The following is a 72,089-nucleotide window of genomic DNA, read 5'->3' on the forward strand; positions in this document are numbered from 1 at the left end:
ACACACAGAGGGATCTATTCCTCTATATTATATAGTCATTACACATAGAGGGATCTATTCTTCTATATTATATAGTCATTACACACAGAGGGATCTATTCCTCTATATTATATAGTCATTACACACAGAGGGATCTATTCCTCTATATTATATAGTCATTACACATAGAGGGATCTATTCCTCTATATTATATAGTCATTACACACAGAAGGATCTATTCCTATATATTATATAGTCATTACACACAGAGGGATCTATTCCTATATATTATATAGAGTCATTACACACAGAGGGATCTATTCCTATATATTATATAGTCATTACACACAGAGGGATCTATTCCTATATATTATATAGAGTCATTACACACAGAGGGATCTATTCCTATATATTATATAGAGTCATTACACACAGAGGGATCTATTCCTATATATTATATAGTCATTACACACGGGGATCTAGTCCTATATATTATATAGAGTCATTACACACAGGGATCTATTCCTATATATTATATAGAGTCATTACACACAGGGATCTATTCCTATATATTATATAGAGCCATTACACACAGGGATCTATTCCTATATATTATATTGTCATTACACACAGAGGGATCTATTTCACATGGTTATTTCTACTTTTTCCTTCCATTCAACTCTCCATTAATATGCTTGTATACAGCCTCTGTGAACAGCCAGCTTTTTTAGCAATGACCTTTTGTGGCTTTCCCTCCTTGTGGAGTGTGTCAATGACTGCCTTCTGGACATCTGTAAAGTCTGCAGTCTGCCCCAAGATTGTGTAGCCTATTGAACCAGAGTAAGGGACCATTTTAAGCACTTGGGAAGCCTTTGCATGTGTTTTCTGGCAATTCTAATATGACTTTTGGGTTTTATTGGCTGGAAGCCGTAATCATCAACATGAACAGAAATAAACACTTGAAATAGATTTCTGTGTTGTGTGTAATGACTCTATATAATATATAGGAATAGATCACTCTGTGTGTAATGACTCTATATAATATATAGGAATAGATCCCTGTGTGTAATGACTCTCTATAATATATAGGAATAGATCCCTCTGTGTGTAATGATTATATAATATATAGGAATAGATCCCTCTGTGTGTAATGACTAGAATATATAGGAATAGATCCCTCTGTGTGAAATGACTATAATATATAGGAATAAATCCCTCTGTGTGTAATGACTCTATAATATATAGGAATAGATCCCTCTGTGTGTAATGACTCTATATAATATATAGGAATAGATCCCTCTGTGTGTAATGACTCTATAATATATAGGAATAGATCCCTCTGTGTGTAATGACTCTATATAATATATAGGAATAGATCCCTCTGTGTGTAATGACTCTATAATATATAGGAATAGATCCCTCTGTGTGTAATGACTCTATAATATATAGGAATAGATCCCTCTGTGTGTAATAACTATAATATATAGGAATAGATCCCTCTGTGTGTAATGACTCTATGATATATAGGAATAGATCCCTCTGTGTGTAATGACTCTATAATATATAGGAATAGATCCCTCTGTGTGTAATAACTATAATATATAGGAATAGATCCCTCTGTGTGTAATGACTCTATAATATATAGGAATAGATCCCTCTGTAATGATTCTCTATAATATATAGGAATAGATCCCTCTGTGTGTAATGACTCTATAATATATAGGAATAGATCCCTCTGTGTGTAATGACTCTATAATATATAGGAATAGATCCCTCTGTGTGTAATGACTCTATATAATATATAGGAATAGATCCCTCTGTGTGTAATGACTCTATATGAGTTTCCCTTTTTGTATTGAATTACTTAAATAAATTAACTTTTTGATGATTTTCTAATTTGAGATGCACCTGTATATGCCTCAGCGTCTCCTGTGATGTACATTTGTGCTCAAAGGTTCACAGATTTTTTTCTTTCTTGGCCTTTTTTGAGAGAATATGAATGATAACAGAAAACCTTTCTTCCACTCATGGTTAGTGGTTGGGTGAAGCAATTTATTGTGTTTTCGCTTTTTAAAATCATAATGACAACTAAAAATATCCAAATGTTTATATTAACTGGGACAAGTCAGCCCTAATGCCATTAACACATGGGTCAGAGGTCCCGATGGATGATGTGTCACCCTTGCCTGTTGTATCTAGCTTCAGATATTTAGGTATACATATTCAGAAAGACCACATAATGGATCTTAAGATGAATATATTACCACTTTTAGATCATGTCAAACTTAAGTATAACTTATGGGGAAAATTGCCACTCTCAGTGGTCGGAAGGATAAATTTAATTAAAATGATTTTGCTTCCTAAGCTTAGCTATGCTCTGCAACATAGTGCGGTGCTGGTGCCCAGGTCCTTCTTCTCCACACTTAACTCACTCACCTCATCCTTTATTTGGGGGAAGGCTCGGCCTAAACTCCGGATGTCCATCCTACAGAGATCTAAGTCATTGGGAGGGATGGCCTTACCAGAATTTTTCGTATACTATTTAGGAGGACAACTCAAGATGCTGGGTACATGGATGCTGGACTGTCAGCTGCCTAACTCAGAGGATCATTTGGCACGTGCGGTAGGGGCAGACTGTCTGTTGGGCTTTCTGGAGTCGGACAGGGCGAATGTCCCGAGGCTGTTGCCTATTTTAAGGTTGGGACGATCAGTGTGGCGACAAGCCAAAAAAGTAACGCGCTTTGAGGGGGCAGTGGCAGAGCTTCCGTTATGGGGCAATGGTTACTTCCCCACCCTAAAGGGCCACCCGTTGGCACAGTTTTGGATAGCTCATACAGTCCTCGAGTTGGGAAATCTTTCTGTATCAGGAACTGCTGTTTTTAAATCTTTTGGGCAGATACAAACCGATTATAATGTTCCACGCTCACAATTCTTTAGGTATCTGCAGCTCCGTACAGCGATTCAATCTCACCTGCGGAGGACAGGGTCAGGGGCATTGGTATCGTCGTTCCCAATGATAGGCATACTGAAGTCACAGGAGCCCTGGGGTATGATCTCGGCTATCTATACACACCTGTTATCGGTTGGAGTGGAATCGGTGCCGTTGCCAGTACAGGATAAATGGAGGCTCCTAATTCCCTGTCTACAGGGAGAGGAGTGGGATGAGGTACTGGAGTCTCCAACTATGGTATCTCCGTCCATCAACAATAGATTGATACAATGCTATTTTATACATCAGGCATACTTAACTCCCACTCGCTTATTTACTATGGGCCAGCGCCGATCGTTGGAATGCCCACGATGCCATGGACCAGATGCAAACTTTCTGCAAATGGTGTGGAATTGCCCGATCATATACACGTATTGGCAGGAAGTGACTTCCCAGTTGTCCTCAATGGTGTTGATGCCTGTTCCATGCAACCCTCTGTTGTGCCTATTTGGAGTAATGGAGGACGGGATGGGAGATCACTACATAAGAATACTTCTTAGAGAGACATTGTTACTGGCCAGGAAATTAATTGCCTTGAGGTGGATGGGGGGTTCAAATCCAACTGTGCGAGCCTGGATTAAACTGGTTAACTCGATAATTCCATATGAGCGGGTGGTATACTTTAATAGAGGACATCCGGAAAAATTCAGGAAAATTTGGGATATGTGGAACTCCTCCCCCGGCACACTCGAAGAAGCCTCAGGTTGATTACTGTTACAATAATAGATTCATACTCAGTATTGGATAATGAAGCGCATTCCAGTGGCATAGCTAGGCGGTATAGAATAGGAATAGTTATTGTTACTAATTTTCGTTTTCTTTAGGTTTAGAGACTACAGATTACATTGATTAAAATTGACTACATGCTATATATATATATCAGTATGTACTGGCAGGATCAGTGTTGTAGCATGCAGTTGACAAGGTCGACAGAGGTGCAGATAGTGCTATGAAAATCTTATTACCTTATCCGTTAATGTTACTATTTGTTCATGCTATTGACAGATATTCCTGGAAAGTACTTGAGGAATGTTATGTGTGATTTATTCTGTACCACATGTTTTTGGAATTAATAAAACGAAGTTAAAAAAAAAAATATCCAAATGACCCTGATGAAAAGTTTCCAACCTCCAGTTCTTAATATCATGTATTAGCCCCTCTAACATCAATGACAGCTTGAAGTCTTTTGTGGTAGTTGTGGATGAGGCTCTTTATGTCCTCAGATGGTAAAGCTGCCCATTCTTCTTGGTCAGATGGTAAAGCTGCCCATTCTTCTTGGTCAGATGGTAAAGCCGCCCATTCTTCTTGGCGCCTCCAATTCCTGGGCTTTCTTACATGAACTGCGCATTGCTTGACTTCTCCCCAGAGTGGCTCAATGATATTGAGGTCAGGAGACTGAGATGGCCACTCCAGAACCTTGTTCTGCTGTAGCCAATGACAGGTCGGTTTGGCCTTGTGTTTGGGAGCGTTGTCATGTTGAAACGTCCAAGTACGTCCCATGCACAGCTTCTGGGTTGATGAGTACAAATTTGCCTCCAGTATTTGCTGATAACGTGCTGCATTCATCTTTCCTTCAACCTTGACCAAGTTTCCTGTACCTTTGTAGCTCACACATCTCACATCAGCAGTGATCCACCTCCATGCTTTACAGTAGGAATGGTGTTTCTTTCATCATAGGCCTTGTTGACACCTCTCCAAATGTAACATTTATGGTTGTGGCCAAAAAGATCAATTTTAGTCTCATCACTCCAAATTAGGCTGGTTTCACACTACAGTTTTTTAACTGCGGCACAAATGGATTTTTTGCCGCAAAGCCAGATCCATTACAAATGCGTTGTCATTTCAATGCATTTGCAATGGAATCGCGGCAACATGCGGTTGCGTGTGGCATACACTGGATCCGTTGCTTTGCGGTATTTTACATTTTCTCAAAAACGCTACTTGCAGCGTTTTTGTCCTCGGGCAAAATACTGCATGTCAATGGATCCATTGGATTGCGGCGGTACATGCAATGTCATTCATTGGGCGCCGGATCCTTCTGCAGTCTGCACCGGATCCTGATTGACAAAGGATCCTGTTGTCTGTACTGAGCATGCCCAGAAAGCAGCCTGGCATGGTCAGTACAGAAATCTCTCTCTGACAGAAGATCAGGATCGTGGAGGGCTGACAGGGAGTAATATGGAGTCCCTAAGAGTGTCTGTGTATTTATTTTTCATAAAGTGTCTCTGTATTTATTTCTAATAAAGTATTTTTTCTCTGTGTCATGTCTTTATTTTTAACCCTTTATTGGAGATTCTTAAAGGGAACCTGTCATCAGAAATTTCGCCCAAAAGCTAAAAGCTTCCCCCTCTGCAGCTCCTGGGCTGCATTCTAGGAAGGTCCCTGTTATTATTGTGCCCCATGTGAGACCAAAATAAAGCCTTTATAAAGTTCTACCTTTTTGTATGCAGCTTCTGTAAATCCGTCACGGGGGCGGGCTCTCTGCCGTCCGTTATTCTGCCCCCTGGTCCTGTATGCCGCCCCCATCGCTCCTTTCCATATCTGATGCACCGCCCACTGCTCCAGCCATCCCCGCGCATGCCCAGTGCCAGTCTCACAGGACTGAGCAGTGTGACCGCTGGTGACATGTGCGCAGGCAAGTGATTATGGGCGGGACTGTGACTGTTATCAGCAAGTACCCGGCCATAATCTCTTGAGCGCGCAAACCTCTCCAGCGGTCACACTGTGCTCAGTGTAAATGCTAGACTGTATGGGCTGCTTCCAGGGATGACGTCCCCTTTGTCACGTGATAGGGGCGTGTTCGAAATACTATCACATGACAAAGGGACGTCATCCCTGGAAGCAGCCCATACAGTCTAGCATTTACACTGAGCACAGTGTGACCGCTGGAGAGGTTTGCGCGCTCAAGAGATTATGGGCGGGTACTTGCTGATAACAGTCACAGTCCCGTCCATAATCACTTGCCTGCGCACACGTCACCAGCGGTCACACTGCTCAGTCCTGTGAGACTGGCACTGGGCATGCGTGGGGATGGCTGGAGCAGTGGGCGGTGCATCAGATATGGAAAGGAGCGATGGGGGCGGCATACAGGACCAGGGGGCAGAATAACGGACGGCAGAGAGCCCGCCCCCGTGACGGATTTACAGAAGCTGCATACAAAAAGGTAGAACTTTATAAAGGCTTTATTTTGGTCTCACATGGGGCACAATAATAACAGGGACCTTCCTAGAATGCAGCCCAGGAGCTGCAGAGGGGGAATCTTTTAGCTTTTGGGCGAAATTTCTGATGACAGGTTCCCTTTAATGGCCGGGTCAAACTTGGCCTGATATTAAGAATCTCGGGCTTTATATCAGCGGGTAAAACAAAGCTGGTTTTAACCCCTTATTACCCAGCATGCCACCCGGGGCCGCTGAAAGAGTTGGATACAACTATGAAAGCGTCATTTTCTGGGAAAGCTGCGGACTGCAATTTGCAGCAGGGGGGCCCAGAAAGCTTGAGCCACCCAGAGCTGTGGATTCCAATCCCCAGCTGCTTAGTTGTACCTAGCTGAACACAAAAAATAATTTAAAATTATTTCAGGAAATTCATGAAATAATAATAATAATAATAATAATAAAAAAAAAAAAGGGGCCTCTCTATATTTTAGAATCCAAGCGGTGTACAAATAGGCAGCTGGGGGTTGGGGGCAGCCCCTACTTGCCTGCTGTACCTGGGTAGCATACAAAAATATGGCGAAGCTGACGTCATTTTTTTTTTTTCGGGCAAAAAACTAAAAAAAAAGGGGGCTTCCCTGGACTTTCCATTGCCAGTGAAGGTAACACCAAGCAGTAGTTGTTAGAAGCCAGTAGCTTCTTGGGTTACCCTTAGCAATAGAAAATGCAGCGGGAGCCCACGCATTTTTTTTTTGTACCCCCTAATCCTAGGGTTAGGGTTAGGTGTTTTGTTTTTTTTTTAATGAATTTAAAAAAAAAATAAAAAAATCGACATGGACTTTGCCCATTGAGCATTTTACTGCTCACTCATCCCTACTCCTGACCTCACAGCCAGCAGAACAAGTAATCAGATCAGCTGACTCCAGTGTCGGCCGATTACTTGTTCTGGGTCCCCCTGCATCCATCGCAACGTGTGCGGGCTGGAGTTCAGCTGAGTTTGGCCGGCACTGGAGACACCTGATCTGAACTCAGCTGACCTCTGAGCCGGCACACACTGCAATGGATGCAGGAGGACACAGAACAAGTAATTGGCCGACACAGGAGTCAGCTGATCTGAACTCAGCTGACTCCTGACCACACAGTCCGGACATGGTAACACGTGATCAGCAGCAGTCAGTGACTGCTGTTAACTTGCATGCATCGCAGCGTGTGCGGGCTGTGAGATCAGGAGTTCAGCTGACTCCAGTGCCGGCCGATAAATTGTGTCCCGCTGCATCCAGGATCCAGTAACATAATTGCAGTTGCACTTTGAAAACACAGGATCCTGTCAAATGTGGTTTGCGGTATTTTACCTACAGTTAAAAAAACCGTAGTGTGAAACCAGCCTTACCTTGATCCAGAAGTTTGGAGGCTTGTCTCCGTGCTGTTTGGCGTATTGTTGAGATACTTTGTGGCTTTTGCACAGTAATGGCTTTCTTCTGGCCCATTTTTTTCCAGTGCCTCCTTATTGTGCATCTTAAAGCAGCCACACCGCTGAGTCCTGGATTTCAGCTGATGTTTGTGGGTATTTGTATGCTGAACAATTTTTCCTGGCAGTTGTGGCCGAAATATTTGTTTGATCTACCTGATCGTGGTTTGGTTTTTTCAAAGCCCCTGATTTTCCATTTGTTAATTAGTTTGAACACTGCTGACTGGCATTATCAATTCCTTGGATATCTTGTATCCCTTTCCTGTTTTATACAGTTCTACTATCTTTTCCCGTAGATCCATTGACAATTCTTTTGCTTTCCCCATGACGCACAATCCAGAAATGTCAGTGGCTGAATGAAGGATGCAAGAATCTGTCTGGACCCCAGAAACTCACTCCGCTTTTATGCACACACACTGATTGTAGAGACATGGGGGTCAGTGGGTTCTCTTGTCCGCTGTCCCGGCCGCCTTTAGAAAGACAGCGTGGCCCAGGGCTCATCCCTACTGAATGCCCGACCTCCTTAACCGTGGACAGAACACAACTCAGACAACACAGGGTGAGGGAATCACAATATTAAGACTTTATTGGATCCCCAATCAATTAACGGCATATGGCACATAACCAGCAAAACACACAAATGTAACAGGCAACAGAGTCTCACCCTTCCGCTGGCTCACCAGGGATTAGAACGTCTGTGCCTCAGAGCTTCCAGGGCTACTTACTCCAATCCAGCAGCACCCCGCTTTCGGCGGGCACCCGGATTTAGGAACCTGGCTGAGGACTGCAAAGTCTGTAGTCCGGTGACTGGATTGTCCCAAACTGGATTCCTTCCTTAGGTAGTCTTTGATAGCTCAGCCGAATCCTTGCATTCAATGCGGACGACCATGTAATATTATAATCCAGGTTCAGTTATGGCTTGCCAATCAGATCCGCAGATACTAGATTGGTATCATGTAGAAAGAGTCTACCTGGGCAATGGACAGTCCTCCTTCTTATACCCCTGAGCTCTTCATTCAGACCATTGGGGTCTTCACGATTGGTGGATAAGACTGGGCTTTTATTGGCTAGATTTCAAGCCGTATACAAAATATCCAGAGACGAGGAAGAGACAGCTAAGTTACATCACATCTAGCAATTCGCACAGTAATACAAATTGGAGCTTCGCATAATTGATTTGTCTGGGTATCTGACCTTCACTGGCCAAGGCAATTACATGAGTCAACAAGAACTTTAAGGCTAAGTTCACACACTGCGTTTTCTTGACACTGCAGTTGTGCGTTTTTTGCGGCAAAAAACATGCATTTTTGCCGCGTTTTTTCTCACTGCGTTTTTATGCTTTTTTTTATCAGTGAACAATGCCATTAAAGATTGTTGAAGAAAAAAAAAGAAAAAAGGTCTGAGGTCATTTCCTTCTTCAATATGTTCTTCAGTCTCCACTAGTATATGCAGGAGAGCAGACAGCTGCAGAACTACAAGGCTCAGCATGCTCCATCCAGGACTGTATGCTGGAGGGAGAGGCAGGGGGAGCAGAACTACAAGGCTCAGCATACTCCATCCAATAGTGTATGCAGGAGAGCAGACAGCAGCTGCAGAACTGCAAGGCTCAGCATCCTTCATCCAGGACTGTATGCAGGAGTTTCCCCCCCCCCCCCAAAAAAATGACGTGGGCTTCGCCATATTTTTGTATACTAGCCAGGTACAGCAGGCAGGTACGGGCTGCCCCCAACCGCCTATTTGTACCCGGATGGGAACCAAAAATATAGGAAAGCCCTTTTTTTTTTTTAATTTCATGAATTGCATGAAATAATTAAAAAAATGACATGGGCTTCGCCCAATTTTTGAGTCCAGCCAGGTACAACTAGTCAGCTGGGGATTGGAATCCGCATTGCAGAGTGCCCAAGCTTTCTGGGCACCCCCGCTGCAAACTGCAGTCCGCAGCCACCCCAGAAAATGGCGCTTTCATAGAAGCGCCATCTTCTGGCGCTGTATCCAACTCTTCCAGCTGCCCTGATGCTGGGTGGCTCGCTGGGTAATAATGGGGTAAGGGCTAGCTGTATATTATCAACTGGCCTTAAGCCTGAAATTCATGGTGTCACGCCAATATTAGACATGGCCACCATGAATTTCTAGTAAAGATTAAAAAAACGCAACAAACACAGAAAAATATTTTTATTAGAAATAAAACAACACAATTAATGACTCCATCTTTATTGAAATAAAGAACCCCCCTCCGCAGTAATCCTGGGTCAAGGGTCCCGCGCCGTCCAATCCGGATCCAATATCATCTGATCGGTTTGCTGGAAGGCAAAGCGATTACATGATGTGTCAGGGTCAAGGATGTGAATCACATCACACATCAGCTGATTGTATAAGAAGGGAATTTTGTTACTTACCGTAAATTCCTTTTCTTCTAGCTCCTATTGGGAGACCCAGACGATTGGGTGTATAGCACTGCCTCCGGAGGCCACACAAAGCAATTACACTAAAAAGTGTAAGGCCCCTCCCCTTCTGGCTATACACCCCCAGTGGGATCACTGGCTCACCAGTTTTAGTGCAAAAGCAAGAAGGAGGAAAGCCAATAACTGGTTTAAACAAATTCACTCCGAAGTAACGTCGGAGAACTGAAAACCGTTCAACATGAACAACATGTGTACCCGAAAAACAACCAAAAATCCCGAAGGACAACAGGGCGGGTGCTGGGTCTCCCAATAGGAGCTAGAAGAAAAAGAATTTACGGTAAGTAACAAAATTCCCTTCTTCTTCGGCGCTCCATTGGGAGACCCAGACGATTGGGACGTCCAAAAGCTGTCCCTGGGTGGGTAAAGAATACCTCATGTTAGAGCTGCAAGACAGCCTTCCCCTACGGGGAGGCAACTGCCGCCTGCAGGACTCTTCTACCTAGGCTGGCGTCCGCCGAAGCATAGGTATGCACCTGATAATGTTTGGTGAAAGTGTGCAGACTCGACCAGGTAGCTGCCTGGCACACCTGTTGAGCCGTAGCCTGGTGTCGCAATGCCCAGGACGCACCCACGGCTCTGGTAGAATGGGCCTTCAGCCCTGATGGAACCGGAAGCCCAGCAGAACGGTAGGCTTCAAGAATTGGTTCTTTGATCCATCGAGCCAGGGTGGCCTTAGAAGCCTGCGACCCTTTGCGCTTACCAGCGACAAGGACAAAGAGTGCATCCGAACGGCGCAAGGGCGCCGTGCGGGAAATGTAGATTCTGAGTGCTCTCACCAGATCTAACAAATGTAAATCCTTCTCATACCGATGAACTGCATGAGGACAAAACGAAGGCAAAGAGATATCCTGATTAAGATGAAAAGAGGATACCACCTTCGGGAGAAACTCCTGAATGGGGCGCAGCACTACCTTGTCCTGGTGGAAGACCAGGAAGGGAGCCTTGGATGATAGCGCTGCCAGCTCAGACACTCTCCGAAGAGATGTGATCGCTACCAGAAAAGCCACTTTCTGTGATAGTCTAGAAAGTGAAACCTCCCTCAGAGGCTCGAAGGGCGGCTTCTGGAGGGCAACTAGTACCCTGTTCAGATCCCATGGATCTAACGGCCGCTTGTACGGGGGTACGATATGGCAAACCCCCTGTAGGAACGTGCGCACCTTAGGAAGGCGTGCCAAACGCCTCTGAAAAAAGACGGATAGCGCCGAGACCTGACCTTTAAGGGAGCCGAGCGACAAACCTTTTTCTAACCCAGATTGCAGGAAAGAAAGAAAGGTAGGCAATGCAAATGGCCAGGGAGACACTCCCTGAGCAGAGCACCAGGATAAGAATATCCTCCACGTTCTGTGGTAGATCTTAGCGGACGTGGGCTTCCTAGCCTGTCTCATGGTGGCAACGACCCCTTGGGATAATCCTGAAGACGCTAGGATCCAGGACTCAATGGCCACACAGTCAGGTTCAGGGCCGCAGAATTCCGATGGAAAAACGGCCCTTGGGACAGTAAATCTGGTCGGTCTGGTAGTGCCCACGGTTGGCCGACCGTGAGCTGCCACAGATCCGGATACCACGCCCTCCTCGGCCAGTCTGGGGCGACGAGTATGACGTGGCTGCAATCGGATCTGATCTTGCGTAGCACTCTGGGCAAGAGTGCCAGAGGTGGAAACACATAAGGGAGCCGGAACTGCGACCAATCTTGCACTAGGGCGTCTGCCGCCAGCGCTCTTTGATCGCGAGACCGTGCCATGAAGGTTGGGACCTTGTTGTTGTGCCGGGACGCCATGAGGTCGACGTCCGGCCTTCCCCATCGGCGACAGATTTCCTGAAACACGTCTGGGTGAAGGGACCATTCCCCTGCGTCCATGCCCTGGCGACTGAGGAAGTCCGCTTCCCAGTTTTCTACGCCGGGGATGTGAACTGCGGATATGGTGGAGGCCGTGGCTTCCACCCACATCAGAATCCGCCGGACTTCCTGGAAGGCTTGCCGACTGCGTGTCCCCCCTTGGTGGTTGATGTATGCCACCGCTGTGGAGTTGTCCGACTGAATTCGGATCTGCCTCCCTTCCAGCCACTGCTGGAAGGCTAGTAGGGCAAGATACACTGCTCTGATTTCCAGAACATTGATCTGAAGGGTGGACTCCTGCTGAGTCCACGTACCCTGAGCCCTGTGGTGGAGAAAAACTGCTCCCCACCCTGACAGACTCGCGTCTGTCGTGACCACCGCCCAAGACGGTGGTAGGAAGGATCTTCCCTGTGATAATGAGGTGGGAAGAAGCCACCACTGCAGAGAGTCCTTGGCCGTCTGGGAAAGGGAGACTTTCCTGTCCAGGGATTTTGACTTCCCGTCCCATTGGTGGAGAATGTCCCATTGAAGTGGGCGCAGATGAAACTGCGCAAACGGAACCGCCTCCATTGCCGCCACCATCTTCCCGAGGAAGTGCATGAGGCGTCTTAAGGAGTGCGACTGACTTTGAAGGAGAGCCTGCACCCCAGTCTGTAGAGACCGCTGCTTGTCCAGCGGAAGCTTCACTATCGCTGAGAGAGTATGAAACTCCATGCCAAGATACGTTAGTGATTGGGTCGGTGACAGATTTGACTTTGAGAAGTTGATGATCCACCCGAACGTCTGGAGAGTCTCCAGTGCAACAGTCAAGCTGAGTTGGCATGCCTCTTGAGAGGGTGCCTTGACCAGTAGATCGTCCAAGTAAGGGATCACAGAGTGTCCCTGAGAGTGCAAGACTGCTACCACTGCCGCCATGATCTTGGTGAACACCCGTGGGGCTGTCGCCAGACCAAATGGCAGAGCTACGAACTGAAGATGGTCGTCTCCTATCACGAAGCGGAGAAAGCGTTGGTGCTCTGTAGCAATCGGCACGTGGAGATAAGCATCCTTGATGTCTATTGATGCTAGGAAATCTCCTTGAGACATTGAGGCAATGACTGAGCGGAGGGATTCCATCCGGAACCGCCTGGCGTTCACATGCTTGTTGAGCAGTTTTAGGTCCAGAACAGGACGGAATGAGCCGTCCTTTTTTGGCACCACAAAGAGATTGGAGTAAAAACCTTGACCTCGTTCCTGAAGAGGAACAGGGACCACCACTCCTTCTGCTCTTAGAGAATTCACCGCCTGCAGAAGGGCATCTGCTCGGTCGGGATGTGGGGAAGTTCTGAAGAACCGAGGCGGAGGACGAGAACTGAACTCTATCCTGTACCCGTGAGACAAAATGTCTGTTACCCACCGGTCTTTGACCTGTGGCAGCCAAATGTCGCAAAAGCGGGAGAGCCTGCCACCGACCGAGGATGCGGAGGGAGGCGGCCGAAAGTCATGAGGCAGCCGCCTTGGAAGCGGTACCTCCGGTTGCTTTCTTGGGGCGTGAGTGAGCCCGCCAGGAATCAGAGCTCCTTTGCTCTTTCTGAGTCCCTTTGGACGAGGAGAATTGGGGCTTGCCCCAGCCTCGAAAGGACCGAAACTTTGACTGCCACTTCCTCTGTGGAGGTTTGCTTGATCTGGGCTGGGGTAAGGAGGAGTCCTTACCTTTGGACTGTTTAATGATTTCCGCCAATTGCTCACCAAACAGTCTGTCTCCAGATAATGGCAAGCTGGTTAAACATTTTTTAGAAGCAGAATCTGCTTTCCATTCCTTTAACCACAAGGCTCTGCGCAAAACTACAGAGTTGGCGGATGCCATTGAGGTACGGCTCGTAGAGTCCAGTACCGCATTGATAGCGTAGGTCGCAAACGCAGACATTTGCGTAGTTAGGGACGCCACTTGCGGCACTGCTGGACGTATGAGAGAGTCCACCTGTGCCAGACCAGCTGAAATAGCTTGGAGCGCCCACACGGCCGCGAATGCTGGAGCAAACGACGCGCCGATAGCTTCATAGACAGATTTCAACCAAAGGTCCATCTGTCTGTCATTGGCATCTTTAAGTGAAGCCCCATCCTCCACTGCAACTATGGATCTAGCTGCAAGCCTGGATATTGGAGGGTCCACTTTTGGACACTGGGTCCAGCGTTTGACCACGTCAGGGGGAAAAGGATAACGTGTATCCTTAAGGCGTTTAGAAAAACGCTTGTCCGGATAAGTATTGTGTTTCTGGATGGATTCTCTGAAGTCAGAGTGGTCCAGAAAAGTACTCAATTTACGCTTGGGATACAGGAAATGGAATTTCTCCTGCTGGGCAGCTGCCTCCTCTGCAGAAGGGGCTGGGGGAGAAATATCCAACAGCCTATTGATGGCCGCTATAAGGTCATTTACCATGGCGTCACCATCTGGCGTATCCAAATTGAGTGCGGCGTCAGGACAAGACTCCTGATCACCCACCTCTGAGCCATCATATAGAGACCCTTCTCGCTGAGACCCTGATCCGCGTGATGACGTGGAGGGTCTCTCCCAGCGAGCTCGCTTAGGCGGACTGGGACTGTCATCGGAGTCAGAGCCCTCAGCCTGTGATGCCTGGGACCCCCTTGAATTACGGATTAATTCCAGCTGAGGGGGGCCGGGGAACATAGACACAGCGGTGTCCATGGTCTGAGCAACTGGCCTGGACTGCAAGGTCTCCAGGATTTTTGTCATAGTCACAGACATTTTATCAGCAAAGACTGCAAATTCTGTCCCCGTCACCGGGGTAGGGTTCACAGGCGTCTCTGCCTGGGCTACCACCACAATAGGCTCTGGCTGACGAAGTGCCACTGGGACTGAACATTGCACACAATGAGAGTCGTTGGAGCCTGCTGGTAGATTAGCCCCACATGCTGTACAAGCAGTGTATACAGCCAGTGCCTTGGCACCCTTGCGTTTTGCGGATGACATGCTGTTGTCTCCTCAAAGCAATATAGGGTGTACAGCCAAGAAGCGACCTTACAGTGCAGTACACAAATATAACACTGTGGCACTAGTGGGGCCGCACGTATGTGCTGCTTACCGCCCGCTTAGCGCGGGTGTGTGGTCGCCAGAAACCCCTAGCCTGGGTCCCTCAGAGCCTGCGTCCGTTCTCCAGCCAGACTGCATGTGTATAATGGCTGCCGGCGTCCTGGGGAGCTGCAAGCCTGGGGGCGGGCCTAGGGCGTGCACAGAGAAAAAGCGCGAAGCCTGTGTCCTACTGTGCTCAGTGAGAGGGCTGGAGCATGTAAATCGTGCTCCAGCCCTCGGCGCTGCCGATTGAACAACGTCTCTCCCCTACCCTGATTGACAGGGTGGGGGGCGTTAACGAAGCGGAGCTAGGCCGCAGAAAAACCGGGGACTAAAGTTAGAAGCGCCGCCGCCGTAAAAGCGCGGTCGGCGCGTCCCCGGCGCACTACAAGTCGCAGCTGCGCCGCCGCTCCAGGGGCGGTCGGCGCGGCGATCCACACACATAAAGTCCCCCAGTAATCTGCGGGGACTATAAGCCCAGCGCACAGCGCTACAGTCCCCGGCGCACTAGCACACCCAGCAAGCCTGGGGTGTGCGTGGCCTGCCATACGGGGACACAGAGTACCTGAAAGTTGCAGGGCCTTGTCCCTGAACGGCACTCCCGCTCCACATCCAGCAGGTTCTATGGGTCTGTGGATGGAGCCCGGCCTCAGGGCTTGGTGGCCGGTAAGATCCCACTTCCTCAGAGCCCCCCAGGGGGATGGGGAAGGAAAACAGCATGTGGGCTCCAGCCTCCGTACCCGCAATGGGTACCTCAACCTTACAAACCACAAATGGGGTAAGAAGGGAGCATGCTGGGGGCCCCTTTTGGGCCCTCTTTTCTTCCATCCGATATAGTCAGCAGCTACTGCTGACTAAACAGTGGAGCTATGCGTGGATGTCTGACCTCCTTCGCACAAAGCAGAAAACTGGTGAGCCAGTGATCCCACTGGGGGTGTATAGCCAGAAGGGGAGGGGCCTTACACTTTTTAGTGTAATTGCTTTGTGTGGCCTCCGGAGGCAGTGCTATACACCCAATCGTCTGGGTCTCCCAATGGAGCGCCGAAGAAAAGCCGTTTATACAATCAGCTGATGCATCAGTGCAAAAAAAAAAAAACCACGCCCGTGCTGACTCCCGTCCGATCGCTGCAGGAGCTGCCGGTAATCAGTGAAGCGGCCTTCTGACGGCATCAGCGGATAGTTTAAGCCGGCCAGTAAAAAGCCGGTGTCACCGCGAGACTTACGATCAGCTGATGCGCCAGGTGCCACATCAGGTGATCAGTGCCAGGTCCTGCAGCTATCGGACGTGTCCGGGGAGACTGCACACAGCTGGAGCGGGGGTGGCGGTACCGGAAGAGGAGCTGGAAGTGGACATGGCACTGGGAGTCTGCTGACAGGTGAGTATGACTTTTTTTTTTTTTTCTACTCTTCACTTTTGATTTCGCAGCTGCTTCCATCCCCCTGGACATGGCACCGCACAAGAGGTGAAGGCAGTGGTGGCGGTGCCGGGAGGATTCACGCTTCTGTTTTTACTGGCAGACGGAATCCTCTTCCTGTGCATGGCACTTTACTGCCCACCCCTTGCGTTTATAGGTGCGTTTTTAGTCATAGAAACGCACTAAAACGCAGCTATATTTGCAATTTGCATTTTACTTTGCTTTTTTGAACATCTCATTGAACTCAACGGGTGGAAAACACAGTGAAAAACGCAAAAATAATTCACATGCTGCGTTTTTGTGGACACCACAAAAACGCAGCTAAAAAAAAAAACGCTGTGTGCAAACCGCAAAAATGAAAACTCAGACTTTGCTGGAGAAGCAAAGTCATGCAGTTTTCTGAGCAAAAACGCACCCGAAAAACGCACTGTGTGAACTTACCCTAACAGACTCCTTTTGTAGAAACAATGAGGAGCTTATCCCCCGTTTATAAACAAGCTATCTTCATGTCTGGCTGAATTTTAAGAACGTAGCCCATGCTAGGCACTGACAGAGTCCATGACGTCACACTGATTACAAGCAAACAGGTCACAGCTGAGGATATTACCATCATTATCCATTGAAACCCACTTGTGTCACCTTCTGGGCATATTCTCAGGTAACAATCTCCAGGGTGTGTGAACTTTTGATCATGGTCATTTGGATGTTTTTGGTTCTCACGATTAAAAAAAACAAAAAAAAAAAAAAAACAACAGTACTGACAATAAATGGCTTCACCCGACCTCTAACCACGAGTGTGGGGGGTGGGGGGAGATTGTCTTTTTTTCAGAGAATATGAATGGTAACGCTCAAAGAAAGCAAAAAAAATCTGCCGAGGTGTGTAAACGTCTGAGCACAACTGTATATCTCCCCAACCTTTCCTGTGATGTCTATGTCCCAAGCATGTCCTGTGATATCTATATGCCCCCAGTCTCCTATGTACTGTATATACAGCAATCCCAGTGTGTGCACTCCAGAACGAGACTAAAGAAAAGCAGTTGTAAGAAGCAACCTGATCCATCTCACCGAACAGCCACACCAGGAGGAGCAGCTCCAGCCACCACGGTGGGGGGAGGGAATTGTTTAACCAAATATAGCAGGGTCAATTTCACATTGATAATTTTGTGCGGCCCCTGAAGGTAGAAGCTTCCAAATGGCCCCCAGCAGAAAAAAGGTTCCTCGCCCTTGGTATAGAGCAGGGGTCCCCAACCTGTAATGTGGCTTGCAGACAGTCACCAGAAATGTAGCTGTACAGGGCTGCGGGGCCATCTGCTGCTCAGGACCGGCGGTTATTGCTGGGTAGCTCATCCAGGGCCCCCCTACTGTGAGGGGCCCCCAGCCTTCCAATCATAAACTTCAGTGATCACACACGTTCTGTACGATCACTGATGTTTCTGCAGTTGCAGAATGACATCACAGTCATGTGACTCACCAAAGGTCCTAAGGCTGCCAAGCCTGCACAGATGAGGGGCGCAGGACCTGGAGTCCACACCGCTATGCAGGCACGCATACATTCGAACAGTGCGTCGACAGCACTGAGGCAGAGGAGCTCCTCAGCCCCGCACCGCGATATACCGCCATCACCGGGGCTGCAGAGATTAAGAGGACAACGCGCAGGCCCAGGTACACGCTCCAGGAGGAGCCGAAGATGACAAGTAGAATCATTTTAGATGAGGAAGCTGTGGTAGGGGGAGGAGCGGTGTTACTTTACAAAGGGACATTATGGGGCACATTATGAAGCATATTAGAAAATTATAGGGCAGCTGGGACATTATAAAACAAATTGGGACATTATGGGGTAATGAGGGACATGAAGCGTATTGGGACATTATGGAGAAATGGGGGACATTATAAAGTAAATTGGGACATTATAGTGCAGTGGGGAATATTATAGAATAACTTGGGACATTATGGGGGAATGAGAAATTATTGAATGTTCTCAGTGAGGAACAAAATTATAATACCTTTTAATGGCTAACTAAAATAAAATAAAGTGATGTTACAGAGCAAGCTTCCCAGACATCTCAGGTCCCTTCATCCGACATGGTATGACAAAATATCTGAAGAAACACAAATGTATGCACAAACAGAGCAGACGGATGGCGTAATAAGACATTTAAACAAACACTGAGATTAGAAAGGGAATCCTTAATTAGCTTTGATCAGTGGTGTGAGAGTTTTATTGTTCCAATATCCATGTAGGATCAGAGGTCTGGTCAGTCTCTGGAATAGACTCCTCAGATTTTGTAATGGGCCATAAATCCTCCAGACAGGTTGAGTCCTGTGTCCACAGAGTTAAACATTTTAATGAGAAACATGGGGGAATGGGGACATGAGGGAAAATTGGCACATTATGGGTCAATGAGGGACATTATGAGGCAATTAGGAAGGCAATCGTGAAAGGCAGCATTGTATAATGATGATCGGGGGAGGGGGTGGGGGGGGGTTTGTGCCGAGATGTAGTATGGGGGAAATATTTTAGAAAGGGCAAGTGTTGGGGGGACATAATGGAAAGGGGCAATTTGTGGGGCTATTTTAGAGAGAAGCAGTGTGTGGGGGATATTTTGTACAGGAAGCAAACAATCCCTTCTTATTCCACTTGTTTACCCAGACATTATTAAGTAAAAGGGGCGGGGGGGCGACATAATTACTATATGGGGCCAGAATGAGGGACATACATTATTGTTTTATGATGGCAAATGGGGCAAAATTACTGCAGGGACAATTTTTTGGGGACATTATTACTGATGAAATACAGGTTAATTTTGAAGACACTGTCTTCCATGGGGGAAGACAAGCCTGATGTAGGGTAGAAATTGGTGAAAAAGTGAGGAATGTGCTCTGGGAGTGATCGGCTATAGGTGACTTATTTTCTATAGAGTCGCGTCAAAGTAGGAAGAAGTGATGGCGGTCAGCGCCGGATGAAGAGGAAAAGCGAAGCTGAATAACGTCAGCTAGAGACGTCACTGGTAAGACAGTGTATTACATGTGCACACACACTATACACTGGAGCTCTGTATATAGTGTATGTCATTAGTGATCACTGCATTACCTGTACACTGACAATATACAGAGCTTGTGTATAATGGTACTGATATTAGTGTTAATATTAGTGTTATTAGTAAATACTAATAACACTAATATCAGTGCCATTATACACAGGAGCTCTATATAGTGTCCGTATAAAGGTAATACAGTGATCACCAGTAACATACACAGGAGCTCTGTATATAGTGTCAGTGTACAGGTAATACAATAATCACCAGAGGCATACACAGGGGCTCTGTATATAGTGTCACAAATTGTGATTTTTATTCATGATCATTATTGTAGTATCATATGTCCCTGTGTGGTAGTAATATGTGGTCTGGTCACAGTGTGGTGGCATTTGTCTTGTGTGTGGTACTATTTGGTCATTATGTGATCTGGTCATAGTTTTGTTGCATTTCTACCTTGTACATGGTAATATTCGGTTACTACGTGGGCTAATTATGGTGTGGTGGTATTACTCTCTTGTATGTGGTTGTATTTGATCACTATGTCTTGGTAATATGTTATCTGGTCAGTGTGTCATGGTATTTCTCCCTTGTAGGTGTCTGTATTCTATCACTATGTGGTGGTAATATGTTGTCTGGTGACTATTTCTCCCTTGATCTTTGTATAGTGGATTGTGTTGTGTATGGAGGTCTCTTTCTCTCTGATATCAATATGAGGAAGATTCTTTATTTCAAATTGTTCTTTCCTGTTTTCTACTCAATTGACTAAGTCTTCATCTTTACAATCTGGCTCACGACCAACTTTCAAAGTCGAATGTGGCTCTCAAGGTCAAAAAGGTTGGGGACTCCTGGTATAGAGGAAGCTCCTCACTGCTAGACTGATGCAAAAAAAAAAACAAAAACAAAAAAACCCCAGCGAATAGGGAGCAGCACTACTCTGTCCTGACCACAAGTGGGAGACATCGGGAGCACAGCTGCAAGTAATGGAGCAGTATCGGCTCCAGAGTGGTGGATCTGGGAGATCTCCCCCCATGCAGCGGGGACCTCAGCTCCTCCATCTGCTACGCTCAGGGGGCGGCAGTGGATCTGTGGGACCTCCCCCCCCGTACAGCGGGGGTCACAGCTCATCTGTTTGGGGCGGCGGTGGAATAAGCACAGAGTGGTGGTCTCGTTTTCGTAGCAGCCTTATTTTATTGGAAGCTTAAAAAATGTTTAAAACCAGTCAGGAAAAAAAAAAAAAAAAACAAACAAATATTTATCTCGCCGCCCCCCCCAAGCTGCAGGGAGACCCCCATAATCCGCCGCAGACAGGACACAGAGGCAGTGGTATGAAAGAAAGTGGCACATGGCGTTTATTGGCATAAGAAACACCCCCCTCCCCCGCACAACACGGACGAGGGTGTCCGCAGACCCCAGAGAAGACAGGAGTTGTAGTATTACAGTAATTTACCGATCACATGATGTGAGTGCGGGGGGAGGGGGAACGCCAAACCCCCAGCACATGGGCGAGCAGGGTCAGCACCCCCAGCATGGCCGGCAAGCCTGACCCCGGCCCTCAGTATGGGGGGAGAGGGGGGTGTAAGGTGCTCGTCCTACAGAAGGATCACCTCCCATCATCTACAGTCACAGGAAAATACTGAAATCGCACAAGAGCGGCCGGAAGCTTCCGGAGTATAAAGTGAACCCACCCTGCTGGCAGAGGAGGACCCCGACCACAGAGCGCGGCGCTGGGGGCGGCAAGGACTGGTCCCGACAACCAGCGTGGGGGCCGCGGTGTGTGCGGCAGGCAGAGCGGTGGCTACAAGCAGTGCAGCTCCTGCATAGTGTCTTCCAACATCTTCTGTATCTTGGCGTTCTCCTCCTTAGTGATTCTCAGCTTATCTGCGGGAGGAAGAGACAGACGTCAGGAACTACAACTCCCAGCAGGACCAGTCACAGAGACGTCAGGAACTACAACTCCCAGCAGGACCAGTCACAGAGACGTCAGGAACTACAACTCCCAGCAGGACCAGTCACAGAGACGTCAGGAACTACAACTCCCAGCAGGACCAGTCACAGAGACGTCAGGAACTACAACTCCCAGCAGGACCAGTCAGAGACGTCAGGAACTACAACTCCCAGCAGGACCAGTCACAGAGACGTCAGGAACTACAACTCCCAGCAGGACCAGTCACCAGGGTGAGCCAGAGAAACCTTCACTGTACATGGTCTATATTGACCTGGAGGCCGGCACTGTATACGGTCAGGTCCTGCACTCACTGCCAGGAGCCGAGGGGCAGCTGCAGACTGTCATAAAAGAAGCTTTGGAGGTGGAGGATAAGACATGATATAATGAATAGTGACTGCAGCTGGAGGATAAGACCTGATGTAACAGCAGAATAGTGAGTGCAGCTCTGGAGGACACTGAAGCATAACACACAATGTAACAGCAGAATCGTGAGTGCTCTGGATGTAACTGGAGGATAAGACAATGTAACAGCAGAATACTGAGTGCAGCTCTGGTGGAGACTGGAAAATACAATGTAACAGCAGAATAGTAAGTGCAGCTCTGGATGTAACTGGAGGATAAGACACAATGTAACAGCAGAATAGTGAGTGCAGCTCTGGAGACTTGAGTACACGCTCCACGCAGGGATATCCAGTTGGATACTGACACCGTCAAGAAAGAAGCCACCTGCACACAGCGATGAAAAGATGGACGTTTATTAGGATACAGAACATGACGCAGCCATGAACGTGCAGGTGAACTTTCCCCCCGGTATACTGCCTGCCCACACACAGCCCGTCCTGTGTACACAGCTCAATCCTTCAGGGCTGAGGGTTCGTTACAATGTCTCAGTGTAGCCATGATGGTCCCAGCACATCAGTCCGAACAGGAGACACCAACAAAACCTCAGCTGTGAGAAGTGATCGCTCAGGAAAGTATCCCTTCCTATATATACAGAGGACCGACAGGACGAGACCGAGCTGAAGAGAGACTACAACTCCCAGCATTCCCAGTGTGGACCTGGCATGCTGGGAGTGGTAGTGCATCAGACGAGAGGAGACTGCTGTATTACAGGTCCGGGGCAGTCCTCCGCTCCACAGGGCATCACCGAGGAGGGGGGAGTCGTGGCGGCTGCAGTGGTGCGGACTGCCGAGGACGGCCCTCAGTCACACAGGTCATGGAGGGTCACCTTCAGCTCACTAGCCAGGAGTCGGTTTTTCTCCATTTGGCTGTAGAGACGTTCTGCGGGGGAAGGGCAGGAGGACAGAGGGGGGAGGGGAAGGGGCGGAAGGGAAGGAGAGAGAGAGAAGAGACAGCTTAGTGTTAGTGGAGGAGACACAGGGCTCCAGCAGCTTATAGGTTAAATCTATCCTCTAGTCACAGCCAGAGCTGCACCAGTCTCACTGCTGCCGACTGCTGGATGTATTGGTGAACTGCACGGCGCTAAAGCTCTGAATGTGACTGGAGTACAAGGTCGCCATAAAACTCGGTAGAGAATTGATCATCCAGGTGCCTGCACCCCATCCTGCCGGGGCGCCCCATCTATCACCAAGCACTGCCCCCCCGGTGACTGGAGGGATTACACTAGCGGGAGAACGTCACACAGGAGCAGATACCGCACAGACGGATCATCACCCTCATCATCGCCCCTCCCCCAATCATTGAGCATCTGCTTATACTGTGCTGCCCCCGCAGGTGACCGAAGGGATTACACTGGAGGAGGGCGTCACACAGGAGCAGATACCGCAGACAGATCGTCACCCTCATTAATGCCTCTCGCCACCCAATCATTGAGCATCTGCTTATACTGCGCTGCCCCCGCAGGTGGCCAGGGGGGATTACATCGGCGGGAGGGAGTCACAAGAGCAGATACCGCACAGACTGATCATCACCCCCCCCCTCCCCCAATCATTGAGCATCTGCTTATACTGCGCTGCCCCCGCAGGTGGCCAGGGGGGATTACATCGGCGGGAGGGAGTCACAGGAGCAGATACCGCACAGACTGGGGGAGGGGGGGGGGGTGATGATCAGTCTGTGCGGTATCTCTGCTCCAGTGACTCCCTCCCGCCGATGTAATCCCCCCCGGCCACCTGCGGGGGCAGCGCAGTATAAGCAGATGCTCAATGATTGGGGGAGGGGGGGGGGGTGATGATCAATCATTGAGCATCTGCTTATACTGCGCTGCCCCCGCAGGTGGCCGGGGGGGATTACATCGGCGGGAGGGAGTCACAGGAGCAGAGATACCGCACAGACTGATCATCACCCCCCCCTCCCCCAATCATTGAGCATCTGCTTATACTGCGCTGCCCCCGCAGGTGGCCAGGGGGGGGGGATTACATCGGCGGGAGGGAGTCACAGGAGCAGATACCGCACAGACTGATCATCACCCTCATCATCCCCCCCCTCCCCCAATCACCGAACATCTGCTTATACTGCGCTGCCCCCACAGGTGACTGGAGGGATTACAACGGCAGGAGGACGTCACACAGGAAGCGCCCACAAAATGGCACCGGACACAGGCACAGAGATACCGCAAGGACGGATCATCACCCAGCAGAGGGCCTGCACCCCGCTTCTCACCCTGGGGAGGACCATCACTCATGAATAGGGAGGCCCAATACTGCTCACAGCTGAGAATCTGTCCTGATCCTTTGTTACAGTGTGTCAGTCCGGGCTGCTTACATTACACACTTGGCATAACTGTGACGAACCCTCAGCTGTGTGCAGGCCCAGGCTGGCTTCACCTTCCAGATATAAAACATAAATGTCTTCCAATACTCCTGGGCCCCTCCCCCATCGGTTACATGTGGCCCCTTGAAGAATGATAGCCATAGAATCAGATAGCACAGCCGCGGACAACAAAGGGCGGAAGAGGGCGAGCCAGAAGTGGCCGAAGAGATCTAGGAATCTGGAGGAACATGATGGTGGGAGGAGTGTGGGTTCAGGGGCGGTTCACAGGAGTGAGCCGTAAGCGGTTTCCCCACATTTGGGGAGCGCTTCCCAGGCAGGATTGCTCCCGCATCAGAGGCCTATTACGTCCTATCAAGGTGCCTTACTGGAACAAGCATGGGAGTCCCCGAGGCCTTCCAGTGATGAAGGGGAAGATATTGCTTCTGAGATGGTCGAGCTGGGGATCAATCACAGCCGCCGAGGATCACATCCAGCCACAGTCAGAGAGCATGCAGGATTGGGTGATGTTATCTGTGGGTGAAGGGGATCCTGGTACAGCTGGGGAATAGCAAGCTGTGATTCATAGGGAAGCGCTACAGGTATTGGCACAGCACACCGCAGCTGTGCCTCAGCAGGCAGCGTCTATACCAGGCAGCTGCCAGTATCTGCTTCACTACGTAAGGAAGCGATATGCCAGGTTTCCCAGTTGGGGTTTCATCTCGCTCAGGAAAGGGCCAAAGAAAAAATTTGGCAGCAGGAATATATAGATATTTTCTCTCTCCTGACGACTCTTAAGACTTCTGGATATTCTGTAGAAAAGAGAAGATGACAAAACTGATGCAGATGAGGAAAAAAAAAAAAAGATTATAAAAGGTCTTCCCATAAGTGGCTGCAACCTTTTGCTATATATGCAGCGGTTATAGGAGAGAAGTAGTGTCATTTCTGTATGGGACTCTTCCAAAATATGGATATCATTTTGGAAGTGAACAGAAATTTTGGGGCTCTGCTTGCTTATATGATGAAAATTTTCGTCAGAAGCTGGCAGTACATTCCAATGTCACCTGGGGTGGAAAGGATGTGGGATTGTGGATTAATTTAATGATCAGATGCAGAGTTCGTTGAAACAGGCTTTGGCTACCTCAGCTAAGCGCGGGGTGTGCTTTTCTTTTAAACGAGGCGGGTTGTAAGTGGCACAATACAAGCAGATTTCGGCATGAATGCTCGTTTTGTGGAGGAGCACACTCTGCATCCAAGTGCTTTAAGAAATTGGGGATAGTACCAGGGGGAACCGCTAAGGGTACTGCGGGAAGAGCGGCGGACACTGGTGAGGCTGTCCGCAATGCTTCCATGGCTAAGCGGGTACCCTGATCGGGAGAAGGCGGTGCTTCTCAGAGGTTTTGATGAAGGCTTTTTTTTTTTACATAGTTACTTAGGTTGAAAAAAGACCTAGGTCCATCTAGTTCAACCTTCCTCCACCAGTTCTACATTTAGTCACTAAGTCATTTATAACCAACAATGTTTTGTGTAGTGAGGAAATCATCCAGCCCTTTTTTAAAAGCTGTTATAGTATCTGCCATTACTACCTCTTGTGGTCGCATTCCACAGTCTGACTGCTCTAACTGTAAAGAACCCTTTCCTATTTAGCTGTTGGAATAGCTTTTCTTCCACTCGCAGTAAGTGCCCCCTGGTCCTTAGTACTGTCTTTGGAAGAAATAAGTCATGTGCTAGTCCTTTATATTGACCACACATGTATTTATACATATAAATGAGATCTCCTCTGAGACGTCTTTTTTCTAAGCTAAACATATCTAACTTTTTCAACCTCTCATCATACGGGCGGAGGAAATGGTCTTGAATAGTAGATAAGAACTTACAGCTTTTAGCACAACCAGAAGATTCTATGTCCCACTGAATGTCTGGATAGTTGAAATCCCCCATAATAAGAACCCGATTATTATTATTAGCTGCCTTTTCAATTTGTTCCAGCATTTCACCCTCTATTTGTTGAGGTATGTTAGGAGGCTTATAGCAAACTCCAATTAGCATTTTTCCATTATTCCCCTCCCCATGTACATTTACCCATACTGACTCTACATTGTTGCTGTTCCCCTCAATGTCATCATACAACACAGGTTTTAGGTTAGATTTGATAAATATACACACCCCACCACCTTTTTGGCCTTTCCTGTCCTTCCTAAATGTACTATAACCCTGTATGTTTGTCACCCAGTCATGGCTTTCATCCAGCCAGGTTTCCGTAATGCCCACCACATCATAATCCATGGTTGACATAAGAGTCTCCAATTCATTCATTTTGTTTGCAAGACTTCTTGCATTTGCCAGTAGACATTTAATCCTATTAACACCTTTATTACTCCTAGCCTCCCTACGTTCCTTGTATGTCCCATCCCCCCCTAATCCTTCATTGACCCCTACCATCTCACTGTCTCTATCTGCTCTATCTATCCCCTTATTTGCTCCACTACCCTCCCTCCCCCCGATCCTAGTTTTGTTCCGGAGTTTTTGGGTGATGGTTGCCACCTGTATGATAATTTAAGGTCTGTACATGCTTGTTGATGCTGTGGCGGATTATATTTCAAAGGCGCTTTTGTTGGGACGTATTGCTGGCCCATTTGATTTTCCGCCTTTTAGTAATTTTCGGGTTTCTCCTCTTGATGCAATGCCAAAAAAAAAAAAAAGAGGCTAATACCTTTAAAGGTGATACACCATCTCTCTTACCCGAGTGGGAAGTCTTTCAATGATTCGGTAGCTGGTATGCAAGCGGAAGTTAAGTATTAGGCTATGTTCACACTAGAAAAATGATTTTTCTTAAGAAATTTCTTAAGAGTGAAGGATTAGTGCACCTGCGTTTAAAAACGCACCAAAAACGCACCTGCGTTTTTGCCGCGTTTTCGGTGCGTTTTTACCGCTGGTTGCTCCCTACGTTATTGTGCCAATTATCTATGGCAAATAACGCAGTTAGCTGCAGAAAAGAAGTGACATGCACATTCTTTTTCTTAAGAAAATCTACTGAAAGAATTTTCTTAAGAAAAAAAACGCAGTGTGCGCACAGCTAATTATTTTTGCCATAGGTTTTGCTGGGGAATGTCTGCAGAAAGGTTACAAGAATTTCTCAAGAAATTTCTGCAGCAAAAACGGACCAAAAACGCAGGTAAAAAACGCAGTGTGTGAACATAGCCTTAGTCTTTCGATGCTGCGGTTCCTTGTTTAGGTGCTTTGGTCCCAGTTTATTGGTAAAAGCAGATGTGAAGGCAGCTTTCCATTAGTTACCGGTGTCCCCTAATGGGTTTCATTCCTTAGGTTTTCATTTTTTTGGGCAGTTTCTTTGACAAATGCCTGCCGATGGGCTGCTCATTATCCTGCTTTTACTTTGAATCGTTTTCAATGTTTTTGCAGTGGGTTACGGAGAAGCGCTGTCAGGTTGGTGGTTTGATCCATTATTTGGATGATTTATTTGTTGGCCCACCATCTTCCCCTGACTGTAGTGTGCTATTGAACACATTTTGTACAATTATGGATGAGTTTGGTGTTTCTTTGGCGTTCTACAAAACTGTCCATCAATGTTTGTTTAGATTTTCTTGGTATCACATCCAAATCTTAGAATGAGAGTCCATAAGAAAGTATGTGAACAGCTATGGAACTTTTTTTGCTGGTGGTAGGAGGTTTTTCGAGCCGGCACAGAGTTGGAAGGGTTTATTCCAGGGTTGTATAGAGCAGATGTTGTCTATTTGACTCCAGTAGCGTTGGATATATGGAATGTTAGTATTGAAAATGCGATGGAAAGATGGTTGCGAGGTGTTCTTTTATTGGGGGGGTGGGGGGGCTCTCATTTAGAGGCCAAACTAATATATATAGTATGTGTGTGTATGCATGTGTGTAAATAAAATATATATATGTATATATATATATATATATATATATATATATATATATATATATATATATATATATATATATATATATATATATATATATATATATATATATATATATATATATATATATATATATATATATATATATATATAATCTCATTTTATGGAGTTTTATTGGTAACCCTAAATCACAGCCAGCTTTTGCCATATGGAGCTTTGTGATTTATTACAACGTCGGAGTTTAGGTAGTTTAAAAAATGGGTTCTAAAATCCCATGCGGCTCCCTCCGCACTTGCGGAGGTAATGACGCTGGGGTCGCCCATGTCTGGAGACTCTGGTCAGACGAGGACAGGAGACGGCAGTGATCATGTGGGTGCTCTGCGATGGCATGGCGTCAGAGACCATTTGCTCCACCATTCAAAGGGCCGCCGGCTAAACAACACTGACCTCAGTGACCCCCTCCAGGTCTGCTGCCAATCTGAATTAGTTACCACTGCAGTCAATCACTGCAAACAGAGGTCACCATGGTGGCTTGTGATTGGCTGAGCGGTCCTCTTGTAAGAGGGAGCAGGAGGTAAATTCATAAAGTCCCTCCACAACTTCTCAGAACATAACCCCACGTCAAACTCCAAGGCACCCAAATGCATCTCGAGGTTCTGGAAGCCATTATCTATCCCCATTTCCTTGAGATGGCTGGATTGTCATTGCAAATAAGCACTTGTACCTCAAACCATCACATTGTAGATTATAAGCTCTCACGGGCAGGGTTCTCTTTTTTCCCCTCTAAATATTGTATTTTCTACAACTGTTACTTGTTTGTATATGAACCTCCTGAATTGTGAAGCGCTGCAGAATATGTTGGCGCTATAGGAAGATTATTAATTATTATGAGGTAGAGGTCAGCGGCACTCTGCATTAGTGAGATCGTCCTATGCACCTGGGGTCGCCGGAGTCATTGCCGCAGGGCACGCTGGGAGGCCGGGCCCCCTATAAGCCCACCTTAGATACACAATACAGTGGATAGTGTATCTATGACGCAGAGAAGACTGGAGAAATAAGCAAAGGAGACAAGTGAGGTCAGAAATCTGGTGTCATCCATGAGGGAGGATGGAAGAGGAAGAGGAGGGAGGATGGAAGAGGAAGAGGAGGGAGGATGGAAGAGGAAGAGGAGGGAGGATGGAAGAGGAAGAGGAGGGAGGATGGAAGAGGAAGAGGAGGGAGGATGGAAGAGGAAGAGGAGGGAGGATGGAAGAGGAAGAGGAGGGAGGATGGAAGAGGAAGAGGAGGGAGGATGGAAGAGGAAGAGGAGGGAGGATGGAAGAGGAAGAGGAGGGAGGATGGAAGAGGAAGAGGAGGGAGGATGGAAGAGGAAGAGGAGGGAGGATGGAAGAGGAAGAGGAGGGAGGATGGAAGAGGAAGAGGAGGGAGGATGGAAGAGGAAGAGGAGGGAGGATGGAAGAGGAAGAGGAGGGAGGATGGAAGAGGAGGGAGGATGGAAGAGGAAGAGGAGGGAGGATGGAAGAGGAAGAGGAGGGAGGATGGAAGAGGAGGGAGGATGGAAGAGGAAGAGGAGGGAGGATGGAAGAGGAAGAGGAGGGAGGATGGAAGAGGAAGAGGAGGGAGGATGGAAGAGGAAGAGGAGGGAGGATGGAAGAGGAAGAGGAGGGAGGATGGAAGAGGAAGAGGAGGGAGGATGGAAGAGGAGGGAGGATGGAAGAGGAAGAGGAGGGAGGATGGAAGAGGAAGAGGAGGGAGGATGGAAGAGGAAGGAGGAGGAGGCTGGAAGAGGAGGAGGATGGAAGAGGAGGAGGGAGGAAGAGGAAGAGGAGGAGGGAGGAAGAGGAAGAGGAGGAGGGAGGAAGAGGATGGAAGAGTAAGAGGATGGAAGAGGAAGAGGAGGAGGATGGAAGAGGAAGAGGAGGAGGATGGAAGAGGAAGAGGAGGAGGATGGAAGAGGAAGAGGAGGAGGATGGAAGAGGAAGAGGAGGAGGATGGAAGAGGAAGAGGAGGAGGATGGAAGAGGAAGAGGAGGAGGATGGAAGAGGAAGAGGAGGAGGATGGAAGAGGAAGAGGAGGAGGATGGAAGAGGAAGAGGAGGAGGATGGAAGAGGAAGAGGAGGAGGATGGAAGAGGAAGAGGAGGAGGATGGAAGAGGAAGAGGAGGAGGATGGAAGAGGAAGAGGAGGAGGATGGAAGAGGAAGAGGAGGAGGATGGAAGAGGAAGAGGAGGAGGATGGAAGAGGAAGAGGATGGAAGAGGAAGAGGAGGAGGATGGAAGAGGAAGAGGAGGAGGATGGAAGAGGAAGAGGAGGAGGATGGAAGATGAAGAGGAGGAGGAGGATGGAAGAGGAAGAGGAGGAGGATGGAAGAGGAAGAGGAGGAGGATGGAAGAGGAGGAGGATGGAAGAGGAAGAGGATGGAAGAGGAGGAGGATGGAAGAGGAGGAGGAGGAGGATGGAAGAGGAAGAGGAGGAGGATGGAAGAGGAGGAGGATGGAAGAGGAAGAGGAGGAGGATGGAAGAGGAAGAGGAGGAGGATGGAAGAGGAGGAGGATGGAAGAGGAAGAGGAGGAGGATGGAAGAGGATGGAAGAGGAAGAGGAGGAGGATGGAAGAGGAAGAGGATGGAAGAGGAAGAGGATGGAAGAGGAAGAGGATGGAAGAGGAAGAGGAAGGAAGAGGAAGAGGATGGAAGAGGAAGGAAGAGGAAGAGGAGCGGCTGTAGGAGACTCGCTGCCATCTACAAGAGAGAGACAAGAGATTATGAAGAGTAGACGGCGAAAGTCCATGCAGGGAGGGGAGAGTCACACGCGGTGGGTGCAGGGACCCCGAGATTAGAAACACGATGCCCCCACTCCCTGCAGGAATTGCAGCACTCGGCGCAGAGACCCCGAGATCACACAGCACTCGGCGCAGAGACCCCGAGATCACGCAGCACTCGGCGCAGAGACCCCGAGATCACGCAGCACTCGGCGCAGAGACCCCGAGATCACGCAGCACTCGGCGCAGAGACCCCGAGATCACGCAGCACTCGGCGCAGAGACCCCGAGATCACAAACAAGCACGATGCTCCCCCCCCCGGCTGGCTGAATAAATCAGATCGATCAGTGCACGGTGAGTGCAGAGACCCTGATATCAGACGCACGATGCCTCCCGCCACTGCACAAGTCACAGCAATCTGCGTGGTGCAGGGGTCCGGAGATCACACACATGCACGATACCTCCCCTTGCTGCAAGAGTCACACAACAATCAGCGCTCGGTGGGTGCAGAGACCCTGCAATAAAGAAGCACAATGTCATCTACACTGCAAAAGTTAAAGCAGTTTGTGGTCAGTTGGTGCAGAGACCCCGTTATCAGAAGCTCAATGCCGTGTCTGCGTGGTGCATAGACCTTGTGATTACAAGCACAATGCCACACAGTAATCTGTAGGTAGTGGTGGGTGCAGAGACCCCTGGGATCACACAAGCCCCCTCCCTGCACAGGCCACACAGCAATCTGTAGGTAGTGGTGGGTGCAGAGACCCTGCGATCACACAAGCCCCTCCCTGCGCAGGTCACAGCACTCTGCATGGTGCGGTTAGTGAGGCGGCACACGGTATTTACATGGAGGTCATGGCACGGAGCGTGTGGTCCAGCTCCTCACTAACCGCCTTGTACTTCAGCTTCTGGGCATACATCTGGTCTGGGTGAGGAGACGGGAAGGAGACAGGTGAGTGCAGCCGTGGCACTGAGGGTACACGGGGGGCACACACCTATACGGGAACCTACCTTCCAGGTCATCAATAGTCTTCTCAAGTTTGGCAACTGATCTCTCGGCAAACTCTGCTCGGGTCTCGGCCTAAAGAGAGAGAGGAGACGAGTCAGGCGTGGACCAGCCGCAGCGCGGAACATACAGAACCATACGCGGGGGTATAGGTGACCCCAGACCCACTTTAGGCCCCGCTCACCTCTTTAAGCTTGTCTGACAATATCTTGATTTCTTCTTCGTATTTATCTTCCTTTTGTGAATACTGGAAATAAAAAGAGACGAGACATCAGACACAAAAACGAGGCCAATGATTATGACGTAACCCCCATTACAGGACGGACCCTAGGGGTGTAAAACTACCGCTAACCTACAGACAGAGACCCACGTGAAGCCTCCACATACAGTGATCTGCCAGGAGGAGTTATCTTAGGCTCATATGTCCTCCTAGGGCAGGAAACGCGCCCTAACAAGACCTCCAATTGGCTGTAATAGGTAACCTGACATTCTAGACAGTTCTTTTGTGACCTCCATGCAGTATAGAGCTGTCTGTGCACCCTTGGGGGTCCATCCAGCTCCCCTTACCTTTTCGGCCTGAGCCTCCAAAGATTTCAAGTTGTTGGTGACATTTTTCAGCTCCTCCTCAAGCTCGGCACATTTACTGAGGAGGACGGAGGAGAGAGCGCAACAGGAGGAGGAGAGAAAGGAGAGACAGAAAGAGTGGAGGAATGAGAAGAGCGGACTCCGCCATGGAGGAAGATACGGAGCAGACCGGCACCTCCTGCTCCCAGCACCCCGGGACAATGACATCACCGACCTGGCGGAGCAGGAGGCGGCGGCGGAGCGGAGCACAGGGACAACACAGGGAGAGCAACCGAAACAGGAGCCGCCGCAGCAGATACCTTTTCTTCTGATGCATTCAGACACTTCAGACTCTGGTCCAGGAGTCGGATCTGTTCCTCCAGCTCACGGCCCCGGCTGGACGGCGGTCACAGGAGGCGGGTGGGGGGGATTGTGTACGTGCAAGGACAGAGGGGGAGGCAGCACCACAGAACAAGCCAAGGGAGGGGCAAAAACAAAGACATCAATTCAATTCATGCAATGAGGAAGGGGTTAAACAAGGCCTGAAAACCAAAGACTGCACTCACTAATCCCCCAAATATATACTCCAGAGCTGCACGCACTATTCTGCAGGTGCAGTCACTGTGGACAGACATTAGTGATCCTGTATTATCCTCCAGAGCTGCACTCACTGTTCTGCAGTCACTATGTACAGATATTACTGTATTACTGATCTGCATTATCCTCCAGAGCTGCACTCACTATTCTGCTGGTGCAGACACTGTGTACATACATTACTTATCTTGAGTTACCTCTTGTATCATACTCCGGAGCTGCACTCGCTGTTCTGCTGTGCATTCACTGTCCAGACATTACTGAACCCGTATTATACCACAGAGCTGCACTCACTGTTCTGCTCTGCAGTCACTGTGTACAGATATTACTGATCCTGTATTATACCCCAGAACTGCACTCATTGTTCTGCTAGTGTAGTCACTGTGAACAGGTATTATTGAACCTGTATTATACTCCAGAGCTGCAGTTACGCAGTTACTGTGTCCAGACATTACAGATCCTGTATTATACTCCGGAGCTGCACTCGCTGTTCTGCTGTGCATTCACTGTCCAGACATTACTCAACCTGTATTATACCCCAGAGCTGCACTCACTGCTCTGCTGGTGTAGTCACTGTGAACAGGTATTACTGATCCTGTATTATACCCCAGAGCTGCACTCACTGTTCTGCTCTGCAGTCACTGTCTACAGATATTACTGATCCAGCATTATACTCTGGAGCTGCGCTCACTGTCCCCACCCCTCCTGTCTTCAGGCCTTGTGTGACACATGCAGGCAGGCGGTGGGGCGATACTCACGACTCTGCCAGCTCCGCCCGCTCCTCTGTGCGCTCCAGGTCGCCCTCGATGATCACCAGCTTCCTGGCCACCTGTGCAGGGAGATGTCGGGGGATCAGCCCGTGCCCTCGCGGTGCCCCCCTGCCCACGGTCCGGCCCCCGCTTACCTCCTCGTACTTCCTGTCCGCCTCCTCAGCGATGTGCTTGGCCTCCTTCAGTTGGATTTCCTGCAGCTCCATCTTCTCCTCGTCTTTCAGGGCTCGGTTCTCAATGACTTTCATCCCCCTGCAGGGCCGAATATCACGACATGGGTCACGATATAAGCAGAAACTGCCACACCCCCACAGGCCAGGGAGAGGACTGTCGCCATAGGTCACAATGAGGGGGGATGATCAATGAACCCCAAAAAGGTGTGCCGATCCATTGCATGCTCCAATATGCATGGTCTCAGCCCCGGCGTGCAGGGACTCCCATCATCTCACTCACACCCCGAGCCTACGAGTCTGGATACGTCTTGGATATAACTGGTTTGGTGGCTGCCGAGGTCGTAAATCTGCCGATGACGTCAGCGACTCCAAACCAGTTCCCGAGGAGCTGAAGGATTAACGGCATCGGAGTGTCTGCTGAGGGCGGAAGCCGCTGCTCCCCTCACAGCCCCGCCACATATCACGCAGGACCGCCATCCAACAATCCCCCTCACATCCCCTCCACGTATCACGTACGCAGGACCGCCATCCAACAATCCCCCTCACATCCCCTCCACGTATCACGCAGGACCGCCATCCAACAATCCCCCTCACATCCCCTCCACGTATCACGCAGGACCGCCATCCAACAATCCCCCTCACTTCCCCTCCACGTATCACGCAGGACCGCCATCCAACAATCCCCCTCACATCCCCTCCACGTATCACGTACGCAGGACCGCCATCCAACAATCCCCCTCACATCCCCTCCACGTATCACGCAGGACCGCCATCCAACAATCCCCCTCACATCCCCTCCACGTATCACGCAGGACCGCCATCCAACAATCCCCCTCACTTCCCCTCCACGTATCACGCAGGACCGCCATCCAACAATCCCCATCACATCCCCTCCACGTATCACGCAGGACCGCCATCCAACAATCCCCCTCACATCCCCTCCACGTATCACGCAGGACCGCCATCCAACAATCCCCCTCACATCCCCGCCACGTATCACGCAGGACCGCCATCCAACAATCCCCCTCACATCCCCTCCACGTATCACACAGGACCGCCATCCAACAATCCCCCTCACATCCCCGCCACGTATCACGCAGGACCGCCATCCAACAATCCCCCTCACATCCCCTCCACATATCACGCAGGACCGCCATCCAACAATTCCCCTCACATCCCCGCCATGTATCACATACGCAGGACCGCCATCCAACAATCCCCCTCACATCCCCGCCACGTATCACATACGCAGGACCACCATCCAACAATCCGGTACCACCGCGACCAATGAGGTCCGGACTGTCGGCAGTGGCAATGGCGGAACCCAGAGGCACGGAGACTGCAGGTGTGGGCAGTGCTGAGGGCGTCCTGCGGATTGCACTCACCGCTCACTCTCATCCGCAGACTTCTCCGCTTCTTCCAACTTCTGCAGAGCGGTGGTGAGGCGCTCCTGAGCACGGTCCAGCTCCTCCTCCACTAACTGGATGCGGCGGTTCAGGGAAGCGACTTCAGATTCCGCCTGAAGAGGGGGAACAAAGGGGTCAGCAGCAGAGTATATACCGGTGGGGATTACTTGGTGGGGGGGGTTGACAGCACACCAGACGCGCAAAGGGGAGGAGGAGGAAGAGTCGACAGCACACCAGACGCGCAGAGGAGAGGAGGAGGAAGAGTCGACAGCACACCAGACGCGCAGAGGAGAGGAGGAGGAAGAGTCGACAGCACACCAGACGCGTGGAGGAGAGGCGGAGGAAGAGTCGACAGCACACCAGACGCGCGGAGGAGAGGAGGAGGAAGAGTCGACAGCACACCAGACGCGCTGAGGGAAGGTGGGGGGGTTGAAAGACGCGGGGGGGGTAGGGAGAGAATTGACGTCACACCAGATGTGGGGGGTGGGGGGGGGGGGGGGGGGGAGGGGGAGTTGGCAGCACACCAGACACGCGGGTGAGAGGGCGGCATAGTGCAGCAGACTATACACAGCGATCGTCACTTGTCTGCACTGCTAGGAGCAGATGCCGGGCATCTGTTCTCTATTCCCTTTGGTCAATAAGCCCCTGGACACCCCCCCCCCCTTGTTATTAACCCCTGCCTGGACTGAGAGTGCATGTTGCCTGCACAGGAGCGGCGTCCGCAGCCCTCACTGCCTGCAGCACATTCAGCCCGATCGCTGCCCGCAGACCCGCATCATTCAATAGGAGTCGCCATCCCCTCAGTTGCCATGGCATCTGCAGTCAGCTCCTACTGACAGCTTCACTGAGAGGAGCCGGCCGTCAGTATGGGAGAGACGTGGAGCAGCGTTAACCCCTCCAGAGCTGCGGCCTGCCAGCCAGACAACTAAACCATTAGGGGCTGTTAAGGGGGCAAATCTCAGCCAAGATGGTCTCCGACAAAGCACATTTCTGGGCACAGGAGCCGATGGCTGTCCGTGATTATCTGGAGGCCGACCGTGCACACAGCTGAGGGTTTGCTACAATCGCACGCAGCGTCATTACAATGGACGATTACAGCAAACGCTCCTCTGTGACAGCCGCAGAGCTCCTGACCACCGACACATGGAGGATGGGAGTTGTGCTCCGGAGCCACCCTCCGCCCAGAGGGCAAACACTACAGGCGGCAACGGCATGGCACATCTGGGCGTCAGCTCTGGGGCCAGTGCCATCAGTGAGGGCATTGTGTGCAGCCGGAGGTAAGAGGGCGGCACAGGGAAATGTCAGCCACCACCCAACACAGGCGGAGGCCGAAGAGCCAGACGGATCCGGAGGCCGAAGAGCCAGACGGATCCGGAGGCCGAAGAGCCAGACGGATCCGGAGGCCGAAGAGCCAGACGGATCCGGAGGCCGAAGAGCCAGACGGATCCGGAGGCCGAAGAGCCAGACGGATCCGGAGGCCGAAGAGCCAGACGGATCCGGAGGCCGAAGAGCCAGACGGATCCGGAGGCCGAAGAGCCAGACGGATCCGGAGGCCGAAGAGCCAGACGGATCCGGAGGCCGAAGAGCCAGACGGATCCGGAGGCCGAAGAGCCAGACGGATCCGGAGGCCGAAGAGCCCGGACCCACGCGTGGAAGAGTCTCCCTCCACAGATCAACCGGCAACAAAGACGGGGCGACCGCAGCCAGAAGAGGGACCAGACCAGACCCCTCCAACTGATTAAAGATCCCCCCGCCCCTATATACAGAGCCCCCCCTCCCCTATATACAGAACGCCGACTCCTCACACTGTATACACTGCGCCGACTCCTCACACTGTATACAGAGCGAATCTAGGGGGGGGGTCAGCCCCTCCCATGTGTAGCAGGGGGGGTTGGGTCGGTGTCTCTCCGGTCCCCCCCCAACCCCCCGTGTCTCGGACCTCTCTCCTGTCCCCCACACCCATCTCACGGGAGTCTCCTGTCCCCCCCTCCCCCGTCTCTCCTGATCTCCCCCACCCCCCCCCCGTCTCTCGGTGTCGCCCCAACCCCCCCCCTTGTATTTCGGGTCGCCCTCTTCCCCCCCCCCCCTTGTATTTCGGGTCGCCCTCTTCCCCCCCCCCCCCTTGTATTTCGGGTCGCCCTCTTCCCCCCCCCCCCTTGTATTTCGGGTCGCCCTCTTCCCCCCCTTGTATTTCGGGTCGCCCTCTTCCCCCCCCCCCTTGTATTTCGGGTCGCCCTCTTCCCCCCCCCTTGTATTTCGGGTCGCCCTCTCCCCCCCCCCCCTTGTATTTCGGGTCGCCCTCTTCCCCCCCCCCTTGTATTTCGGGTCGCCCTCTTCCCCCCCCTTGTATTTCGGGTCGCCCTCTTCCCCCCCCCCCCCCCTTGTATTTCGGGCGGCCCTCTTCCCCCCCCCCCCCCTTGTATTTCGGGCGGCCCTCTTCCCCCCCCCCCCTTGTATTTCGGGCGGCCCTCTTCCCCCCCCCCCTTGTATTTCGGGCCGCCCTCTCCCCCCCCCCCCTTGTATTTCGGGCGGCTCTCCCCCCCCCTTGTATTTCGGGTGGCTCTCCCCCCTTGTATTTCGGGTGGCTCTCCCCCCTTGTATTTCGGGTGGCTCTCCCCCCTTGTATTTCGGGTGGCTCTCCCCCCTTGTATTTCGGGTGGCTCTCCCCCCTTGTATTTCGGGTGGCTCTCCCCCCTTGTATTTCGGGTGGCTCTCCCCCTTGTATTTCGGGTGGCTCTCCCCCTTGTATTTCGGGTGGCTCTCCCCCCTTGTATTTCGGGTGGCTCTCCCCCCTTGTATTTCGGGTGGCTCTCCCCCCTTGTATTTCGGGTGGCTCTCCCCCCTTGTATTTCGGGTGGCTCTCCCCCCTTGTATTTCGGGTGGCTCTCCCCCCTTGTATTTCGGGTGGCTCTCCCCCCTTGTATTTCGGGTGGCTCTCCCCCCTTGTATTTCGGGTGGCTCTCCCCCCTTGTATTTCGGGTGGCTCTCCCCCCTTGTATTTCGGGTGGCTCTCCCCCCAGTATTTCGGGTGGCTCTCCCCCCTGTATTTCGGGTGGCTCTCCCCCCTGTATTTCGGGTGGCTCTCCCCCCTGTATTTCGGGTGGCTCTCCCCCCTGTATTTCGGGTGGCTCTCCCCCCTGTATTTCGGGTGGCTCTCCCCCCCTGTATTTCGGGTGGCTCTCCCCCCCTGTATTTCGGGTGGCTCTCCCCCCCTGTATTTCGGGTGGCTCTCCCCCCTGTATTTCGGGTGGCTCTCCCCCCTGTATTTCGGGTGGCTCTCCCCCCTGTATTTCGGGTGGCTCTCCCCCTTGTATTTCGGGTGGCTCTCCAGCTTGTATTTCGGGTGGCTCTCCCCCTTGTATTTCGGGTGGCTCTCCCCCCTGTATTTCGGGTGGCTCTCCCCCCTGTATTTCGGGTGGCTCTCCCCCCTGTATTTCGGGTGGCTCTCCCCCCTGTATTTCGGGTGGCTCTCCCCCCTGTATTTCGGGTGGCTCTCCCCCCTGTATTTCGGGTGGCTCTCCCCCCTGTATTTCGGGTGGCTCTCCCCCCTGTATTTCGGGTGGCTCTCCCCCCTGTATTTCGGGTGGCTCTCCCCCCTGTATTTCGGGTGGCTCTCCCCCCTGTATTTCGGGTGGCTCTCCCCCCTGTATTTCGGGTGGCTCTCCCCCCTGTATTTCGGGTGGCTCTCCCCCCTGTATTTCGGGTGGCTCTCCCCCCTGTATTTCGGGTGGCTCTCCCCCCTGTATTTCGGGTGGCTCTCCCCCCTGTATTTCGGGTGGCTCTCCCCCTTGTATTTCGGGTGGCTCTCCCCCTTGTATTTCGGGTGGCTCTCCCCCCTGTATTTCGGGTGGCTCTCCCCCTTGTATTTCGGGTGGCTCTCCCCCTTGTATTTCGGGTGGCTCTCCCCCCTTGTATTTCGGGCGGCTCTCCCCCCTTGTATTTCGGGCGGCTCTCCCCCCTTGTATTTCGGGCGGCTCTCCCCCCTTGTATTTCGGGCGGCTCTCCCCCCTTGTATTTCGGGCGGCTCTCCCCCCTTGTATTTCGGGCGGCTCTCCCCCCTTGTATTTCGGGTGGCTCTCCCCCCTGTATTTCGGGCGGCTCTCCCCCCTTGTATTTCGGGCGGCTCTCCCCCCTTGTATTTCGGGTGGCTCTCCCCCCTGTATTTCGGGTGGCTCTCCCCCCTGTATTTCGGGTGGCTCTCCCCCCTGTATTTCGGGTGGCTCTCCCCCTTGTATTTCGGGTGGCTCTCCCCCCTGTATTTCGGGTGGCTCTCCCCCCTGTATTTCGGGTGGCTCTCCCCCCTGTATTTCGGGTGGCTCTCCCCCCTGTATTTCGGGTGGCTCTCCCCCCTGTATTTCGGGTGGCTCTCCCCCCTGTATTTCGGGTGGCTCTCCCCCCTGTATTTCGGGTGGTTCTCCCCCCTGTATTTCGGGTGGCTCTCCCCCCTGTATTTCGGGTGGCTCTCCCCCCTGTATTTCGGGTGGCTCTCCCCGCCCCCCGCAGGTTGTCGCCTCACCTGCTCCCGGGCGCGCTTCTCGCTCTCCACCTCCCGGCTCAGTTTCTCGGCTCTCTCCTCCGCATCGTCCGCCTGATGCTGCAGGACCTGGATCTTCCTTTTGACGGCCTCGATGCTGGTCATCCCCCCGCCGGACATCTTTCTTCCTCTCTCTCTCTCACTGACTGAGCGCCCGGCACTTCCGCTCCCCGCGCGCCCTGCACTTCCGCCGCCACTCCCTTATATCCAGGAAATCAGAGAACGTGGAGGGTATGATGCTGCCATCTGGCGGCCGCGAGTGGGAACTACAGCCGGCGCCACTAGCGCGCAACGGACCTATAAACCAATCACGTCACCGCTTTCATTTTCTCACAGCAGATCAAGAAATGAAAGCTGCGCAGCCTTTGGTTATCCCATATTACCCAGTGTTACCATTCTGTGGGTAGCAATGGGTTGCCATGGTAGCCCAGAGTCCTAGAGGGGGCCGCCATGTCCAATGCATGAGGCTGAGCTGCAGGGAAGACTATAATAATGTAAAAACAACTAAAATGTTATAGAAAATAATAATAATCATGTAACATATTAATAAAAACGGTTATCGCCATGTTCGTAATTGGTCAAAAAATATTTCACTTTTAATCCTGTAAATTGGGCGTCATTTTTACATCAGTGAACACTGTAAAATCAAAATGTCAATGGTGGTCCACTCCGGTGTGAGGTGTAATGAGACAGATGTGGACTCCCGGGCTCCATACATCGGCCGACGGCTTCTCCTAGGTCTCCACAGGGCTTCCCAGGACTTGTACAGCTCGTCCTGGAGACACTGCTGCTACAGGAGACAGGTCTGGAGACGCTGCAGCCATGGGAGACAAGTCTGGAGACGCTGCTGCCACAGGAGACAAGTCTGGAGACGCTGCAGTCATGGGAGACAAGTCTGGAGACGCTGCAGCCATGGGAGACAAGTCTGGAGACGCTGCAGTCATGGGAGACAAATCTGGAGACGCTGCAGTCATGGGAGACAAGTCTGGAGACGCTGCTGCCACAGGAGACAAGTCTGGAGACGCTGCAGTCATGGGAGACAAGTCTGGAGACGCTGCAGCCATGGGAGACAAGTCTGGAGACGCTGCAGTCATGGGAGACAAGTCTGGAGACGCTGCAGCCATGGGAGACAAGTCTGGAGACGCTGCAGTCATGGGAGACAAGTCTGGAGACGCTGCAGTCATGGGAGACAAGTCTGGAGACGCTGCTGCTACAGGAGACAGGTCTGGAGACGCTGCAGCCATGGGAGACAAGTCTGGAGACGCTGCTGCTACAGGAGACAAGTCTGGAGACGCTGCTGCTACAGGAGACAAGTCTGGAGACGCTGCAGTCATGGGAGACAAGTCTGGAGACGCTGCAGTCATGGGAGACAAGTCTGGAGACGCTGCTGCTACAGGAGACAAGTCTGGAGACGCTGCTGCTACAGGAGACAGGTCTGGAGACGCTGCAGCCATGGGAGACAAGTCTGGAGACGCTGCTGCTACAGGAGACAAGTCTGGAGACGCTGCTGCTACAGGAGACAAGTCTGGAGACGCTGCAGTCATGGGAGACAAGTCTGGAGACGCAGCCTTGGGAGACAAGTCTGGAGGCGCTGCTGCCACAGGAGACCAAGTCTGGAGACGCTGCAGCCATGGGAGACAAGTCTGGAGACACTGCTGCTACAGGAGACAAGTCTGGAGACGCAGCCATGGGAGACAAGTCTGGAGACACTGCTGCTACAGGAGACAAGTCTGGAGACGCAGCCATGGGAGACAAGTCTGGAGACGCTGCAGCGATGGGAGACAAGTCTGGAGACGCTGCTGCTACAGGAGACAAGTCTGGAGACGCTGCTGCTACAGGAGACAAGTCTGGAGACGCTGCAGCGATGGGAGACAAGTCTGGAGACGCTGCAGCGATGGGAGACAAGTCTGGAGACACTGCTGCTACAGGAGACAAGTCTGGAGACGCTGCAGTCATGGGAGACAAGTCTGGAGACGCAGCCTTGGGAGACAAGTCTGGACGCGCTGCTGCCACAGGAGACCAAGTCTGGAGACGCTGCAGTCATGGGAGACAAGTCTGGAGACACTGCTGCTACAGGAGACAAGTCTGGAGACGCTGCAGCCATGGGAGACAAGTCTGGAGACGCTGCAACCATGGGAGACAAGTCTGGAGACGCTGCAGCCATAGGAGACAAGTCTGGAGATGCTGCTGCTATAGGAGACAAGTCTGGAGACGCTGCAGTCATGGGAGACAAGTCTGGAGACGCTGCTGCTACAGGAGACAAGTCTGGAGACGCTGCAGCCATGGGAGACAAGTCTGGAGACGCTGCAACCATGGGAGACAAGTCTGGAGACACTGCAGCCATAGGAGACAAGTCTGAAGACGCTGCTGCTATAGGAGACAAGTCTGGAGACGCTGCAGCCATAGGAGACAAGTCTGGAGACGCTGCTGCTACAGGAGACAAGTTTGGAGACGCTGCAGCCATGGGAGACAAGTCTGGAGACGCTGCAGCCATGGGAGACAAGTCTGGAGACGCTGCAGCCACGGGAGACAAGTCTGGAGACGCTGCATTCATGGGAGACAAGTCTGAAGATGCTGCAGACATGGGATACAAGTCTGGTGATGCTACAGGAGACAAGTGCGGAGACACTGCAGCAATGGGAGGAGGTTTAGGCCACGCAGGCGGCTCACAGTAGTAAGAGGAACTTGTGACCATGGGTTACTGTATTGGGAAATGGCTCCTTGGGCATCACAGAAATGACCGCACCACTGGGTACATGTCTCAATCAATGTAATAACAGTGCGGTACATAATAGTATAATAACAAGGAATATAAAATACAGGTGGGACATAAATGTATACCACTACAGAGCAGGTAAGTATGGGACATGTCACCAAAAGGAAATCTAATATATAAAGCTGAATGTGTGTATGTGTGTGTGTGTGTGTGTGTGTATGTGTGTCTGTATGTGTATGTGTGTGTGTGTGTGTGTGTATGTGTGTCTGTATGTGTATGTGTGTGTGTATGTATGTATGTGTGTGTGTATGTGTGTCTGTATGTGTGTGTGTGTCTGTATGTATGTGTGTATGTGTGTGTATGTGTCTGTATGTGTGTGTGTGTGTGTCTGTATGTATGTATGTATGTATGTGTGTGTGTGTGTGTGTGTGTGTATGTGTGTGTGTGTGTGTGTGTGTGTGTGTGTATGTCCGGGATTGGCATCTGCACCGTCGCAGCTACAGCCACAAAATTTTTCACACTTACACGTCTGGACCCCGAGAGCGTCATAGGCTATGTTGTGAGGCAAAATTTTAACCCCGCGCGTTTCAATTTCCCAATCAATATTGCCCCTATCTACATAATGGGGAAAAAGCAAAACGAAAAGTGTATCCGCACCGTCGCATTTACAATCACGAAATTTTGCACAGACACCTCAAGTGACCCAGGGAACGTCGTAGATTACCGTATGTTTTGACAGGAAAATTTAACCCCGCGCTTTACAGTTACTCTCCAAAAAAACATACCTCCATTAAAGTAAATGGAGCCTGGAACTACAGGTTATTAGCTGTGATTGGTTACTATAGGAACAAAAGACATTCATAGTATAAGTGTAACGCCTGCCTGGATCAACAGACTCAGGGGGGATGTAATGGACAGACTAGAGGGAAGCCACTCACCAAGCAGGACCCCCAGAACCCTGAAACCCTTTAACCTCTATACAGGGATTTGGAATTACACAGGGCCCTCGAGATCACTACCTGTGGAAGGCTGCAGTCCGATGAGAGTAGTCGTCAGGCAGGGTCAAACCAGGAATATCAGAACAGGGACAGAATCGGCAGACAAGGACGTAATCAGAAAACGGAGCAGAGGTCAAATCCGGATCGGGCAGCAAGGTACAAAAACAGCAGGCAGGAGGGTAGTCAGAAAACACGCAGAAGTCAGCACACAGGAATCACAAAACAGAATAGGATGGACCAGGAGCCAGGAAATCAGAACTATCTCTGGCAGTGGTCATGTGACAGGAGGGGGAATAAGAAGGGTCTAGTGTCTTCCCATTGGCTGTAGCTGAACGCTGGCAACTTCAACTGGAAGACACACGCCACCCACAGTCAGCCAGCGGTACTGCAGATCCCAAGATAGCCCAGCCCAGTGGATGATCGGAGCCTGCGTCCACCAGTGCCGCTGGCATCGACTCCTCTCCCATTACCAGCACCATCCACGGCAGGAACACAGTGTCGCCTGGTGATCAGAGCAGAAGTCGCCGGAGCAGACTCCGGCGGTGACGTAACAATAAGAAGCTTATATGTGAGGTAATAAGATATCGGTGGGGAGACGGATAGAGAGAGACAGAGACAGACAGAGAGAGACAGACAGAGAGACAGACAGACAGAGAGATAGAGACAGACAGGAAAGAGACAGAGAGATAGAGACAGACAGGGAAAGAGACAGACAGAGACAAATGGTGAAAGAGACAGAGACAGATGGTGAAAGAGACAGACCGAGACAGACAGGGAAAGAGACAGACAGAGACTGACCTGGAAAGAGACTGACCTGGAAAGAGACAGACCTGGAAAGAGACAGATGGGGAAAGAGACAGATGGGGAAAGAGACAGACAGACATGCAGACAGGGACAGAGACAGGCAGACAGGGAAGGAGGAGACAGCCAGAGAGACAGACAAAGATAGATGGGGAAAGACACAGACCTTGATAGAGACAGACGGGGAAAGAGACAGAGAAATAGAGACAGACAAGGAAAGAGACAGGCAGGCAGGGAAAGAGACAGACAGGAAAAGACACAAACAAAGAGACGGGGAGACAGACGGGGAAAGAGACAGAAAAGAGACAGACCTAGAAAGAGACAGATGGGGAAAAACAAAGAGATAGAGACAGACAAAAAAAAGAGACCGGCAGACGGGGAAAGAGACAGACGGGGAAAGAGACAGATGGGGAAAGAGACAGACGGGGAAAGAGACAGACCTGGAAAGAGACAGACCTGGAAAGAGGCAGACCTGGAAAGAGACAAACGGAGCACATTACTTGGCCAATTTAGTTAAATCTGTGTGGAATATCTGTGGTGTTGAAATATATGTTGTGAAATGCTTCTATTAGCTTAGTTTTTGCCTTTTAATAATTACATTTCTATCTATTTGTTTTGTGGTTTGTGTGCAGAATACATTTTTGTTAATACATTCTATTTTGTTAACAACAGTTATTAACCCGGGCGAAGCCGGGGAGTACAGCTAGTATACTTCTAAAGACACTATTGATATGAATTTCTCACCAGATGTTGGTAGCAACCCATCCACTCCACACAGACAAAGAGATCAAACCATAGTGGTGTAAAGCTGGATGCCCAAGTCTTGTTAAGGCACTCATAGGGCCAGATGTACGGATAGCTGGAAAGACACGTGGGTCTCGCTCTCCACTTAATCCAACTGGACTTTACATGTAAAAGTGTTCATGTGTCTACCTCGGTGAAGGACGCCAAGTGAGTAGTCTTGAACTGTCACAACTTGGTACATTCACCTTTGTTGATGAAGCTTCCAGACGCCTCGCCTGCATTGCTCAGGTGCATTTTGGCCCATTCTTCCACACAAACACTCTTCACATCCTGCAAGTCTTGGCTCCTTCTATGAACTCTGAGCTTTAGTTCCTTCCAGACATATTCTATTGGATTCAGCTCCAGGTGTCGGTTCAGCCATTCTAGCAGATTTATTTTCTTTCCTTGGCTGTGTGTTGGGATCATTGTCCTGCTGAAATGTCCATCCTCGTTTCATCTTCATCATCCTGGTTGCAGCAGATTTTTATCAGGAATGTCTCTGTACATTTGTCCATTCATCCTTCCTTCAATTACATGAAGTTTCCAAGTGCTGTCTGCTGAAAAACAGACCTACACCATTATGATCGTGTGATATTGTGGGTTTTGTATCATTTTGTGTAAGTTCGTATTTTAAGCATGGTGCTCTGTCCATTCTATGTATTATTTGTCCTGTCTGCAGGTTAATCACCTCCTGAAGTGCTTCTGTCCCTAGGTCTGGATGAAGGGGCCTGGAATCCACCCAACCTCTCTGCTTACCTGGGGGATTATTCAGTCTGTCTGAGAAGGAGAAGAGAGAAGAAGGAAGATTTATCCTCTGAGGAGAAGCTGAGGCTTCCCAGAGAGACCTGTACATTTTACACTTACTGAACTGTATCCGTGTTCCTGGACTACTTTACCCTCTGTGTGGTGGATTATTTAATGAACCTTCTGATTTGCTTGGAATAAATGTTCTTTGGATTGCTCACTCATCTCTTGCTCTGTTGATTGTGTGATACCGGAGAAGGATGCCGAGACAACCATGATGTTCCCACCTCCACAATTCACTGTTGTTGATGTTTTTGGGGTGATTTGCCTTTTGGCCTCCAAACGTGGCGTATATTATGGCCTCCAAAGAGTTCCGTTTTGGTCTCATCTGACCAGACTATATTCTACTCATATTTCACAGACTTGTCGAAAAGTTGTTGAGAACACTTTAAATGGTCTAGAACCTGCTTTTTATTCAGAAATGAAGTCATGTGTCGAGAGCGTGCATACAAGAGTGTGCACACAGGACATGGAGGGGGAGTGTATTACTTATTGTTTGATATGAAACAACTGTCCCTGCTGATTCCAGGTCTTTCCGTAGCTCTCCACAGATGGTCAATGGTTCTTGGATAACTATTCTGATAATTCTTTTCACTCATTGTCTGAAATTTTGTGGGGAACACCTGGTCGTGTCCATTTTATGGTGAAATTATGTTCTTTCCAACACCAGATTATGGCCCCAAAATGCTCACTGTAGCCTTCAGTGGTTTAGAAATTCTTTTTTAACCAATGCCAACAACAACTTTTGCATCAAAACAAAAACGTTGTGAAGGTCTTGAGACAACTCACTGATTTTACCCATCATGAGATGTTTCTTGTGTGACGCCTTGGTAATGAGACAACTTTTTTTCGTCTATCAGCTGAACCAGCTATTATTTTTCCCTAATTGGCAGGATTGCTCTCTAATTACTGAAATATTTCAGCTGCTGTCAGGACTTTCCAGAGGTCAATACTTTCCCTGAGTCATTTCTCATGATTACACCTAACTTAATTTATGGACATCTATGGTTTGATTTCTCTGCTTGTGTGGATTGGATGGGTTGTTACCGACATATGGTGAGAAAATCATGTCAATAGCATTAGAAACATATTTACTTAGAAAATTGGTGACGCGTTCAATGCTTATTTCACCCTTTGAAACATACTATTATAATGATACGGGGGGTACATAATACCGTAGTATAATAATTCAGGGGCTGATAGCTCCGCCCTCCAGTAGGGTGTGGCACAGTAGGTCATATGGCACCACTTCGTCATGCTGATTGACTGAAATCTATGAGGGGGTAGAGCATGTGTGATGCGGCTGCCATAGCGTCCTCGCGGCCCAGAAGCCGTCTGTGTTTGGCAGCCGGCGGCGGTACGTGGAGAGACCTCGGCGCTGTAGCAATATGTCTGATATTTAGTTGAATGCCAGTAAAACAACCTAATATCAAACATATCAGACAGAACCGAGAGGAAAAAGTCAGAGCGATCCAACCGTCCCAAACCTCGGGGAGAGCGTGAGCTCCTGGGCCAAGAGAAACAATACTCTACACCCAACACATCATCTTATAACCACAGGATGAGAAGACCGAGACACCGTCACCTGAGGAAGAAGAGACAGAGAAGAGTCAGTTACGGGAAGAGACAGAGAAGAGTCAGCTATGGGAAGAGACAGGAGGCCTGAGGGAGACCAGACAGAGAAGAGTCAGCTACGAGACGAGACAGAAAAGAGTCAGCTACGGGAAGAGATAGAAGAGTCAGCTACAGAAAGAGACAGAGAAGAGTCAGCTATGAGAAGAGATAGAAGAGTCAGCTACAGGAAGAGACAGAGAAGAGTCAGCTATGAGAAGAGATAGAAGAGTCAGCTACAGGAAGAGACAGAGAAGAGTCAGCTATGAGAAGAGATAGAAGAGTCAGCTAGAGGAAGAGACAGAGAAGAGTCAGCTATGAGAAGAGATAGAAGAGTCAGCTACAGGAAGAGACAGAGAAGAGTCAGCTATGAGAAGAGATAGAAGAGTCAGCTACAGGAAGAGACAGAGAAGAGTCAGCTATGAGAAGAGATAGAAGAGTCAGCTAGGGGAAGAGACAGAGAAGAGTCAGCTATGAGAAGAGATAGAAGAGTCAGCTACAGGAAGAGACAGGAGGCCTAAGGGAGAAGAGACAGAGAAGAGTAAGTTACAGGAAGAGACATAGAAGAGTCAGCTATGGGACGAGACAGAGAAGAGTCAGCTACGAGACGAGACAGAGAAGAGTCAGCTACGAGACAAGACAGGAGGCCTGAGAGAGAAGAGACAGAGAAGAGTCAGCTATAGGATGAGACAAAGAAGAGTCAGCTATGGGACGAGACAGAGAAGAGTCAGCTACGAGACGAGACAGAGAAGAGTCAGCTATGAGACAAGACAGGAGGCCTGAAGGAGAAGAGACAGAGAAGCGTCAGCCATGGGATGAGACAGAGAAGAGGCAGCTACAGGATGAGACAGAGAAGAGTCAGCTACGGGACGAGACAGAGAAGAGTCAGCTATGGGACGAGACAGAGAAGAGTCAGATATGGGAAGAGACAGGAGGCCTGAGGGAGAAGAGACAGAAGAGTTAGCTACGGGAAGAGACAGAGGAGGCCTGAGGGAGAAAAGACAGAGAAGAGTCAGTTACAGGAAGAGATAGAGAAGAGTCAGCTACGGGATGAGACAGAGAAGAGTCAGCTATGGGACGAGACAGAGAAGAGTCAGCTATGGGACGAGACAGAGAAGAGTCAGCTATGGGACGAGATAGAGAAGAGTCAGCTACGGGAAGAGACAGAGGAGGCCTGAGGGGGAAGAGACAGAGGAGGCCTGAGGGAGAAGAGACAGAAGAGTCAGTTACTGGAAGAGACAGCGAAGAGTCAGCTACAGGACGAGACAGAGAAGAGTCAGCTACGGGAAAAGACAGAGTCAGCTACGGGAAGAAACAGAGAGGAGTCACTTACGGGAAGAAACAGGAGGCCTGAAGGAGAAGAGACAGAAAAGTCAGCTACGGGAAGAGACAGGAGGCCTGAAGGAGAAGAGACAGAGAACAGTCAGTTACGGGAAGAGACAGAGAAGCGTCGCCACGGGACAAGACAGAGAAGAGGCAGCTACGGGACAAGACAGAAAAGAGGCAGCTATGGGATTAGACAGAGAAGAGTCAGCTACGGGAAGAGACAGAGAATCGTCAGCTACGGGAAGAGACAGAGCAGAGACAACAACAGGACGAGACAGAGAAAAGTCACGTACGAGACGATACAGAGAAGAGTCAAATACGGGACGAGACAGAGAAGAGTCAGCTACAGGAAGAGACAGAGAAGAGTCAGCTACGGGAAGAGACAGAGGAAGCCTGAGGGAGAAGAGACAGAAGAGTCAGCTACAGGAAGAGATAGAAGAGGACTGAAGGAGAAGAGACAGAAGCGTCAGTTACGGGAAGAGACAGAAAAGCGTCAGCTACGGGACGTGACAGAGAAGAGTCAGCTACGGGAAGATACAGAGGAGGCCTGAGGGAGATGAGACAGAGAATAGTCAGCTATGGGATGAGACTGGAGGCCTGAGGGGGAAGAGACAGAGAAGGCCTGAGGGAGAAGAGACAGAGAAGAGTCAGCTACGGGAAGAGACAGAGGAGGCCTGAGGGAGAAGAGACAGAGAAGAGTCAGCTACGGGAAGAGACAAAGGAGGCCTGAGGGAGATGAGACAGAGAAGAGTCAGCTATGGGACGAGACAGGAGGCCTAAGGGGAAGAGACAGAGAAGGTCTGAGGGAGAAGAGACAGAGAAGAGTCAGATACGTGACGGAGAGGAGGCCTGAGGGAGAAGAGACAGAGAAGAGTCAGCTATGGGAAGAGACAGCAGAGGCCTGAGGGAGAAGAGACAGAGAAGACTCAGATACGGGAAGAGATAGAGGAGGCCTGAGAGAGAAGAGACAGAGAATAGTCAGGTACAGGAAGAGACAGAGGAGGGATAAGAAACAGAAGAGTCAGCTATGGGAAGAGACAGAGGAGGCCTGAGGGGGAAGAGACAGAGAAGGCCTGAGGGAGAAGAGACAGAGATGAGTCAGATACGGGAAGAGACAGAGAAGAGTCAGCCAAAGGGAGAGACAGAGAACAGTCAGCCACAGGAAGAGACAGACGAGGCATGAAGAGACAGAGAAGAGTCAGCTATGGGAAAAGACAGCCGAGGTGTGAAGAGACAGACCTATGAAAGTTGTGTCAGTCACCCTCAGCACCCCAGATCCATGTCTAATCAATAAGACTATCCATGACTGTCACATGAGAGATGACACTGGACCATTAGACAGACATAGACAGTAAGAGAGATGAGACAGTCAGTAAAGATAAGAGAGATTATAGAAAATAGACGGGAAAGAGACAGTCAAAGAAAAGTGAGGACACTGGAAGAGAAAGTAACAGATGAGATGGTGATGAGAGATGGAGCTGAAAGAGTCATAGAGCATGAAGAGACAGACATGAGACTGTCAGGGGGAAAGACGGAGGAGCAGGGTAAAGGGACAGCCCGAGCCAGAGACAGCCGGGACTGTGAGGAGTGCGAGAGAAGAGAGGGCAGAGAGCAGCGGGGAGAGGCCGGGGAGTGACTGGGATAAAGAGGAAGAGGGATGGGAGGGAGGACTGCAGACTATCACACCACTCATCTCTGGGGATCTGCAGAGCATCACTATTCTGTTCTCTAGAGGCAAGCGATGTAATAATCTGCAGGATATATCACTCTGTAGATGTCAGGAGGTGGAGGAGCGATGCTCTGCAGAGGTCACTGGTGTAATGCTCTGCAGGATATATCACTGTGTATACAATGTGGAGTGATGCTCTGCAGAGATGTAAGTGGTCTAATAATCTGCAGATCTAACACTGTGAAAAGGTGGAGGAGCGCTGTTCTGCAAGGAGGTCAATGGTGTAATAATCTGCTGGGTATATCCCTCCACATAGGAGCTGGAGGAGTGATGCTCTGCAGAGACGTCATTGGTGTAATAATCTGCAGGATATATTCCTGTGTATAGGAGCTAGAGGAGTGATGCTCTGCAGAGAGGTCAGTTGTGTAATAATGTGCAGAATATATCTCCAGGTAAAGGAGGTGGAGGAGCGATCCTCTGCACAGAGGTCAGTAGTGTAATACTCTGCAGGATATATCCTTGTGTATAGAAGGTGGAGGAGCAATGCTCTGCAGAGAGGTTAGTGCTGTAATACTCTGCAGGATATATCACTATGTATAGGTAGAGTGATCCTCTTCAGAGAGGTCAGTGGTGTAATAATCTGCAGATCTAGCACTGTGACTAGGTGGAGGAGCGATGTTCTGCAGGGAGGTCAGTGGTGTAATAATCTGCAGAATATATCTCCGGGTATAGGAGGTGGAGGAGCGATGCTCTGCAGAAAGGTCAGTAGTGTAATAATCTACAGATCTAACACTGACTAGGTGGAGGAGTGATGTTCTGCAGAGAGCTCATTGGTGTAATAATCTGCTGGATATATCCTTGTGCATAGGAGGTGGAGGAGCGATGCTCTGCAGAGAGGTCTGTGGTGTAATAATCTGCAGGATATATCACTCTGTATAGGAGGTGGAGGAGCGATGCTCTGCAGAAAGGTCAGTGGTGTAATAATCTGCAGAATATATCACTATGTATAGGGGGTGGAGGAGTGATGCTCTGCAGAGAGGTCAGTGGTGTAATAATCTGCAGAATATATCACTATGTATAGGGGGTGGAGGAGTGATGCTCTGCAGAGAGGTCAGTGGTGTAATAATCTGCAGATCTAACACTGTGACTAGGTGGAGTGATGCTCTGCAGAGAGCTCATTGTATAATAATTTTCAGGATATATCCTTGTGTATAGGATGTGGAGGAACGATGCTCTGCAGGAAAGTCAGTGGTGTAGTAATCTGCAGAATATATATCCCTGTGTATAGGAGGTGGAGGACTGATGCTCTGCAGTCAGGTCAGTGGTGTAATAATCTGCAGGATATATCCCTGTGTATAGGAGGTAGAGGAGTGATGCTCTGCAGAGAGGTCAGTGGTGTAATAATCTGCAGGATATATCCCTGTGTATAGGAGGTGGAGGAGCGATGCTCTGCAGTCAGGTCAGTGGTGTAATAATCTGCAGGATATATCCCTGTGTATAGGAGGTAGAGGAGTGATGCTCTGCAGAGAGGTCAGTGGTGTAATAATCTGCAGGATATATCCCTGTGTATAGGAGGTGGAGGAGCGATGCTCTGCAGAGAGGTCAGTGGTGTAATAATCTGCAGGATGTATCCCTGTGTATAGGAGGTAGAGGAGTGATGCTCTGCAGAGAGGTCAGTAGTGTAATAATCTGCAGGATATATCCCTGTGTATAGGAGGTAGAGGAGTGATGCTCTGCAGAGAGGTCAGTGGTGTAATAATCTGCAGGATATATCCCTGTGTATAGGAGGTAGAGGAGTGATGCTCTGCAGAGAGGTCAGTGGTGTAATAATCTGCAGGATATATCCCTGTGTATAGGAGGTAGAGGAGTGATGCTCTGCAGAGAGGTCAGTGGTGTAATAATCTGCAGGATATATCCCTGTGTATAGGAGGTAGAGGAGTGATGCACTGCAGAGAGGTCAGTGGTGTAATAATCTGCAGGATATATCCCTGTGTATAGGAGGTAGAGGAGTGATGCTCTGCAGAGAGGTCAGTAGTGTAATAATCTGCAGGATATATCCCTGTGTATAGGAGGTGGAGGAGCGATGCTCTGCAGAGAGGTCAGTGGTGTAATAATCTGCAGGATATATCCCTGAGTATAGGAGGTGGAGGAGCGATGCTCTGCAGAGAGGTCAGGGGTGTAATAATCTGCAGGATATATCCCTGTGTATAGGAGGTGGAGGAGCGAAGCTCTGCAGAGAGGTCAGGGGTGTAATAATCTGCAGGATATATCCCTGTGTATAGGAGGTGGAGGAGCGATGCTCTGCAGAGAGGTCAGTGATGTAATAATCTGCAGGATATATCCCTGTGTATAGGAGGTGGAGGAGCGATGCTCTGCAGAGAGGTCAGGGGTGTAATAATCTGCAGGATATATCCCTGTGTATAGGAGGTGGAGGAGCGAAGCTCTGCAGAGAGGTCAGGGGTGTAATAATCTGCAGGATATATCCCTGTGTATAGGAGGTAGAGGAGTGATGCTCTGCAGAGAGGTCAGTGGTGTAATAATCTGCAGGATATATCCCTGTGTATAGGAGGTGGAGGAGCGAAGCTCTGCAGAGAGGTCAGGGGTGTAATAATCTGCAGGATATATCCCTGTGTATAGGAGGTGGAGGAGCGATGCTCTGCAGAGAGGTCAAGGGTGTAATAATCTGCAGGATATATCCCTGTGTATAGGAGGTGGAGGAGCGATGCTCTGCGGCTCACCTACCTGTGGATGTGTTGGTCGGGCTGGCTGCTGGGCTGTGAGGACCCGGGGTATATATGGGCCTGCCCTGCTATGGGGTCCCTCTCCCCCCATCCCATAATTACAAAGCATTGATCCTTACCTCCTGCGATCAATACTGGCAGAGTGCTGCTGGGCGGTGTGCGGCTCGTGGCCCCGGGGCCCGTACACATGATTAGCTGCAGCCCTGTGAGCAGCCTCCGTGTATCGGCTGGGCCTGGCTGCTCGGAGTCTGGGGGTGTACTGTGTTTCATGGTCTTGTGTGGGTAGAACATAAGTGCCTGTATTCTCTGTCGCCCGGGAAATACACATCCTATCTGGGAACTCTGAAATCAATGGATGTGAGGCGTCCGGGGAGAGGCGCAGACCCCCGAAACCACATACCGCGCCATCACCTCCTATACCACCTTAGCAGGATCCACTCCAGGGAAGGCTGAGCGGCAACCGACATGTCTGATCACGTCATTATATCAGTGATGTCATCACCAGAGGGCGGCCTGACAACCTCACTTATATACGGCCTGGTTGTCAGCAGTAATTACACATTGGGCATGTAGGATAGCGGACGGTGCACTTATAGAGCAGAGTACACAGTATATCCAACAGCCAACCCCGGACCCCACACTATCCGCAGCCCCCCCACAGTCTCCATGTGAAGTGAGCCGCTGACGGGAGCTGATGTGACATTGCTGGAAAATGATATTGATCATCTCTGGAGCCCGAGAGGATCTGTGACCTTGGGAATGAAGCCACGAGTCTCACCAAATCTAACAACCAGAATCTGTCACCGAAAGGGACAACAATCATCCAAATCCCGAGGAGAACTACAAGGCCCAGCATGTGACACACAACTTCTGCAACTCCATACATTCCTCACACGTCTCTTCTTCATGTGATCGCGGCTCTATATAATCCTCACACGTCTCTTCTTCATGTGATCGCGGCTCTATATAATCCTCACACGTCTCTTCTTTATGTGATCGCGGCTCTATATAATCCTCACACGTCTCCTCTTCATGTGATCACGGCTCTATATAATCCTCACACGTCTCCTCTTCATGTGATCGCGGCTCTATATAATCCTCACACGTCTCTTCTTCATGTGATCACGGCTCTATGTAATCCTCACACGTCTCTTCTTCATGTGATCGCGGCTCTATATAATCCTCACGTCTCTTCTTCATGTGATCACGGCTCTATATAATCCTCACACGTCTCTTCTTCATGTGATCACTGCTCTATATAATCCTCACACGTCTCTTCTTCATGTGATCACGGCTCTATATAATATATAATCCTCACACGTCTCTTCTTCATGTGATCACGGCTCTATATAATCCTCACACATCTCTTCTTCATGTGATCGCGGCTCTATATAATCCTCACACGTCTCTTCTTCATGTGATCGCGGCTCTATATAATCCTCACACGTCTCTTCTTCATGTGATCGCGGCTCTATATAATCCTCACACGTCTCTTCTTCATGTGATCCCGGCTCTATATAATCCTCACACGTCTCTTCTTCATGTGATCGCGGCTCTATATAATCCTCACGTCTCTTCTTCATGTGATCATGGCTCTATATAATCCTCACACGTCTCTTCTTCATGTGATCACGGCTCTATATAATCCTCACACGTCTCTTCTTCATGTGATCATGGCTCTATATAATCCTCACACGTCTCTTCTTCATGTGATTGCGGCTCTATATAATCCTCACACGTCTCTTCTTCATGTGATCATGGCTCTATATAATCCTCACACGTCTCTTCTTCATGTGATCACGGCTCTATATAATCCTCACACGTCTCTTCTTCATGTGATCGCGGCTCTATATAATCCTCACACGTCTCTTCTTCATGTGATCGCGGCTCTCTATAATCCTCACGTCTCTTCTTCATGTGATCGCGGCTCTATATAATCCTCACACGTCTCTTCTTCATGTGATTACGGCTCTATATAATCCTCACACGTCTCTTCATGTGATCGCGGCTCTATATAATCTTCACACGTCTCTTCTTCATGTGATCGCGGCTCTCTATAATCCTCACATCTCTTCTTCATGTGATCACGGCTCTATATAATCCTCACACGTCTCTTCTTCATGTGATCACGGCTCTATATAATCCTCACACGTCTTTTCTTCATGTGATCGCGGCTCTATATAATCCTCACGTCTCTTCTTCATGTGATCATGGCGCTATATAATTCTCACACGTCTCTTCTTCATGTGATCGTGGCTCTATATAATCCTCACATCTCTTCTTCATGTGATCACGGCTCTATATAATCCTCACAGTCTCTTCTTCATGTGATCGCGGCTCTCTATAATCCTCACGTCTCTTCTTCATGTGATCACGGCTCTATATAATCCTCACACGTCTCTTCTTCATGTGATCACGGCTCTATATAATCCTCACACGTCTCTTCTTCATGTGATCACGGCTCTATATAATCCTCACACGTCTCTTCTTCATGTGATCACGGCTCTATATAATCTTCACACGTCTCTTCTTCATGTGATCGCGGCTCTATATAATCCTCACACGTCTCTTCTTCATGTGAACCCGGCTTTATATAATCCTCACACGTCTCTTCTTCATGTGATAGCGGCTCTATATAATCTTCACACGTCTCTTCTTCATGTGATCGCGGCTCTGTATAATCCTCACGTCTCTTCTTCATGTGATCGCGGCTCTATATAATCTTCACACGTCTCTTCATGTGATCGCGGCTCTATATAATCCTCACATGTCTCTTCTTCATGTGATCGCGGCTCTATATAATCCTCACACGTCTCTTCTTCATGTGATCGCGGCTCTATATAATCCTCACACGTCTCTTCTTCATGTGATCGCGGCTCTATATAATCCTCACACGTCTCTTCTTCATGTGATCGCGGCTCTATATAATCCTCACGTCTCTTCTTCATGTGATCGCGGCTCAATATAATCCTCACACGTCTCTTCTTCATGTGATCGCGGCTCTATATAATCCTCACACGTCTCTTCTTCATGTGATCACGGCTCTATATAATCCTAACACGTCTCTTCTTCATGTGAACCCGGCTTTATATAATCCTCACACGTCTCTTCTTCATGTGATAGCGGCTCTATATAATCTTCACACGTCTCTTCTTCATGTGATCGCGGCTCTGTATAATCCTCACGTCTCTTCTTCATGTGATCGCGGCTCTATATAATCCTCACACGTCTCTTCTTCATGTGATCGCGGCTCTATATAATCCTCAAACGTCTCTTCTTCATGTGATCGCGGCTCTATATAATCCTCACACGTCTCTTCTTCATGTGATCGCGGCTCTATATAATCCTCACACGTCTCTTCTTCATGTGATCGCGGCTCTATATAATCCTCACGTCTCTTCTTCATGTGATCGCGGCTCTATATAATCCTCACACGTCTCTTCTTCATGTGATCGCGGCTCTCTATAATCCTCACGTCTCTTCTTCATGTGATCGCGGCTCTATATAATCCTCACACGTCTCTTCTTCATGTGATCACGGCTCTATATAATCCTCACACGTCTTTTCTTCGTGTGATCGCGGCTCTGTATAATCCTCACGTCTCTTCTTCATGTAATCACGGCTCTATATAATCCTCACACGTCTCTTCTTCATGTGATCACGGCTCTATATAATCCTCACACGTCTCTTCTTCATGTGATCACGGCTCTATATAATCTTCACACGTCTCTTCTTCATGTGATCGCGGCTCTATATAATCCTCACACGTCTCTTCTTCATGTGAACCCGGCTTTATATAATCCTCACACGTCTCTTCTTCATGTGATAGCGGCTCTATATAATCTTCACACGTCTCTTCTTCATGTGATCGCGGCTCTGTATAATCCTCACGTCTCTTCTTCATGTGATCGCGGCTCTATATAATCTTCACACGTCTCTTCCTCATGTGATCGCGACTCTATATAATCCTCACACGTCTTTTCTTCGTGTGATCGCGGCTCTGTATAATCCTCACGTCTCTTCTTCATGTGATCACGGCTCTATATAATCCTCACACGTCTCTTCTTCATGTGATCGCGGCTCTATATAATCTTCACACGTCTCTTCCTCATGTGATCGCGGCTCTATATAATCCTCACACGTCTTTTCTTTGTGTGATCGCGGCTCTGTATAATCCTCACGTCTCTTCTTCATGTGAACCCGGCTTTATATAATCCTCACACGTCTCTTCTTCATGTGATAGCGGCTCTATATAATCTTCACACATCTCTTCTTCATGTGATCGCGGCTCTATATAATCCTCACACGTCTCTTCTTTATGTGAACCCGGCTCTATATAATCCTCACACGTCTCTTCTTCATGTGATCGCGGCTCTATATAATCCTCACACGTCTTCTTCATGTGATCGCGGCTCTATATAATCCTCACTTCTCTTCTTCATGTGATCACGGCTCTATATAATCCTCACACGTCTCTTCTTCATGTGATCGCGGCTCTCTATAATCCTCACACGTCTCTTCTTCATGTGATCGCGGCTCTATATAATCCTCACGTCTCTTCTTCATGTGATCGCGGCTCTATATAATCCTCACACGTCTCTTCTTCATGTGATCGCGGCTCTATATAATCCTCACATGTCTCTTCTTCATGTGATCGCGGCTCTCTACAATCCTCACGTCTCTTCTTCATGTGATCGCGGCTCTATATAATCCTCACACGTCTCTTCTTCATGTGATCACGGCTCTATATAATCCTCACACGTCACTTCATGTGATCGCGGCTCTATATAATCCTCACACGTCTTCTTCATGTGATCGCGGCTCTATATAATCCTCACGTCTCTTCTTCATGTGATCACGGCTCTATATAATCCTCACACGTCTCTTCTTCATGTGATCGCGGCTCTCTATAATCTTCACACATCTCTTCTTTATGTGATCGCGGCTCTATATAATCCTCACACATCTCTTCTTCATGTGATCGCGGCTCTATATAATCTTCACACGTCTCTTCCTCATGTGATCGCGGCTCTATATAATCCTCACACGTCTTTTCTTCGTGTGATCGCGGCTCTGTATAATCCTCACGTCTCTTCTTCATGTGATCACGGCTCTATATAATCCTCACACGTCTCTTCTTCATGTGATCACGGCTCTATATAATCTTCACACGTCTCTTCTTCATGTGATCGCGGCTCTATATAATCCTCACACGTCTCTTCTTCATGTGAACCCGGCTTTATATAATCCTCACACGTCTCTTCTTCATGTGATAGCGGCTCTATATAATCTTCACACGTCTCTTCTTCATGTGATCGCGGCTCTGTATAATCCTCACGTCTCTTCTTCATGTGATCGCGGCTCCATATAATCTTCACACGTCTTTTCTTCGTGTGATCGCGGCTCTGTATAATCCTCACGTCTCTTCTTCATGTGATCACGGCTCTATATAATCCTCACACGTCTCTTCTTCATGTGATCGCGGCTCTATATAATCCTCACACGTCTCTTCTTTATGTGAACCCGGCTCTATATAATCCTCACACGTCTCTTCTTCATGTGATCGCGGCTCTATATAATCCTCACACGTCTTCTTCATGTGATCGCGGCTCTATATAATCCTCACGTCTCTTCTTCATGTGATCACGGCTCTATATAATCCTCACACGTCTCTTCTTCATGTGATCGCGGCTCTCTATAATCTTCACACATCTCTTCTTTATGTGATCGCGGCTCTATATAATCCTCACACATCTCTTCTTCATGTGATCGCGGCTCTATATAATCTTCACACGTCTCTTCCTCATGTGATCGCGGCTCTATATAATCCTCACACGTCTTTTCTTCGTGTGATCGCGGCTCTGTATAATCCTCACGTCTCTTCTTCATGTAATCACGGCTCTATATAATCCTCACACGTCTCTTCTTCATGTGATCACGGCTCTATATAATCCTCACACGTCTCTTCTTCATGTGATCACGGCTCTATATAATCTTCACACGCCTCTTCCTCATGTGATCGCGGCTCTATATAATCCTCACACGTCTTTTCTTCGTGTGATCGCGGCTCTGTATAATCCTCACGTCTCTTCTTCATGTGATCACGGCTCTATATAATCCTCACACGTCTCTTCTTCATGTGATCACGGCTCTATATAATCTTCACACGTCTCTTCTTCATGTGATCGCGGCTCTATATAATCCTCACACGTCTTCTTCATGTGATCGCGGCTCTATATAATCCTCACGTCTCTTCTTCATGTGATCACGGCTCTATATAATCCTCACACGTCTCTTCTTCATGTGATCGCGGCTCTCTATAATCTTCACACATCTCTTCTTTATGTGATCGCGGCTCTATATAATCCTCACACATCTCTTCTTCATGTGATCGCGGCTCTATATAATCTTCACACGTCTCTTCCTCATGTGATCGCGGCTCTATATAATCCTCACACGTCTTTTCTTCGTGTGATCGCGGCTCTGTATAATCCTCACGTCTCTTCTTCATGTAATCACGGCTCTATATAATCCTCACACGTCTCTTCTTCATGTGATCACGGCTCTATATAATCCTCACACGTCTCTTCTTCATGTGATCACGGCTCTATATAATCTTCACACGTCTCTTCTTCATGTGATCGCGGCTCTATATAATCCTCACACGTCTCTTCTTCATGTGAACCCGGCTTTATATAATCCTCACACGTCTCTTCTTCATGTGATAGCGGCTCTATATAATCTTCACACGTCTCTTCTTCATGTGATCGCGGCTCTGTATAATCCTCACGTCTCTTCTTCATGTGATCGCGGCTCTATATAATCTTCACACGTCTCTTCCTCATGTGATCGCGACTCTATATAATCCTCACACGTCTTTTCTTCGTGTGATCGCGGCTCTGTATAATCCTCACGTCTCTTCTTCATGTGATCACGGCTCTATATAATCCTCACACGTCTCTTCTTCATGTGATCGCGGCTCTATATAATCTTCACACGTCTCTTCCTCATGTGATCGCGGCTCTATATAATCCTCACACGTCTTTTCTTTGTGTGATCACGGCTCTATATAATCCTCACACGTCTCCTCTTCATGTGATCACGGCTCTATATAATCCTCACACATCTCTTCTTCATGTGATCGCGGCTCTCTATAATCTTCACACATCTCTTCTTTATGTGATCGCGGCTCTATATAATCCTCACACATCTCTTCTTCATGTGATCGCGGCTCTATATAATCTTCACACGTCTCTTCCTCATGTGATCGCGGCTCTATATAATCCTCACACGTCTTTTCTTCGTGTGATCGCGGCTCTGTATAATCCTCACGTCTCTTCTTCATGTGATCGCGGCTCTATATAATCCTCACACGTCTCCTCTTCATGTGATCACGGCTCTATATAATCTTCACACGTCTCTTCTTCATGTGATCACGGCTCTATATAATCCTCACACGTCTCTTCTTCATGTGATAGCGGCTCTATATAATCTTCACACATCTCTTCTTCATGTGATCGCGGCTCTATATAATCCTCACACGTCTCTTCTTTATGTGAACCCGGCTTTATATAATCCTCACACGTCTCTTCTTCATGTGATCGCGGCTCTATATAATCCTCACACGTCTTCTTCATGTGATCGCGGCTCTATATAATCCTCATGTCTCTTCTTCATGTGATCACGGCTCTATATAATCCTCACACGTCTCTTCTTCATGTGATCGCGGCTCTGTATAATCCTCACGTCTCTTCTTCATGTGATCGCGGCTCTATATAATCCTCACGTCTCTTCTTCATGTGATCGCGGCTCTATATAATCTTCACACGTCTCTTCTTCATGTGATCGCGGCTCTATGTAATCCTCACACGTCTCTTCTTCATGTGATCGCGGCTCTATATAATCCTCACACGTCTTCTTCATGTGATCGCGGCTCTATATAATCCTCACGTCTCTTCTTCATGTGATCACGGCTCTATATAATCCTCACACGTCTCTTCTTCATGTGATCGCGGCTCTCTATAATCTTCACACATCTCTTCTTTATGTGATCGCGGCTCTATATAATCCTCACACATCTCTTCTTCATGTGATCGCGGCTCTATATAATCTTCACACGTCTCTTCTTCATGTGATCGCGGCTCTATATAATCCTCACACGTCTTTTCTTCATGTGAACCCGGCTTTATATAATCCTCACACGTCTCTTCTTCATGTGATAGCGGCTCTATATAATCTTCACACGTCTCTTCTTTATGTGATCGCGGCTCTATATAATCCTCACGTCTCTTCTTCATGTGATCGCGGCTCTATATAATCTTCACACGTCTCCTCTTCATGTGATCGCGGCTCTATATAATCCTCACGTCTCTTCTTCATGTGATCGCGGCTCTATATAATCTTCACACGTCTCTTCTTCATGTGATCGCGGCTCTACATAATCCTCACACGTCTCTTCTTCATGTGATTGCGGCTCTATATAATCCTCACACGTCTCTTCTTCATGTGAACCCGGCTTTATATAATCCTCACACATCTCTTCTTCATGTGATAGTGGCTCTATATAATCTTCACACATCTCTTCTTCATGTGATCGCGGCTCTATATAATCCTCACACGTCTCTTCTTTATGTGAACCCGGCTCTATATAATCCTCACACGTCTCTTCTTCATGTGATTGAGGCTCTATATAATCCTCACACGTCTCTTCTTCATGTGAACCCGGCTTTATATAATCCTCACACATCTTTTCTTCATGTGATAGCGGCTCTATATAATCTTCACACATCTCTTCTTCATGTGATCGCGGCTCTATATAATCCTCACACGTCTCTTCTTTATGTGAACCCGGCTCTATATAATCCTCACACGTCTCTTCTTCATGTGATCGCGGCTCTATATAATCCTCACACGTCTTCTTCATGTGATCGCGGCTCTATATAATCCTCACGTCTCTTCTTCATGTGATCACGGCTCTATATAATCCTCACACGTCTCTTCTTCATGTGATCGCGGCTCTATATAATCCTCACACATCTCTTCTTTATGTGATATAATCGTCTCTTCTTCATGTGATCGCGGCTCTATGTAATAATCCTCACGTCTCTTCTTCATGTAATCACGGCTCTATATAATCCTCACACGTCTCTTCTTCATGTGATCACGGCTCTATATAATCCTCACACGTCTCTTCTTCATGTGATCACGGCTCTATATAATCTTCACACGTCTCTTCTTCATGTGATCGCGGCTCTATATAATCCTCACACGTCTCTTCTTCATGTGAACCCGGCTTTATATAATCCTCACACGTCTCTTCTTCATGTGATCGCGGCTCTATATAATCCTCACACGTCTCTTCTTTATGTGATCGCGGCTCTATATAATCCTCACACGTCTCCTCTTCATGTGATCGCGGCTCTATATAATCCTCACACGTCTCTTCTTCATGTGATCACGGCTCTATTTAATCCTCACACGTCTCTTCTTCATGTGATCACGGCTCTATATAATATATAATCCTCACACGTCTCTTCTTCATGTGATCACGGCTCTATATAATCCTCACACGTCTCTTCTTTATGTGATCGCGGCTCTATATAATCCTCACACGTCTCTTCTTCATGTGATCGCGGCTCTATATAATCCTCACACGTCTCTTCTTCATGTGATCGCGGCTCTATATAATCCTCACACGTCTCTTCTTTATGTGATCGCGGCTCTATATAATCCTCACACGTCTCCTCTTCATGTGATCACGGCTCTATATAATCCTCACACGTCTCCTCTTCATGTGATCGCGGCTCTATGTAATCCTCACACGTCTCTTCTTCATGTGATCGCGGCTCTATATAATCCTCACGTCTCTTCTTCATGTGATCACGGCTCTATATAATCCTCACACGTCTCTTCTTCATGTGCTCACGGCTCTATATAATCCTCACACGTCTCTTCTTCATGTGATCACTGCTCTATATAATCCTCACACGTCTCTTCTTCATGTGATCACGGCTCTATATAATCCTCACACATCTCTTCTTCATGTGATCGCGGCTCTATATAAGCCTCACACGTCTCTTCTTCATGTGATCGCGGCTCTATATAATCCTCACACGTCTCTTCTTCATGTGATCGCGGCTCTATATAATCCTCACACGTCTCTTCTTCATGTGATCCCGGCTCTATATAATCCTCACACGTCTCTTCTTCATGTGATCATGGCTCTATATAATCCTCACACGTCTCTTCTTCATGTGATCACGGCTCTATATAATCCTCACACGTCTCTTCTTCATGTGATCGCGGCTCTATATAATCCTCACACGTCTCTTCTTCATGTGATCGCGACTCTCTATAATCCTCACGTCTCTTCTTCATGTGATCGCGGCTCTATATAATCCTCACACGTCTCTTCTTCATGTGATCACGGCTCTATATAATCCTCACACGTCTCTTCATGTGATCGCGGCTCTATATAATCTTCACACGTCTCTTCTTCATGTGATCGCGGCTCTCTATAATCCTCACATCTCTTCTTCATGTGATCACGGCTCTATATAATCCTCACACGTCTCTTCTTCATGTGATCACGGCTCTATATAATCCTCACACGTCTTTTCTTCATGTGATCGCGGCTCTATATAATCCTCACGTCTCTTCTTCATGTGATCATGGCGCTATATAATCCTCACACGTCTCTTCTTCATGTGATCGTGGCTCTATATAATCCTCACATCTCTTCTTCATGTGATCACGGCTCTATATAATCCTCACAGTCTCTTCTTCATGTGATCGCGGCTCTCTATAATCCTCACGTCTCTTCTTCATGTGATCACGGCTCTATATAATCCTCACACGTCTCTTCTTCATGTGATCACGGCTCTATATAATCCTCACACGTCTCTTCTTCATGTGATCACGGCTCTATATAATCCTCACACGTCTCTTCTTCATGTGATCACGGCTCTATATAATCTTCACACGTCTCTTCTTCATGTGATCGCGGCTCTATATAATCCTCACACGTCTCTTCTTCATGTGAACCCGGCTTTATATAATCCTCACACGTCTCTTCTTCATGTGATAGCGGCTCTATATAATCTTCACACGTCTCTTCTTCATGTGATCGCGGCTCTGTATAATCCTCACGTCTCTTCTTCATGTGATCGCGGCTCTATATAATCTTCACACGTCTCTTCATGTGATCGCGGCTCTATATAATCCTCACATGTCTCTTCTTCATGTGATCGCGGCTCTATATAATCCTCACACGTCTCTTCTTCATGTGATCGCGGCTCTATATAATCCTCACACGTCTCTTCTTCATGTGATCGCGGCTCTATATAATCCTCACACGTCTCTTCTTCATGTGATCGCGGCTCTATATAATCCTCACGTCTCTTCTTCATGTGATCGCGGCTCAATATAATCCTCACACGTCTCTTCTTCATGTGATCGCGGCTCTATATAATCCTCACACGTCTCTTCTTCATGTGATCACGGCTCTATATAATCCTAACACGTCTCTTCTTCATGTGAACCCGGCTTTATATAATCCTCACACGTCTCTTCTTCATGTGATAGCGGCTCTATATAATCTTCACACGTCTCTTCTTCATGTGATCGCGGCTCTGTATAATCCTCACGTCTCTTCTTCATGTGATCGCGGCTCTATATAATCCTCACACGTCTCTTCTTCATGTGATCGCGGCTCTATATAATCCTCACACGTCTCTTCTTCATGTGATCGCGGCTCTATATAATCCTCACACGTCTCTTCTTCATGTGATCGCGGCTCTATATAATCCTCACACGTCTCTTCTTCATGTGATCGCGGCTCTATATAATCCTCACGTCTCTTCTTCATGTGATCGCGGCTCTATATAATCCTCACACGTCTCTTCTTCATGTGATCGCGGCTCTATATAATCCTCACATGTCTCTTCTTCATGTGATCGCGGCTCTCTATAATCCTCACATCTCTTCTTCATGTGATCGCGGCTCTATATAATCCTCACACGTCTCTTCTTCATGTGATCACGGCTCTATATAATCCTCACACGTCTCTTCATGTGATCGCGGCTCTATATAATCCTCACACGTCTTCTTCATGTGATCGCGGCTCTATATAATCCTCACGTCTCTTCTTCATGTGATCACGGCTCTATATAATCCTCACACGTCTCTTCTTCAGGTGATCGCTGCTCTCTATAATCTTCACACATCTCTTCTTTATGTGATCGCGGCTCTATATAATCCTCACACATCTCTTCTTCATGTGATCGCGGCTCTATATAATCTTCACACGTCTCTTCCTCATGTGATCGCGGCTCTATATAATCCTCACACGTCTTTTCTTCGTGTGATCGCGGCTCTGTATAATCCTCACGTCTCTTCTTCATGTAATCACGGCTCTATATAATCCTCACACGTCTCTTCTTCATGTGATCACGGCTCTATATAATCCTCACACGTCTCTTCTTCATGTGATCACGGCTCTATATAATCTTCACACGTCTCTTCTTCATGTGATCGCGGCTCTATATAATCCTCACACGTCTCTTCTTCATGTGAACCCGGCTTTATATAATCCTCACACGTCTCTTCTTCATGTGATAGCGGCTCTATATAATCTTCACACGTCTCTTCTTCATGTGATCGCGGCTCTGTATAATCCTCACGTCTCTTCTTCATGTGATCGCGGCTCTATATAATCTTCACACGTCTCTTCCTCATGTGATCGCGACTCTATATAATCCTCACACGTCTTTTCTTCGTGTGATCGCGGCTCTGTATAATCCTCACGTCTCTTCTTCATGTGATCACGGCTCTATATAATCCTCACACGTCTCTTCTTCATGTGATCGCGGCTCTATATAATCTCCACACGTCTCTTCCTCATGTGATCGCGGCTCTATATAATCCTCACACGTCTTTTCTTTGTGTGATCGCGGCTCTGTATAATCCTCACGTCTCTTCTTCATGTGAACCCGGCTTTATATAATCCTCACACGTCTCTTCTTCATGTGATAGCGGCTCTATATAATCTTCACACATCTCTTCTTCATGTGATCGCGGCTCTATATAATCCTCACACGTCTCTTCTTTATGTGAACCCGGCTCTATATAATCCTCACACGTCTCTTCTTCATGTGATCGCGGGTCTATATAATCCTCACACGTCTTCTTCATGTGATCGCGGCTCTATATAATCCTCACGTCTCTTCTTCATGTGATCACGGCTCTATATAATCCTCACATGTCTCTTCTTCATGTGATCGCGGCTCTCTATAATCCTCACACGTCTCTTCTTCATGTGATCGCGGCTCTATATAATCCTCACGTCTCTTCTTCATGTGATCGCGGCTCTATATAATCCTCACACGTCTCTTCTTCATGTGATCGCGGCTCTATATAATCCTCACATGTCTCTTCTTCATGTGATCGCGGCTCTATATAATCCTCACACGTCTCTTCTTCATGTGATCACGGCTCTATATAATCCTCACACGTCTCTTCATGTGATCGCGGCTCTATATAATCCTCACACGTCTTCTTCATGTGATCGCGGCTCTATATAATCCTCACGTCTCTTCTTCATGTGATCACGGCTCTATATAATCCTCACACGTCTCTTCTTCATGTGATCGCGGCTCTCTATAATCTTCACACATCTCTTCTTTATGTGATCGCGGCTCTATATAATCCTCACACATCTCTTCTTCATGTGATCGCGGCTCTATATAATCTTCACACGTCTCTTCCTCATGTGATCGCGGCTCTATATAATCCTCACACGTCTTTTCTTCGTGTGATCGCGGCTCTGTATAATCCTCACGTCTCTTCTTCATGTAATCACGGCTCTATATAATCCTCACACGTCTCTTCTTCATGTGATCACGGCTCTATATAATCCTCACATGTCTCTTCTTCATGTGATCACGGCTCTATATAATCTTCACACGTCTCTTCTTCATGTGATCGCGGCTCTATATAATCCTCACACGTCTCTTCTTCATGTGAACCCGGCTTTATATAATCCTCACACGTCTCTTCTTCATGTGATAGCGGCTCTATATAATCTTCACACGTCTCTTCTTCATGTGATCGCGGCTCTGTATAATCCTCACGTCTCTTCTTCATGTGATCGCGGCTCTATATAATCTTCACACGTCTCTTCCTCATGTGATCGCGACTCTATATAATCCTCACACGTCTTTTCTTCGTGTGATCGTGGCTCTGTATAATCCTCACGTCTCTTCTTCATGTGATCACGGCTCTATATAATCCTCACACGTCTCTTCTTCATGTGATCGCGGCTCTATATAATCTTCACACGTCTCTTCCTCATGTGATCGCGGCTCTATATAATCCTCACACGTCTTTTCTTTGTGTGATCGCGGCTCTGTATAATCCTCACGTCTCTTCTTCATGTGAACCCGGCTTTATATAATCCTCACACGTCTCTTCTTCATGTGATAGCGGCTCTATATAATCTTCACACATCTCTTCTTCATGTGATCGCGGCTCTATATAATCCTCACACGTCTCTTCTTTATGTGAACCCGGCTCTATATAATCCTCACACGTCTCTTCTTCATGTGATCGCGGCTCTATATAATCCTCACACGTCTTCTTCATGTGATCGCGGCTCTATATAATCCTCACGTCTCTTCTTCATGTGATCACGGCTCTATATAATCCTCACACGTCTCTTCTTCATGTGATCGCGGCTCTCTATAATCTTCACACATCTCTTCTTTATGTGATCGCGGCTCTATATAATCCTCACACATCTCTTCTTCATGTGATCGCGGCTCTATATAATCTTCACACGTCTCTTCCTCATGTGATCGCGGCTCTATATAATCCTCACACGTCTTTTCTTCGTGTGATCGCGGCTCTGTATAATCCTCACGTCTCTTCTTCATGTAATCACGGCTCTATATATTCCTCACACGTCTCTTCTTCATGTGATCGCGGCTCTATGTAATCCTCACACGTCTCTTCTTCATGTGATCGCGGCTCTATATAATCCTCACGTCTCTTCTTCATGTGATCACGGCTCTATATAATCCTCACACGTCTCTTCTTCATGTGCTCACGGCTCTATATAATCCTCACACGTCTCTTCTTCATGTGATCACTGCTCTATATAATCCTCACACGTCTCTTCTTCATGTGATCACGGCTCTATATAATCCTCACACATCTCTTCTTCATGTGATCGCGGCTCTATATAAGCCTCACACGTCTCTTCTTCATGTGATCGCGGCTCTATATAATCCTCACACGTCTCTTCTTCATGTGATCGCGGCTCTATATAATCCTCACACGTCTCTTCTTCATGTGATCCCGGCTCTATATAATCCTCACACGTCTCTTCTTCATGTGATCATGGCTCTATATAATCCTCACACGTCTCTTCTTCATGTGATCACGGCTCTATATAATCCTCACACGTCTCTTCTTCATGTGATCGCGGCTCTATATAATCCTCACACGTCTCTTCTTCATGTGATCGCGACTCTCTATAATCCTCACGTCTCTTCTTCATGTGATCGCGGCTCTATATAATCCTCACACGTCTCTTCTTCATGTGATCACGGCTCTATATAATCCTCACACGTCTCTTCATGTGATCGCGGCTCTATATAATCTTCACACGTCTCTTCTTCATGTGATCGCGGCTCTCTATAATCCTCACATCTCTTCTTCATGTGATCACGGCTCTATATAATCCTCACACGTCTCTTCTTCATGTGATCACGGCTCTATATAATCCTCACACGTCTTTTCTTCATGTGATCGCGGCTCTATATAATCCTCACGTCTCTTCTTCATGTGATCATGGCGCTATATAATCCTCACACGTCTCTTCTTCATGTGATCGTGGCTCTATATAATCCTCACATCTCTTCTTCATGTGATCACGGCTCTATATAATCCTCACAGTCTCTTCTTCATGTGATCGCGGCTCTCTATAATCCTCACGTCTCTTCTTCATGTGATCACGGCTCTATATAATCCTCACACGTCTCTTCTTCATGTGATCACGGCTCTATATAATCCTCACACGTCTCTTCTTCATGTGATCACGGCTCTATATAATCCTCACACGTCTCTTCTTCATGTGATCACGGCTCTATATAATCTTCACACGTCTCTTCTTCATGTGATCGCGGCTCTATATAATCCTCACACGTCTCTTCTTCATGTGAACCCGGCTTTATATAATCCTCACACGTCTCTTCTTCATGTGATAGCGGCTCTATATAATCTTCACACGTCTCTTCTTCATGTGATCGCGGCTCTGTATAATCCTCACGTCTCTTCTTCATGTGATCGCGGCTCTATATAATCTTCACACGTCTCTTCATGTGATCGCGGCTCTATATAATCCTCACATGTCTCTTCTTCATGTGATCGCGGCTCTATATAATCCTCACACGTCTCTTCTTCATGTGATCGCGGCTCTATATAATCCTCACACGTCTCTTCTTCATGTGATCGCGGCTCTATATAATCCTCACACGTCTCTTCTTCATGTGATCGCGGCTCTATATAATCCTCACGTCTCTTCTTCATGTGATCGCGGCTCAATATAATCCTCACACGTCTCTTCTTCATGTGATCGCGGCTCTATATAATCCTCACACGTCTCTTCTTCATGTGATCACGGCTCTATATAATCCTAACACGTCTCTTCTTCATGTGAACCCGGCTTTATATAATCCTCACACGTCTCTTCTTCATGTGATAGCGGCTCTATATAATCTTCACACGTCTCTTCTTCATGTGATCGCGGCTCTGTATAATCCTCACGTCTCTTCTTCATGTGATCGCGGCTCTATATAATCCTCACACGTCTCTTCTTCATGTGATCGCGGCTCTATATAATCCTCACACGTCTCTTCTTCATGTGATCGCGGCTCTATATAATCCTCACACGTCTCTTCTTCATGTGATCGCGGCTCTATATAATCCTCACACGTCTCTTCTTCATGTGATCGCGGCTCTATATAATCCTCACGTCTCTTCTTCATGTGATCGCGGCTCTATATAATCCTCACACGTCTCTTCTTCATGTGATCGCGGCTCTATATAATCCTCACATGTCTCTTCTTCATGTGATCGCGGCTCTCTATAATCCTCACATCTCTTCTTCATGTGATCGCGGCTCTATATAATCCTCACACGTCTCTTCTTCATGTGATCACGGCTCTATATAATCCTCACACGTCTCTTCATGTGATCGCGGCTCTATATAATCCTCACACGTCTTCTTCATGTGATCGCGGCTCTATATAATCCTCACGTCTCTTCTTCATGTGATCACGGCTCTATATAATCCTCACACGTCTCTTCTTCAGGTGATCGCTGCTCTCTATAATCTTCACACATCTCTTCTTTATGTGATCGCGGCTCTATATAATCCTCACACATCTCTTCTTCATGTGATCGCGGCTCTATATAATCTTCACACGTCTCTTCCTCATGTGATCGCGGCTCTATATAATCCTCACACGTCTTTTCTTCGTGTGATCGCGGCTCTGTATAATCCTCACGTCTCTTCTTCATGTAATCACGGCTCTATATAATCCTCACACGTCTCTTCTTCATGTGATCACGGCTCTATATAATCCTCACACGTCTCTTCTTCATGTGATCACGGCTCTATATAATCTTCACACGTCTCTTCTTCATGTGATCGCGGCTCTATATAATCCTCACACGTCTCTTCTTCATGTGAACCCGGCTTTATATAATCCTCACACGTCTCTTCTTCATGTGATAGCGGCTCTATATAATCTTCACACGTCTCTTCTTCATGTGATCGCGGCTCTGTATAATCCTCACGTCTCTTCTTCATGTGATCGCGGCTCTATATAATCTTCACACGTCTCTTCCTCATGTGATCGCGACTCTATATAATCCTCACACGTCTTTTCTTCGTGTGATCGCGGCTCTGTATAATCCTCACGTCTCTTCTTCATGTGATCACGGCTCTATATAATCCTCACACGTCTCTTCTTCATGTGATCGCGGCTCTATATAATCTCCACACGTCTCTTCCTCATGTGATCGCGGCTCTATATAATCCTCACACGTCTTTTCTTTGTGTGATCGCGGCTCTGTATAATCCTCACGTCTCTTCTTCATGTGAACCCGGCTTTATATAATCCTCACACGTCTCTTCTTCATGTGATAGCGGCTCTATATAATCTTCACACATCTCTTCTTCATGTGATCGCGGCTCTATATAATCCTCACACGTCTCTTCTTTATGTGAACCCGGCTCTATATAATCCTCACACGTCTCTTCTTCATGTGATCGCGGCTCTATATAATCCTCACACGTCTTCTTCATGTGATCGCGGCTCTATATAATCCTCACGTCTCTTCTTCATGTGATCACGGCTCTATATAATCCTCACATGTCTCTTCTTCATGTGATCGCGGCTCTCTATAATCCTCACACGTCTCTTCTTCATGTGATCGCGGCTCTATATAATCCTCACGTCTCTTCTTCATGTGATCGCGGCTCTATATAATCCTCACACGTCTCTTCTTCATGTGATCGCGGCTCTATATAATCCTCACATGTCTCTTCTTCATGTGATCGCGGCTCTATATAATCCTCACACGTCTCTTCTTCATGTGATCACGGCTCTATATAATCCTCACACGTCTCTTCATGTGATCGCGGCTCTATATAATCCTCACACGTCTTCTTCATGTGATCGCGGCTCTATATAATCCTCACGTCTCTTCTTCATGTGATCACGGCTCTATATAATCCTCACACGTCTCTTCTTCATGTGATCGCGGCTCTCTATAATCTTCACACATCTCTTCTTTATGTGATCGCGGCTCTA

The 72,089-nt window shown here is 48.5% G+C and overlaps 1 protein-coding gene across 6 annotated transcripts; it reads right to left on the reverse strand.

The window, feature by feature from the left end:
• Positions 1-20,734: 20,734 nt before the first annotated feature.
• On the reverse strand, positions 20,735-39,954 carry TPM3 (tropomyosin 3). 6 transcript variants are annotated; one of them, XM_075330166.1, is made up of 9 exons: positions 39,745-39,954; positions 35,208-35,341; positions 33,784-33,901; positions 33,638-33,708; positions 32,289-32,364; positions 31,906-31,968; positions 31,727-31,796; positions 31,562-31,640; positions 21,200-21,288 (listed from the first exon to the last, which is right to left on the reverse strand). In XM_075330166.1, exons 1-9 carry the CDS (start codon positions 39,880-39,882, stop codon positions 21,285-21,287), a joined length of 753 nt encoding a protein of 250 aa, XP_075186281.1. In that variant the 5' UTR covers positions 39,883-39,954; the 3' UTR covers positions 21,200-21,284. The 6 variants fall into 6 exon arrangements, with proteins under 6 accessions (XP_075186279.1, XP_075186277.1, XP_075186281.1 ...); XM_075330165.1 differs by lacking the exon at positions 32,289-32,364 and adding an exon at positions 32,606-32,681; XM_075330164.1 differs by lacking the exon at positions 31,562-31,640 and having other exon boundaries at positions 20,735-21,288; positions 39,745-39,953.
• Between the last annotated feature and the right edge of the window lie 32,135 nt (positions 39,955-72,089).

The sequence above is a fragment of the Anomaloglossus baeobatrachus genome, chromosome 12 (assembly GCF_048569485.1).
Source record: "Anomaloglossus baeobatrachus isolate aAnoBae1 chromosome 12, aAnoBae1.hap1, whole genome shotgun sequence".
In the NCBI taxonomy this organism is placed as follows: domain Eukaryota; kingdom Metazoa; phylum Chordata; class Amphibia; order Anura; family Aromobatidae; genus Anomaloglossus; species Anomaloglossus baeobatrachus.

What these genes read in the sequence shown, in the direction of transcription:
- TPM3 (XM_075330164.1), bottom strand. Translation starts at nt 39,882, where the DNA reads ATGTCCGGCGGGGGGATGACCAGCATCGAGGCCGTCAAAAGGAAGATC. An exon ending in TCTGCGGATGAGAGTGAGCG is followed by an intron (nt 33,902 to 35,207) that starts GTGAGTGCAATC and finishes TCGGCCCTGCAG; the next exon opens with GGGGATGAAAGTCATTGAGA. An exon ending in CGGACAGGAAGTACGAGGAG is followed by an intron (nt 33,709 to 33,783) that starts GTAAGCGGGGGC and finishes CTCCCTGCACAG; the next exon opens with GTGGCCAGGAAGCTGGTGAT.